The sequence below is a fragment of the Balaenoptera physalus genome (genome assembly GCF_965194825.1).
Source record: "Balaenoptera physalus genome assembly, chromosome: 3".
NCBI classification, from domain to species: domain Eukaryota; kingdom Metazoa; phylum Chordata; class Mammalia; order Artiodactyla; family Balaenopteridae; genus Balaenoptera; species Balaenoptera physalus.
The window spans coordinates 58,933,657-59,003,752 of record NC_138890.1 but is presented as its reverse complement, the minus strand read 5'-3'; the positions used below and the strand labels follow the sequence as shown (position 1 = coordinate 59,003,752).

At 53.4% G+C, this 70,096-nt stretch overlaps 1 protein-coding gene and 1 long non-coding RNA gene across 10 annotated transcripts; both read right to left on the bottom strand.

The window, feature by feature from the left end:
- Positions 1–10,126: 10,126 nt before the first annotated feature.
- Positions 10,127–18,241, bottom strand: LOC309657216. 2 transcript variants are annotated; one of them, XR_014261713.1, is made up of 3 exons: positions 14,257–18,241; positions 13,794–13,878; positions 10,127–10,456 (listed from the first exon to the last, which is right to left on the bottom strand). It is a non-coding gene; the product is annotated as an uncharacterized lncRNA (long non-coding RNA). The 2 variants fall into 2 exon arrangements; XR_014261712.1 differs by having other exon boundaries at positions 13,794–18,241.
- Positions 18,242–28,132: 9,891 nt separating this feature from the next.
- PCDH1 (protocadherin 1) lies at positions 28,133–51,225 on the bottom strand. Of its 8 annotated transcripts, XM_082454054.1 has the most exons (6): positions 51,017–51,188; positions 42,068–42,930; positions 36,904–39,099; positions 31,559–31,778; positions 30,583–30,621; positions 29,279–29,384 (listed from the first exon to the last, which is right to left on the bottom strand). In XM_082454054.1, the coding sequence occupies exons 1-5, from the start codon at positions 51,054–51,056 to the stop codon at positions 30,596–30,598; spliced, it is 3,345 nt and encodes a 1,114-aa protein (XP_082310180.1). In that variant the 5' UTR covers positions 51,057–51,188; the 3' UTR covers positions 29,279–29,384; positions 30,583–30,595. The 8 variants fall into 8 exon arrangements, 6 of the variants coding, with proteins under 6 accessions (XP_082310181.1, XP_082310177.1, XP_082310179.1 ...); XM_082454055.1 differs by lacking the exon at positions 30,583–30,621 and having other exon boundaries at positions 28,133–29,384; positions 51,017–51,225; XM_082454051.1 differs by lacking the exons at positions 30,583–30,621; positions 51,017–51,188 and adding an exon at positions 48,710–48,728 and having other exon boundaries at positions 28,133–29,384.
- Positions 51,226–70,096: the final 18,871 nt, after the last annotated feature.

Below are 70,096 nucleotides of genomic sequence, written 5' to 3'. Positions count from 1 at the left end.
ACAAAAATTAAACTGAGCTGGGCCTGGTGCCCAGAAAACCAGCCAATTCCAAACACAACCAGGGGGAAAAACTCCTCTAGGTCCTGGGAGCTCTGGGGCTTTGGCTGGAATTCTGGATGGAGACTCTGGTCCGGGAAGTCATTGCCCTCCCTTCCCTTGATGCTGGGTAGGACTATGGCACCCCTGGCAGCTAACACTCATGGAGAGCCAACAAGCAGGCTCTTTGGGCTGGGAGGTGGGTGGAATTTGGACCCAAAGGAATAATCAATTTTTAAAACTCCTGGGCAGTGTTGCTTGCTGCTGGCATCCAGGGGCTGTAAGAGCTACTGTGGCTGGGAAGACGGGATATTGGCCAACGCCAAAAGTGGGTGGAAACTGCTGCCTATGCTTCCATCTTTCCCTTGTAGCTCATTAGAGGCACAGGTTGGGCAGAATATTTTCTGATCTTCTGTTCCCTTGGAGCTCTGACACCCCGATCCCTGGAGGCTTGTTATTTCTATAGATATTGAAAGATGACAAGCAGTCTCCTTGGCCATTGATTAATTTCCCTCAACAGAAACTCTGGCTGTTTGCAACTTCTCTCCCCCACCTCTTATTTCCAGAAAAGTCTCTAAGAGGGAGACTGCCTTTCCACATTCTGGCTTTGTATCTTTAGTTGAAGGAGTATATATGGCTGGAGGAGACTGTAAGCTCTCTCCCCTTGTCCCGTCTCATCTCAAGGCAGGAGTTAGATTCACATCGGTCTGTAAGGACACAGTCCTTTGCAGTTATGGATTTTTACATGGCGAAGGTGATGCTGAGCTGATGCTAATGTGATAATGTTGAAGATGACGTTGGCAAAGACGACAGGGAAGATCGAGAGAAAGGAGAGTGCAATAGCGATGTGGAACCTGCCCTGTGTCTAGGGCGATTATCTGGCTTAGACTGAAATGAGAAATGAGAAAATGAGAACTGGAAAGGTGGCAGTAATGGCAACAATGATGGTGAAAGTAGGGAACAGGAAAAAGGGAAAGCGAGGGCAAATGTATTGATATGAAGCTCCAGGTGAGGAATGGCAGCATAGAGAAGGGGTGAGGAGCCCAGATCCCAGGGCCAGACATTCTGGTTTTAAATTCCAGCTAACACTTACAACACTATAACTAACACTTATAGCTCAGGTTAGTTATTCAACCTCATTGAGTCTCAGCTTCCTCACCTGTCAAACGGGAATCGTTAATAGTACCTGTCTTGGAGGGTTGCTGGGACTACATGTAAAGTGTCAGCTCGCCGTAAACACTGTGTAAGGGTGTGCGATGTAAGGGTAGATAGGGGTTACAGCTACACCCACAGTCAGCGGCGCAGAGCACATCAGGCAGCCTGGGAAGGTTCCAGAGACCTTGGTCAGGCTCTACCCTTGTCTAGGCCTTGGTTGCCTTGTGAGTGAAAGGAGAATTGGAGTGAATAATATTCAGACCTCAAAAGTCCCCGGGGGCAGTAAAGCTTTCCGTGTGTGACCCACACACGGGAACATCCAGGCCCAGACAAGACCCTACAGGTTTGCAGGTCCAGGTGTAGACTCAGCAGGCATGCCTATCCCTGAGGTCAAACAGAGGCAGATGCTGGGGCAGGTTGGACCAGCCTCCTTTCAGGGGGGAGTGAAAGGTGAGAGGTCAGCTCCTGCCTTGTGGAGGCGGGGGCTCCAGCTGCCCCTCGCTCCAAGGCAGCTTCGAGGCTCCAAAATGCAGCTCTGATGGGGCCGTGCTGCAGATTTCAGTTATCCTGTGATGGACGTGAGGTTTCCCTAACGGAAGCAGCCTTTCCCAGTTCTGCCCCGTGTTCATATTCTCCACCAGTCTCTCCCTCCCCCTAGGGTCGGAGGACAGAAATGGGAAGCAGAGGTCACTCATGCACAGTGCCTGATGAAATCTTTACAGACTCCTCTTGTTGGGCCCACCCTCAGAAGGTCAGAGCCCTCTAACGTCTCCAGAACCAACAGGTGGCTCAGAGACTGCAGGGGAGAATCAGCCGCAGGAAGTTCTCCCTCATCCCTGCCCCAGAGGGAGCCCCTACTTCCGGCTCATGGGTCCCTGACAGTCAGGTCTAGGGGAGTGGGCTTGACCTTCCATGTCCAGGAGCCTTCGCCAGTCCCTCCCTCTCCCCACCATCAGCCACTCACCCTCCTGCAGGAGGGAGAAGAGCCCTGCCATGTCCTGAGTTCCAGTCCTGGCACCGTCACTCATATCATGGTCTACGGTCCTGGCATGAGTTGCATCCAGGAGCCAGGCCTGCATGGTGGGGACTGCCCTCCAGCCTACCCCTTGGCTCAGTGGCCTTCAGGATGTGTGTATATCTGCATTTGGTTGGTGCTTAGAAGACAAAGTACAAATACTGATACTAATCCACCTATTGAGCTCCGACTGTGTGTCGGGCTTTACACTAGATGTTCCTCATGCATCATCTCGCCGACTCCTCATTTACAGATGAGAATGCAGACTCAGAGAGGTTAGGTCACTTGCTCAAGGTCACACAGAAAGCATCAGAGTCTAGATTCACAGACCTCCTGATGCCAAAGTGTGCTCCTACCACTAAGCTATGCGCCGCCCGCCTGCACGGACATGAGGTCCCCCTCCTGACACTGAGTAAGCAGGGTGCACTGAGGACAGCGTGAAGAGCTGAGGGGTGGCCACTCTTTGGCCACAGATCCACCTCTCCACCCATGATCATGTGCACCTGAGACTGTCCAGGGAGCTTCCCAGGAAAGCTGGAGCAGAGCCCAGGGCTGCCCAGACAGCTCAAGGAGGCCACCAGGTCTCTGCTGAATCAGCAAACCCTCCTCAATAGACCCTCACCATGAGAACTCCCCCAATACCTCTCCCTAACCCCTGCCCATCAAGGTGGCCCTCTGACCTGTCTTGTCCCTGTTCCTCCTCCTATCTCCAGAATGTTCCCTGCAGCACCCCCAGGCTCCCCTCCTCCTGTAGCCACAGCCCCGTGTCTGGACTGGACTTAGACCAGTCCAGCCTGCAAATCTGCCAGTTGGGCTTCTTTTCGGGGGTCACAGCTTCTGAGGCATCTCTGCATCTTGCCTGTCCTTCTATAAATCACACGAGGACCCGCGTCCCCTCATTGCTCCCCCCCCCCCCCCCGCTCCTCCCTGCAACTTCTCCCCACTCACCAGCTACACAATGCAGGCAGGGGAAGGGGGTGCACTGGCAGAAACCAGCTTGTTTCTGAGGCTGGAAAACAGAACTGTAGGAAATTAACAGGCTGAGAAATGTCTGCTGGGCTCGCGTTTGTTTTGCACCCTCAGCCTTTCTGCAGCTCCCTCCTCCTGCCCCTGCCACCTCGATCTGGCTCCCCCACTTCCACCACTCAGCATGGGTGCCTGGGGCTTGGGGGTTATGCATCTGGGGCCTTGCAGGAAGGTACATCTTGGTGTGGGTGGGTGTGTTCCTGCATGTGTGTTTCTGTGTGTGTGTTTAGGGATGGCAGACCTGCCCCTCCTTCTCAGGCAGCTTAGCCAGAAACGCCCGCGGCAGAGACAATTGTGCGGGTGGGAATGCTGAGCGCAGACCGGCGGAGCCCACGGACAGGCAGAGAAGCACCACACAAGAAATTGATTCCATTAAAAAGTAATCTTAAATTTAATAAAAGTTATGATTTGATTATAGCCACAGAACCTACAGGCGAGAGGGAAGGGGGGTTGGATTCTAGTGATGGATAAACAGAAAGAAAAAAAAAGGGAGGGGGGATGGGGAGGAGAGAGAGATCCTTAGGTCTGGATGGATGAGAGGATGGAAAGACCTGGGGGTGGGGAACGAGACGATTTTCTCTCCCTCAGATGGAAGAAAAAAAGCCTATGGCTGGTTTCCAAAGAGGAAGCAGAGTGAGGAGTGAATGAAGAGATTCAAGGTGCTCTCAGGAGATGCAGTAGTTGGAGGAGGTTGGGGGCAGGGAGGCCAGGCCTGGGACAGGTGGGTATGCAAGAGGGAGGGCCCTGAGCCCTGCGAAGTAGGTGAGGAGCACAGAGCACCAATTTAGCAGTCAGAAAGGCAGTCCTGGGTTTAGATCCCTTGTCAGCCTCTTCCTTGCAGCGTGACTTAACCTTCAGACCCTCAGTTTCCTCCTCTGCTAAATGGGGCCGCAGAGGTAGCACCTACCTCTCAAGGTGGTCATGAGGATGAATAAAAGTTTGCAGGTGCAGTATCCAGCATCTCCTAGGTGCCCAATGAAGGATAATTCCCTTCCCATCCCTCCTGCACTGGGGGTCCTCACCCCAGCTCTGGCCCCTCCCATTTATTTGACAAGCACTGGTCCCTCCCATTTATTTGACAAGCAGTGTGGTCAACCCTAGTCCTCTCTTTCACTCTTCTTGCAGCGGTGGGGACTGAGTGGGCTTCATCTCCCATCTCAGTGAGGAGAGTTGGTTTTCCTGGGTGGAGTCTCATACTTTGTCCTTTGCCCATCTCTCTAGAGCACAAATAGGGTATGGGCACCGAGGAAAGCTACTCACTCTAGGATCCACTTCCGCAACGCACTAAGGGATCATCTGGAGGACACATTTCCCTGCCTACCCTCACCCCTGACCCTGCCTTTCCACCTGCCCCAATTCAGCCCAGAATCATGCTTAGAGCCAAAACCCTCCCAACCCCTGAGAAGTGCCCCTTGGGTGAGACTGCTCAGGCGCAGCCCTCAGCGACCATAATCAGTTCCTGTTATGCACAGCATTTGGCTCTCATGCAAACCTCCTGTTAGTTCCTTCCAACAAGCTTGGGCCCTGTCTCTGGGCCAGGCGGAGGGAGCCAGGGACCTGCAGGGTCAGCACCAGCACCGGTGAGTGGGGCCTGGGCAGAAAGCCAGATCATCACTGGGAGATGCTAAGTGAGGTGAGAGCCAGGGACCTCAGCTACCCGGGAATCCAGGAATTGGGAACCAGGAAATAGAGTCACGGCCACAGGAGTCTCCAGGGGACACAAGAAATCATTCTGGGGATAATGTGACCAGTTCTGCTCAGTCGTCTCCTCCCCTTCCAGGCTTTTTTAGCAAAGTAGCTCCACTTGAATTCGCTCTCACCCTCTGGCATAAAGACACCTGCTGGTCGGAGACACCGAGGGAGATAGGACTGATGGTATTAGCGTCTCCATTTTACTGATGAAGAAATTGAGGTCAGGGCTTCCCTGGTGGCGCAGTGGTTGAGAATCTGCCTGCCAATGCAGGGGACACGGGTTCGAGCCCTGGTCCGGGAAGATCCCACATGCCGCGGAGCAACTAGGCCCGTGAGCCACAACTACTGAGCCTGCGTGTCTGGAGCCTGTGCTCCACAACAAGAGAGACCGCGATAGTAAGAGGCCCGCACACCGCGATTAGGAGTGGCCCCCGCTTGCCGTAACTAGAGAAAGCCCTCGAACAGAAACAAAGACCCAGCACAGCCAAAAATAAATAAATAAAAAATAATAATAATAAATAAAAATAAAGGAATTCCTTTAAAAAAAAAAAATTGAGGTCAGAAAGGGTAAGCTATTTCCCCCAGACCACACAGCTTGCAATAGATGGATCTGGGACTGGAAACCAAGTGCTCAGACTCCAGTTACAGAGCACTTCCTTACCAGGTCCCCACAGCCTCCCGGACCAAGTCATCACTCATTCTGGCTACAGCTATAGAGCCGTCATCACCATGGCTGCCACCACACTGCGCGCTCTGCCTCTTTTGGCTCAGTCGCCACCGTGGTCCCCACCGCAGCAGCCTCTGGGCTCACACACTCATCCTCTTCGAGGAAGGGCAGCCCAGTCTTGGATTCTCACATCCCATGTGGTCTCCAGGAGGAAGAAACCATAGCCCTGAAGGTCGGGGGAGGGTGCACAGCAACCTGTAGCTGAGGGGCCCTGAGCATTGCCAGGGATCCGACTGGGCCTGCGGACACAATCTGGCCATTACCCTCAAAGAATGGCCACACCCGCCAGCTTTCCGGACCCCTTCACAGGACCACCCTGCCCCTGAACCGTGGCGGACGGGCCAGTTCCTGGGCCGGGATCTCCAGCAGGGCAGCCCTGCCGCTTTCCTCACCCACCACACGTCGGCTTTTCAAGACAGAGATCTTACCCTGCTACCCAACCTTAGTCCTGTCTGCTGCTCGTGTTCTTGTTTCATTCTCTGTACCGAGAGCAATCCAGCCACTCCCTATGATAAAATCCAGCCGTCCCACTCTTTTTCTTCCATGAGAACATGGAGGGCAATGGGTGGGGTGAAGGGATCATTTAGCGAAAGGTTCTCCAGGAGATGGCCCCCAGGCTGTGTTCTCCAAAGCAAATCCTTCCGCTTTACTTGAAATCGTCCCTAGCTCCCAGAATTGCCTGGGTGATCTTTAGAAGGAGCCACTGTGGAGTCCTCACTCTGTCCTGACACTCCTAATAAATCACCTTCCCCAGCCTCTCCCCAGAGGTGGCCTCCCACGATGAATAGAGAAGGGGGTCCAGGCAGGAAAAAGGTACTAACCTCAGCCAAGAGCCTACTCTGTGCCAGCCTCATGCTAGAGGCTTGGCCTATAGGAAGCCAGTTGATCCTTGCAACAGCCTGTGAGGCAACGCTTATGGTCCCCCACTTTGCAGTTAAGGAAGCAGAAGCTCAGATAGGTTAAGTGACTTATCCAGGGTCACACAGGAAGAAGATGGGAGAGCCAGGATTTGAACCTGAACACATCTGACTTGAAAGCTCATGCTCTTTCCACCCCAGGTGCCTTTCATCTCTGGTTCAGCCCCAGGGATGGCTCCTTCACAGGAAAAAGGTCTCCGCTCCAACTTGGCAGTATCTTTCAGAACGAAAAAATTCACACACACTTTGAGCCAGCAATCTCTCTTCTAGGAATGAATCCTCAAGAAACACTCATACGTGTGCACAAAGTTTATTAGGTGTTCACTGCACAAAATGTATTAGATGTTCTTGTTTGCAACAGTAAAAAATAAAAGTAGATACAACCTCAATGTCCATCAATAAGGGGGTGGATAAATAAACAGAATTACCATGCTGCTGTAAGAAATGATGGGGCGGACCTTAACTGCAAAGCATGGAAAGTTCTCTAAAACATAGAGTTAACAGGGGGAATGACAACTTCTTGAACATTGTATGTATTTTTATATATTGAATTTTATAGGTACACATCTACATATATGTATTTTGTTTATGTCTTTTTTTTTTTTAAAGCATTGATTGTTTCCCAGTGAGGGGAAGTGGGAGAGGTGGGGAAGAGTAAAGAGAGAAATAATTCCCAGGCACCGGACCCTCCACCCGCTCTGTCTTTCTTTAGGGCCGTGTCCTCCCTCTCACCCCTGAGAGGCAGACATCAGTGTGTCTGGGACAAGGGAAGGGAGTTTCTTATCAGTGCAGGGCATGACTTCCTCCCACCATGCCCATCCCCACCTGGCACCTCCTGCAAGCAGCACAGAGGAGGCCTGAGGTTGGTGGTCCCCAGGAGGTCATCTCATTAGGTTATAATCAATGGGGTTCCAGCACATCGTGCCGCTACAGCAAGGAAAGTTGTGGTCACCTTCCCTGGGTTGCTGCATGTGTGACGTGTCGGAGCTGAGCAACCTGGACTGTGGATGAGTCAAGCTTGTGACTTAGTTCCTCCTTCAGTCTCTCTTGTTTATCACTAAGTTTAGCATCCTGTAAATCAGATAAAATCTGGGGACTTCTGATAAGGAATGGATTGGGGAGGGGGGCAATGCTGAGCTCACGTGATAAGCGGGGATTGGTTGAATGTTTTCATTTGTCTTTAAAGATCTGTCTTGGAATGAGGCTTGCGTCATAAGAGCTATTAGTAGGGACGTCCGTTGCAACTGGCTGTTGACTGTCAAGATAAACTCCAACTGACCGTGCCTTCCTCCCCACCCTCTGTCGACCCACACCCTGTGCAGGCTGGGGGCTCGGGTGGACTTTGGTCAGTACACAGATAGCTTATGTAGCAGGAAAAAAACTTTCACCCCACCTCAGATTAATCCACCTGCAGAATCATCTTTGGCTGTGTGTTCCCTCCAATAAATTCTGGTATTCCTGTTTCACTGTTGAATGTCAGTTCAGTGATCCTAATGGACCAGCCCTCCCACTCCCACACTTTCCTATCAGACCTGGTCCTCACCCCTGCAATTGTCTCTGTCTCTGGGTGGTCTTTCTCTCCTTCTGTTTCTCTAAGCTGCTTTAGAGTCTCTTGGATGCAAATCCAACGCAAACTGGCTTAAGTTTTTTTTTGCTCACATAACTGAAAAGTCTAAGGTTAGTCAGGTATAGCTGGATCCAGGCACTCAGACGATGTCATCTGGCATCTGTCTCTCCTTTCCTTTGTGTTGGCTTTACTCTCTGGTAGCCACTCCATAAGTGTTTTAAGCAGCGCCAGGCTTAAACCTACCAACGTGACAAACCCAATGGAAAAAAAGCACTCCTTTTCCAGTTGTTCCACAAAACATCCACTGCTGACCTTATGGGATCAACTGTTATCGAGACTTGTGATCCAGGGTTGGAAGGCACAGATGGGCCAGCTCCAGTCATATGGCACCCTGAGATCTTGGGTACGGTCAGGTTTATTCAGCACTTTCTAAACCACATGGACAGAGGTAGGGAAGGGGTGGTTCCCTAGGGAAAATATGGGAGTGCTAGCAGCAGAAGGGAGATGGAAAGTGGGATGCAAATCAGCGTGACACTGACTTGGGGGAGGTCTTCACTTCTCTGGGTGTTAGTTCCCTTTTGTGAAAAACTGGGTATGATGTTGGATCTGATTCTCTGCTCTTGGACTGCTTCATAGCCTGGGTTGTTTTCAGAGCCTTGGGAGGTGATCTGCATGAAAGCACCTCCCAGATCTTTCAGTGTTACCACCATTCTCACCACTCCCTTCCCCATTTCTTCTCCTGGTGGAGACTCTGTTGTACAGAGCAGTACAGGGAAGAAAAAAAGAGAAAGGAAAAGATAGGCTGGGAAAGGAAGAGAAGGGAAAAGCAACAGAGACAGGGAGGGAGGCAGAAGTTCAATAGCAAACCTCTGAGGCTGTGCTGATGCTGGGCACCTCAGCCCACCTCCCTGCCCCTCCACGGCCCACATCCCCCAGCCTGGAAGTGGTACGTCATGGCTTAGCTGTGCCAGCACCTTGGCCGGGCTAGGCTCCAAGCCCCCACTGCTTTGTCAGGGTATCATTATCCCCATTCTGCAGCTCTTGTCACCTGGAGGTTCTTTCTTCTCCTCTGGCTCACATACCAAACCTGCACAGGTCCCTGTGTGCTTGCCTCCTAATTGCCATCTTCTCCAAGGCCCTCTCCATTGTGGCATAGTCAGTGCCTTTGCTCCTATGGGAACCATCCCTGCCTCAAGACCATTTCCCCCTCCTTTTGCCTCACTCTGACTGTGTTCTCTACTCTTTGTCTAGAGAGAGCCAAGGCCTCTGCTCCAGGGAGCCTCCTTGTCCTCCCTAGGTGGGAGGTCAGAGGTCAGAGGAGGTACAACCAGGGTGCTGGACATATCCGGTCAACTGATCACCTAGTGAGAACTGAGCACTCACCCAGTGTCTGGTCTACGATGCATCCACAGTCTTCTTCACAGCTTCAAGTTGGCTGCTCCTTTACTGGTTATTGCATACGGAGAACGCTCTTTCCCTGGGTCCCTTGTCTTTGTCTAGGATGTGTGTGCAACCTTCACTTGGGTTTTAGGAGACAGCAAGGGCCCTGAGATTTGCTCCAATGTATAATCCTTGGACAAGTCTCTTCCCCTCTGGGCTTCTCAGCTGCTCCAGAATGAAGAGGTCGAAACTAGATCAGGGATGTAAATTCTGGCACGCATGCTACCATTTCTAATCCAGTGCCCATGGCAGACATTGCTAATCAATAACGACAATTTCTTCTCAGGACACACTCCAGGCAGCTGCTATTCATCATTCAGCATTAGCTCATGACTTGAAACTCCTTTGCCACTCCTGGACTTGTTGATCTCTAAGGGCCTTTCCAACACTGACAGTCAAGGATTCTTTTGGCCTGGTTGAATCAATATCACTTCCCTCATTTCCCATTTCTCCCTCCAGCTCATTCTTTTGATCATCCCATTCCTCTCTCTCCCATCTTGCCTTATGCCTAAGTTCCTGCTGCTGAGTCCATGTATACCCTAGATGATGTCTGGGTCTCCAAGGTTCTGTTTACTGTCATTCAACTTCAGGCTCTTTGAAAGTTACATTTTCCAGGCAGTCACACTTACACATGTTGGGCGGTTCAGTGCCATTGGCTTGGGGGAGGGAAGCAATGATAGGGACACCATAGACAATCAGAGGAGAAGCAGGAGTGATGTGACCAGAGAAGTATTAAGAAAGAGATAACAGGGTGGGCAAACAGAGGGGCTAGAGTTAAATGCATGTCTCAAGGCCATACTGGTAGGAGTGGTGAGGGGGAGTTTGCATGGAATGTATTTTGGATCCCCAAGGTCACAGTAGGAGTGAGGATCAGGTAGGACCTAAAAGCGAAGGACAAACAGAACATATAAGTTCAATAGCAAACCTCTGAGGTTGTAGCTCAGCTGACAAACAGGAGAAGGGAAAGGGGATTCTTTGGTGGGGAGGAGCTATCAAGAATTACAATAATGACGTGGTATTTTAGTGGGTGCTTTATGAGCATAAAAGCATCCCTTAATTATTGATCAGAAGAGTTTGACACAGGAAGGTGAGTGCTGGCCAGCAGCCAACTAGAGGGTTAAAGCAAAGCCTGACCCAAGTTGCAGGACATTCCCATTAGAACTGCTTGGAGGGACTTCCCTGGCAGTCCAGTGGTTAAGACTTCGACTTCCAATGCAGAGGGTGCAGGTTCAATCTCTGGTCAGGGATCTAAGATCCCACATGCCTTGTGGCCAAAAAAATAAAAAATCCAAAACATAAGACAGAAGCAATGTTGTAACAAATTCAATAAAGACTTTAAAACTGGTCCACATCAAAAAACTCTTTAAAAAAAAAAAGAACTGCTTGGAGCATTTTTGGAATTTCAGGAAATGCTGCCAACTTTACCCAAGGGGCCTGTGTACTTGTGGGACATGCATGCACAAGGGCCAATCAGCCAGGAGCAGAGTGACTACAAGAAAGCCACTTATCTGTAGGCCTGGGTTCAAATCCCACCTCAAGCACTTACTAACTATGAGACTTTCGCCTCAGTTTTCTCATCTGTAAGATGAGGAGGAGTAGCATGTAACTTATAGGTCGCTGCAAATATTAAATGTCTGGGAAGTGCTCAGCACAGGGTCAGGCTTGTGATTGATAATAACTGGTAGCTGGTAATGCGAGCATTATTATTACCATTGGTGATGCATCTCAGGGGTCCCATGAGTGACCCCCTAATCTACTCACTGTACATATGCCGGGTGCTGGCCTAAGTGTTTACCTGTGTTACCAACTTTAATGGTGGGATTCTCCCAGGCATAGGCACACCATCGAATTTCCATGTGACAGATACATTTTGTCTAAACCCAAAAGGCTGCAATTCAAAATGCCTGCTCTCGGATGGGGATGGTGTGCTGTATAGGAAGAGCTGGACAGCTCCCTTTGGGCCTGAGAGGAGGGGCTAATTCTTTTTAGGATGCAAAAGCCAGATGTGGGGAAGAGCACCAAGGCCAGGCAACAGGCTGGGAAAGGGTCCCAAGATGCCGACCAGAGAGAGGGGCAGCTTCTCTAGTCAGTCTTTGTCTCTTTCACTGTTATGCTGTGGGCGGGCCCTGCTGAGGCTGCCAGCCCCGCCCAGCCTCCCGCTGAAGGAGATGTAAGGCCAGCGGGGCTTGTGAGGCTGCTGCAGGAGCCTGCCAGGCTGGGGTTAGCAAGGGTCAGTCGGCTGTCGGGATGCCATTTACTAGTGTGACCTGGGGCTAGGGTCAGCTCTGTGAGCAGTCCGTGCCTCAGTTTACTCGCCAATAAGTTAGGGGTGGGGACTTCCCTTGTGGTCCAGTGGTTAAGAATCCGCACTTCCACTGCAGGGGACATGGGTTCGATCCTTGGTCTAAGATCCCACATGCCACGTGGTGAGGCCGAAAATTTTTTTAAATTGTAAAAAGTTAAAGTTACAAAAAAATAAAAAATAAGTAAATTAGGGATGATAAAAATGGGCTCCTGAGGGGACTGAGAATGAAGCACATGTAGTATTTAGCCCAGGTCCGATATACAGTAAGTGCTTAAAAAAATGTTAGCTATTACTCTTCCAATTATTACTATCGTTCGTGAGGTCCCCAAATGTACCAGGATTGGGCAGTTACACAAATTCCAGCCAGAAAGTCCATCAGGCCCAGTGCGGGAGTGAATCTTATCAAAGTCCAGCACGATTTGGTCCCAGTCCTTCTGCCACCCTGTGGAAGCAGCCTGGGTCAGCCACAGAGGGTCTGGAGTGTCCCTTCCGGCCAGTGAGGAGCCCCCTTTCCCATGGCCATCTGATCACACAGCTGGGAAAGACAAGGGGATCTTAGATGGTGCCACTCCTGAACCCCTTTGGCCTCTGTCATGGCCAGGGTCCAGGAGGAGGCAGAGGGATGGGGAACAGATGTCTCTGAACAGCGCTGCCCAAAGTGGCCATCCTGCCCATTCCTGGGAAGCAGAGCAGGGGATAGGGCCCGAACCTGCTGGGATTTCCCTGGATTTCAGTTCTGACTCTGGATGTACGGGGCTGGCCATGGGGGAAAGGAGCCCCCCACCTCGCCCAGCAATTGCTGAGGAAGTAGGAGAGGAGCAATTGTTCATGATGACAGACAGGGGAGGCCACAGGGAGACCCAGACCCTCTCTGTTAGGGACCTTAGCTCAAGAGCCCCGCCCAGGAGGGTGTTCTCCCTCTTCCTGTGCCCATCCTCCACTCCTGCCTTCTTTCTCATCAGGAACAGGCTGCATTCCTGTGTTTACCTGGGAGGGTGGAAGCTGCTGTGTCTAGGTATTTCTCTGGACACGATCCTTTCTTGTTCCCACCCGGCGGATGCCTGGGCTGGATTGTGTATTTCCGGAGTTGCCTACTTGAAACGCAGGCTTTTATTTTTAGAAGATTACAAATGCAGGGGGCTGGGAAGAAAGGCCTGGGGGCCCAGAGCCGGGGTGGGGGAGAAACTCAGGGGTCTGAATATGGTGACTCTGGAACGGGAGTGGAGGGAGGCATGAAGGGGAATAAGTGAGATGGTGGGAAAAGCGAGGTGAGGAAGTAGGGGGATCCCACTCTCCCAGCACCCTGAGCAGGGATCAGAGTCTTTACCCAGTTAGGCTGGGGAGGGCGGGAGGGGGGAGGGGGGAGGGGGAAGGGTCAAGGGTCACCTCTCTGGCATGTAGCTGGATCCCCAGGGAGGCTGAGGAGTCTGGGAACGAGGCTGAGCAAGCTGCTCCCCTCCCCACTCCCCGAGGCCTTGGGGACTGGGAGGGCAGCTTCCTGCACGGGCAGCTCCTCAGTCCCCTGGGGCTGGGGACGTCTTAACCCTTCTGGTGCCGGTATCGGGGAAGGCAGGGAGCAACACAGACGTGCACCCATGTCCTCCGGGGCGTGGCTCAAACGCTGTGCCCCGCACTGGTGTGTGCCTTCCTCATGCTGTCCTTCTTAACACACATCCCCGGGTCCCACCCCCAAAGCCCCAGATGGCCTGAAGCGGCAAGAATTCAGCTGATTCCCTCCCCCCAGAGCACAGAGAGAGGGAAATGGGGGCACTTCCCCCCCAGGGATGGTTGGCACAGCATCTGTTCCTTCCCTGGTGGGTGTGAGGGGATGTCAGACAGGACTTAGAGCTCAGAAGATTAGGAAGTCCCCGTCCTGCTATAAATGGGAGGCCCCGGGCTGAGGGGAAACTCACCTTAAAGTCCGGAGCCCTGGTTTGCATGCCCATATCTGTGTGACCTTGGGGAGTTACTTAACTCCCTGGGCTTCAGATGCAGCCTCTGAAAAACATGAGGATGTCAGACCAGAGATGATCTGGTGCCATAAGGGGCAGACCCTTCTCTTGGCCCTTCATTCCTTGGAGTCCCCTGGCCAACGCAGCCCCATGTCCCCGGACACTGAACTTCAGGGCTTTCCTCTCCACCTGCTCCATGGAGGCAGGAAAACATTCGCTTTCTCCCCCCACCCCCCAGTAAGCGTGCCCAGCACGGTGCCTTTCACAATCCTTCCAGCAAGCTTGTGACCGATAAGTAAATAGATGAACCACCCACCCTTCACTTAAGGATGGGATGTCTTTTTCTCTTTCCATTGTCCCCTCAAGAGCACAAGACTAGGGGCAGAAGGTCCTGGCCTGGGTTCAAGTTCTGACTGTTACTCACCAGCTGAGGCTTCAGGCAAGTCACATTGCCCCTCCAAACCTCAATTTCTTTTCTCTGCAAAGTAGGGATTAGAAATAAAACATCTACCTTATGGACTTGCCAGGATAAATCCAAAGAGCCTTTGTAAATTCTAAAGCAAAAGTATTATATACAGAAAAGCCAGGAAGTATGATTATCAGTTACATTATTATTAATCCTACACCGGGTTCAGGGGTAGTATTGCGTGGTGGTTTTAGCCTGAGGAGTCTTGATAGTCGCCTGACTTTGGGCAAGTTTCTTAACCTCTCTGAGCCTTAGTTTTCTCATCTGCAAAATGGGGATTCTAATAGTACCTACAGCAAAGGGTTGCTGTGGGCGTAAAAGAGAGAGTACACATAAATGGTCTGCACAGTGCCTGGAGCATAGCAAACTCCACAAATAGCGGCGGTTATTATTTTAACACCCCTCCCCAGTAATTCCTCCAGCTGCTTCACCCCCGCCCTCCCACCTGGAGGAGGTGGTGGTCTCACCTCACCCGTACCTTCCTTCCCTGAGGCAGACATCCCAGCCTCATCTGGATGAAAATGTATCCCGAGGAAGCTGCCTTCCCCGCAGCCCTCAGAGGAGGCAGGGCGGGAGTGAGTGCCGCTGAGAGGAGGCCGGAGGAGGAGGGCACTGTGAAGGGCTGTGTGGCAGCCGGGGGATGGGGATCAGAGGCTGTCCCCGCACGCCAACCAGCCGCCCGCCTGGGATTGAGGCCACTCCGCCTGCCAGGCTGGGCCTCATCGATGCTGGGAGCTGCTTATCAGGTTAGCGTGGAGCCGCTGTCTCTGCACATTACTCGACCCATCCGTCCCCGCTCTCCTGCGTGCTCTGCCTTCCCCCAGCTCTGCCTGTGCTAACTAGCTAATTGGATCTTGGCTAACCTGGTTATGGGCCAAGTCAGCCTAGCTCCTCTGCCTCCAGAAGCACGGGTGGGGGCAGGGCAGAGCGGCTGTGCATGCGTGTGAACATGTGTGTCCGTGTGGAGGAACCTGTCTCGAGCCCTTGTTCCAGTCCTCCCGGGACCCCCTGGGCCCGCGGAGACTGGATCTTGCTGGCGCCCGAGGTGAGCCCAGAGCACCCCAGTCCGCCGTGAGTGGTTGAGGGCATGAGGGCACACCCCCATTCCAAACCTCAGCTCTGCCACTAACATCATCTAGTTGGCTTCGGGGCGGCTGAGCCTCAGCTTCCTCCTTTGTAAATTGTATTATGGAACAATAAGATTGCCACCTCGGGTGGCTGTGTAGACGGAAGATGCTCTCCAGTGCCGGGCACTTAGTAGGCACTCCGGGAGTGATAATTGTGATCTGTGATCACTTCGTCATCGTCGTTGTCATCATCATTAGGCATGCTGGGTTCCTGCCACTTCCCCCCATCCTGTGGTTGGGGGTGGGAGGGATCTCAGAGTGGGGAGCGGGAGAGGCTTTCATTCACAGTTCCTTGCAGGTGTTTCCTCTGGGGCAAGACTCCAATCTCTTCAATTGTTCCTTATGCAAATGTTATGCTAATACTCACGTCAGCACACTCCAGAGCTCCGGGAAGGTGAAGGGTGGGCTGATTCCCCAGGTTTCACATCGGCCCGGTCCATTCCCTTCCTCCCACAAAGAGAAGCAAGTGCTGGTCCCCTGACAACACCAGTCCTCAGGGCAGAGAGAGCGAGAGAGACCCCGGTTGAGAGAGAAACAAAGAAAGGCCCCAGTCTTGGTAGGAGATGGACAGCCTCGTCATTGCCATAATCACCGACATCAAAAAGGCCTTTGGAAACGTCAGATTCTTCCCCGCCCTGTGCAGGCTACTCTACAATTACAGAGGCGCAGCCCCGGGCCCTGGGGAGCTGGCGTGGGGGTGGGGAGGAGCTGGGGGAAGGGAGGGGAAGGAGGGGAGAGCGCTAGGGTTTGCTAGCAGGCGAGGGGCCGCTCTCTCATTGTCCTTGAGGGCAGGGGCCTTGCTCAGGCCCCTCCCAGCATCCCAGCTCCTGGCCGAGGCCGGGCTCACAATCAAGTGGGGAGACCGAGATTAGGAAAGTGATCCTGAGTCGGCCACAGTGGGGCTTGTCCTGCTCTGCTTTCACTTTCTGACCACCTGTGTGACCCGTCACCTCTGTCATGTTTTGTCAGCTGTTAAAGGGGCATGAGAATCCCTGCTTCTTTATGTTCCTGTGAGAATTCAGTGAGATGCTGTAGGCCTCACCCAAAGATGATCATAACTGGCAAGCAGAGTGAGAGCAAAAGAAAAACAAATGCCCATTCCCGCTCCGTGGCCCACAGCAGGGCAGTCAGACAAAACTGGTGCCATTTTGCACCTGGCAACATGACACGGGGTCTCCACTGAACATCTAACCTGCCCTCTGGGTTAATGTTGGACAAGATTTGCAGTTGAACCTTAGCTTCTGGCACTGTCCTGTGTTAGAACAGAGGTGGGAGGGGAAGTGTACTTGTGTAGGCACAAGTATAGCCGAGGCGAGGAGTGCTGACGAGGCCAATGTGGAACCAGCCTGTTCCCTGGGTGAACCCCCTGAACATACCGCCTTTGTTTTGCTGAGATGTCAGGCCTCTAGGCAGCTCAACTGACTGTGACCCCTCCACACCCCGTGAGAGGAGCCCCAGCCCTTGGAGCCTACTCCAGGGAGGTAGTAGGTGCTCAATAAATACAAATGGGATGGAATGGGGAGACAGCCACGAGGACGCTGCCAAATAGATAACCAATTGTGCAAGCATCAGGCCGCTGTAATTAGACCAAGGAGAACAGTCAGTTATGAATATCAGATGCCTGGTGGGGTTAGCAGCCATTGAGGGTGGCTGTAATGATGAGAGAGGCAACTCCTGTGCCCTCAGGGCCTCCCCTCCCTGATGGCCTTCTGAAGAGGGCTGAACAGCACCAAGTGCCCTCGCTGCCTCAGAATCCCTCTGCCTTCCTTGCGGTGCCCAAGATGGTCTCCGTCCGGGTGCCCCACCATTAGGGTCCCTGCTTCTCCCATTCCTCCTCCCTCCTAGAACCCACCCCACCCCCAGCCTTCTATCTGCACCTCCATTATGATGCCTATTAGGATGGAGCCCAATTACAGTTCTTTATGCCCAAGCCTTATTGCCTCCGTGGGATTCTAAACTCCCCAGGGCAGGATTTATCCGGTGGTGTCCATTGCTGCATCCCCAGTGGTGGAAGCCAGCCCCTGGCCTGTAAAGGATGCTTAATAAATTCATGTTGAAATGGAAAATTAGGGTGAGGAGGAGAAGGGGAGTTGGAGAGAAGGGAGAGAAAGACCTCAGAGAAGGAGAAGAAGGGAGAGCGAGAGGAGAGGGGAGAAGGAAGGAAGACAGGGAAGAAGGAAGAGGGGACAGTGAGGCAGCCATGTTGTTCTCTGATGGGGAACACGGCCTCGTCCTCCTTTGGTGCTTATAGTCTACTTGGAAACATAAGGTGGCCACACAAAGAGCCCTGCCCCTGTCCTTCTGCCCTGTTGCCGGCTCCTGCATCCGTGACCTGGACCTGCTCTCTCTGCCCTGGCAGTCCAGGCTCCCCTCACTCCCCGGCTCCCCTTGGCAACCCGGCTCTGAGGAAGTGCTCCTGGGTGCCATCCAGGCAGTGGGGGCCGGGCAGGAACCATGCCAAGCCAGGGAGCACGGCCAGGAAGGAGTCAGCAAGGCAGATGCCGCCCCTCTCTTGCTGCCTTGATTAGAGAAATTGAGATGTTAATAATATTCCGAGATGCAAGGTGCTAATTAAAGTTAATTACTGTTTCCTTGTGAAGTAACCTCTCCTCATGTTTACCAGGAGCAAGGCTGCCAGCCGCTCCCCTGGCTCGTGCCAATCACGATGCCCGCTGCTGTGTCCCTACACCCTCACAGGTGCCCTCAGCTGCCCCAGTTCAGCCCAGGCAGGCACTGAGACTTACTGGGCCCTGCCTCTTGGTGCAGTACCAGACCAGCCCTGTTGAGGTGCATGGGGCACACGGGCGGGAGGGAGTATCCTGTGGGCCTGGGGACAGGACAAGTGGCCTTAGACGTTGGCACCCCTGTCCTCTGCCACCTCCTGCAGAGTCTTGCCCTGTCTCTTTCCAGTTCCTGGACCTGGAGCAAGTTACTTTACCTCTTAGCATCTCAGTTTTCATATCTGTAAATGGGGCTAATAATTCCTACCTTGTACAGTTGTTGTGAGGATCAAATGAGACACTGCCTCTAAAATGCTCACCACAATCACATAGTTGGGATTTAATAAGCTCTCAATTAAGGTTAACTGTGATTGTTGTTGTCTTTGTTAATAATCATCTCCCTCCCAAATCCCTCTCCTGTGTGGTCTGACTGCCGGACTGGCAGTGGGTGAGCTGAGTAGGCACTTGTTCTCTACGCATACTGGGGACACCACCCCAGGCACACTGCACACCCCCACACACCAACACCCTGCCTTGTGGAGGGCCTCCCCATCCTTAGCCCCCCAATACAGCCTCTTCTCATGGCCCTGTCCCTGGTCTCAGCCTCACCTGGGGAAGTAGAGAGCAGAAGAGGGAGGAAGCTGATAGGGTTCTCTCAGGGGTAGAGTTCTGCGAAGCTGCATGTGTGTGTGTGTGTGTGTGTGTGTGTGTGTGTGTGTGTGTGTGTGTGTGTGTGTGTGTGTGTGTGTCCACGCTTGTGTTCCAGGCTTCATAGGGCTTTGAGGGAGAGGCCGCCCTCTTGGGATGCAAGTCAGGTTGCCATGACAACCACTGCAGGTGCACAGCACCTCCAATCTTTTCTGCTTCCCCCTCCACAGCCACTCTGGCCAATTCTGGGGGAGACACCATCTCTCTGATGGGAGTCTCCCCAACCGCACCCCAGGCTACCACCCCTGTCCCTTGCCTGCCTTCTCAGGAAGCCCCAGGGCTCAGGAGGGGGCCAGGGACAAGGAAGAGCCCTGGGAAAGGATTCCTCTTTCAAGCCCAGGTTCCTCTAGGGGCTTAGTGCTAATGAGTTGATATTGCCATCACCTTTGATTTGGGCAGATGGAGGCTTCTGAAGCTTGGGTAATCAAAGAGTCAGGACCCCCTACTGGCTTTGTGTACCTCCCTCCTGCCCTGGGAAGATCCCTGGCTCTTTCTCTGAGGGCGGCACTGGTTAGCGCAGCCTGGGGCATTTCCTGTTTATGGGCTTAGAAGGGCAAGTGAAGGGGACCTCTGTCTGGGCATCTGGCCCAGATTTGGGGGTGAGGGTGAGCTGGAGGGACACTGATGGTACCAGCAGGCCCTGGGAAACTCCCATGGCTCAGCTATTCCTGGTGGGTTTCTGCATTCCACCCACTCTGGCCCCAAACCCAAATTCCAAGCGTAGACTTACTGAGGGTAGAGCCTGTCCTTGGCTTTCTATTCCAGGCTTGATCTCCTTCTGCTCAAAGGCACCTGCCTCTAGCCCCTCTGGGGGCCTGGATCCTTTCACCCAAAGCCCATGCCTCATGGCTCCAGCTTCATCTACCTCCATCTCAGCTCCCTCCTCACATCCCCCTCTTCCCCAGTCTCTCTCTCATCCCCATCCCACCCACGCCCCTCACTTTCCACACGTCCTTCCCCCTCTCCACCACAACCCTTCCCACCTGTATCCCTGTTCACCTGTGGCTGCCCTCCCTCTGCCTCCCTTTTCTTGCTCTGGCTGCAGACTCCCCAAGCAGATTTCCTCCCATTCATTCATTCATTCATTCAGGGCTGGTAAATAAGTTAAACAAGATTCTTGCCTCCTGCAAGCTTTTATTCTAGTGGGAAGAGACAGAAATTGAACAAGTAAACAAATAAATGAAATAATGATAGATTGACCAAGGTCAAGGAAAAGGATAAAGGGGAATCTGTGACAGAGATCACAAGGGCACTTTCTAATCCCCCACTTAGATGTGGAGTCAGGAAAAGGACCATGGAGAGCAGCTGACAGGGGCCACCTGGAGACAGAGATTTGGCAGAGGCCGTCCCCCAGGTCATCTGTAAGCAGTGGACACGGAAGCTACTAGACCCTGCTGCTCTCCGCCCATTCACCCCCTGCTCAGATAGATGCCTTGCTCTTCAGTCAACCATGACGGACAGAGACAGAAAATCGGAGAGACCTCCTTCCCGCCAGCCCCGCCTCTGCCCCCACCCCATCACCTCTTGCCAACTACGTGGCTCTCCTGATAACACTGAGATGAGGGGCAAGAGTACCAGTCCCGGGGCATCTAAAGCGGGAAACTGAGTACACGGGCAAGAAAAACATGACCATGTCAAAATACAGCCTCAAACTTGAACAAACTACCACAGCTGTAAGAAATTAAATTTGCAAGTGCTGAGAGAACTTGGGAAGGCTCCTGGCCAGGAAAGGGGTCACTGCGGGCAGTTTTCCGGGGGTGCAGGGGGAATGAGCATGTGGAACGGCTCCAAGCCACGTGGAGTCCAGAGCACGTTCACAAACACAGCTCAGGGACTCTGTCCTTCCCGGTGCTGCAGCCCCATGAAATATTTAGGCTTCTGGACTCTGCTCATCCCGTCTTGTCCCCCTCAGCAAGTGCACTTCCCCTACATCATTTATGGCTGTCCCCTTTCGTCTTCTTCCAGGCCTGCAGAGGAGGGAAAACCCAGTCCCCAGACTGGAGAAGGGTATGTCCCGAACCCCTACCCCCGTGGGCAGGGGCAGGATCCAAGCCTAACCTGCTATTCCATACTCATCCCCCACAACGGGGACACCCACCCTTAGAGGGGAGCCTTGAGAGAAAGGCCATGGGGTTGAGTCTAGGAACTGAGAGGTAATTTAGGGGCCGCAATAATGGGGAAGCAGAAGAAGGTGAAGGGAAAGATGCACACGTCCTGGTTCCCCAAGGGCCTGGGAAAGGAAAGGAGCTGGGGACTGAGGATAAAAGCTGAGTTCACTGAGCACTTATAACTTACCGTGCTAAGCAGTTCACATGCATCATCCTTTTAAATCCACACTACAAAGTTAGGATCTATTATCCCCATCTCATAGCTAGAGAAACTGCTGCTCAGGGAGGTTAAGTTACTTGTCCAAGGCAATCCAGACAGTCCAGTTCCAGAGGCCAAGCTCCACATACTCCAGAGAGGTGATGACACTTGGTTAGGGGAGGGAGGTGGGAACAGAGGGTGTGTGTGTCTGTTGGGGGGAAGTCATGCCTGGGCAGTGTCTGCCCCCTTCCCTCTTACTCCCAAAAGCTGAGGCTGCTCTCAATATAATCCCGCCCCCCTGCCTCTCCTCCACTCCAAAGTGGATCAGCCCCAGCCAGCACTCCAAAATCTCCACCTGTTTATGAGGCAAACATTGTTGGCCAGAGATTGGGAGACCCTGAAGAAGGGGGAAAAGAAAGATGAGGAGACAGAGAAGCAGAGCAGGAGAGAGAGTAAGAGAGAGCTAGAGGAAGAGACAGACACTGAGCAGAAAGCATGTGTGTGTGAGGGAACACGAGTGACAGCTGGGCAGGGGTATTAGAGTGACCCACAGCCTGGACAGTTATAGCCCAGCCCATCCACTGGATGGTGACAGAAAGGATGGAAGGTGATAGAAGGAACTCCCACTCCCCACCCCCACTCAGCTCCGTTTCCTCCCACCCTTCCCCCTTCACACCCCAGCTTCTCCTTCCCCTCCCCCACTGTCTTCTCCAGAACAATTCTAATTAGACTAAGTGACTAAGAGGTGGTTTCGGCCTGAACAGCCAATTAGGCCAGGAAGAAGGGAAAGTAGCTCCCCTAAGTCTCGCATCCCTACCCACACACCTCCTCTGCCTTTTACCCAGACCAAGTATTCTTAGTCCAAAACTCCAGACTCACTCAAGTTCCCCTGGTCCTGCTCCTCCCTCACTGCCCACTGGGCCCCTATTACCTGTGTCCAGACAGCCCTCAGCCCACTGCTTAGTGCCCACCTTGAGGTCCTCCATTCTTGAGGCCCTGAGTCCATTCTAGTCTTCCTGGCAGAGGGTGCAAGGAAAGAGAGGGGGCCTCCTTGGGAGGCTATCTTTCTGAGTCTCTTTATTTCTGATGCTGCTCCTCTCTCTCTCTTTCCTCTTCCTCTGGCACTTATTTCTAACATCCATGGACCAGGCCTTCTGGTTGCCATGGAGACATAATGTGCAGCTGGATGTGAGCGGGTGAGAGGAGCTGTGTGCGCTGTGCAGCACGGGTGGCTGTGTGAAACGTATCCACGCGTAAGGAAGCTTTCCTCAAGGTCTCCCTGAAGTGAGATCCCAGCTGAGGGGGAGACTCCAGAGGGCCCCAGTAACACTCAACCCCTGCAGGTCAGATACTAAATCATGTTCAGTCCAGGCTCTCGATCAGCAGATTCTGGGCGGGGGCCCAAGCTGCCCCTCCTGTCCAAGGAGAGGATTGGGAACCCCAGGAAAGGAACAGGAGTGGGCAGAGACCTTTCCTGTATAGAACAGCTGGAGGGAAGATTAAGCTGTGCAGATAGGCAGGCTGAGAAGAGGCCAAAAGCACCCCCCTCACAACACACTCCAGGGGATGGGGGCGGGGAGGTGACCCAGCAAGCTGGAAATTCCTCTCCATTTCTATTTACTTCCCCCAGTATTTATCCAGGAGGTGGCGAGAAGTGAGAGACCTAGGTTCCTTCCCTCAGGAAGCCTAGCATCTTAGAGGAATCAGGCTAAATTCCTTATTGTCTCCCATCTTGGGGCACTGGCAGCTGCAATTTTCTGTACCTGGAATACTCTGTTCTGAGCTCTAAATCTTCAGGTTCCCTTAGAGAAGCTGCCTGGGCCACACTGAGTAGGGCAGCCCCCTTCTCTCCCCCACCTCCAGTTATCCTCCTTTGTGTCCCACTGTTTGTTTCCTTCGCAGCGCTTTAACACAATCTATAATTACCTCATTTGTTTGTTTATTGTCTGTCTTCTCCACTGGAATGGAAGTTCTAAGAGACAGTAGGGACCATGCCTGTCTAATTCAGTGCTGTAACGCCAGCAGCTGGCACAGAGCCTGCCCCATAGTAGGTGTTAAATATGAGTTAAATAAAAGAGTGGACACATGATTTCATTGAAGCCCCACAATGATCCTCTGTGATGGTAAGCATTATTAGCTCCATTTTACAGATGAAGAAACCAAGGCACAGTCACCTGCCCAAGCTCATACCACTAGGAAGTGCTACAGATTTCTAATGTAGGTCTCTCTAACTCCAGGTGTGATGGAAGGATGTGGGGACCGAATTTCCTCATATACACTGTACCCTGGTTCCTCTTCCTTGCTGTCTGTGGGTATATGCCTCCACCTCCAACCCAGGCTCTCCAGAGAAACCTCAGCAGAGAAGGCAAGAGGACAGTTAGAATGTGTAAAGAACATAAATCTGACCTTTTCTTTTAGAGGCTTAGAATCCCTCAGTGGCTCCCTTTCCTTTCTTAGGTTGACCAGCAGGCCCTGCTAGCTCTGGCCCCTGCCTTCCTCTTCAACTTCTCCTGCCCTCCTGAACTACCTCACCTTCTCCTTCTGTACCTCCAGGCCCTTGCACACACTGCTCCATCAGCCTGGGATGCAGACCCCTTCCTCACTGGGCTCCTCCCCATCTGCCCTTTAGAACTCAGCTCTGGTACCACCTCTTCCAGGAAGCCTGCTGGACGGTGCTGGAGGAGACACCACCTTTAGCTCTCTAGCCTGAAGTTACGGCTCAGGGCAGGGCTGAACACATGATGTGGTCATTGTTTACCTGTCTGCCTCTCCCATAGAGACCGTGAAATGTTTGTGGTATGAATGCACCAACCAGGGACAGGATTCTAGTACCCTAGTCCCTTGACCCCTGATACCATTGCCAGGGCTTGGCCTCAACAGGAGGAGCTGTTGGCCACTGTCTGGCCAAGTCAGGGGTGGAGATGACATGGGGCCCTCCTGCTGACTCAGTGCCTCCTGTGATCAGGAGGTGAGGCCTCAAGGTTAGGGGCAGGTCACCCTTGCCACAGGTACAGGGAGGGCTGGAGATTCTGTAACTGGAGGATCGGTGGGGAGCACGGAGTTGCACACTGAGCCAGGGAGCTGACCTCACCCCTTGTGGATTCAGAGGCTGCCAGAGGGGCCTCTGCCCTTCCTTTCAGGATGCCCACCCCCCAACCCACTGCCAGGCTCTCTGGGGCGCGACTGATCCAGGCCTGATCTTCGCAGTGTCTTCACGCTGCCCCCCGCCGGCCCCTACCTCTTCCGCACAGCAGATCCAACCAACTTGTCTCCGACTGTAGCGAGGGGGCGTGGGGCGGGTCCAGGCCCTGCGAAGCCCGGAGTATGGGAATGGATAAAGGGGCCCCCACGACCCCCGCCGTACCGGCGGTCGATCCGGGTTTACAAGGAGGCTCATCCAGGATTAGTCCCTGCTCTCGACTAATCCCAGCAGCTGAACCAACCCCGGGGTCCGAGAGCCAGGCCCACGCTGCGCGAGCCGGGGTAGACGGCACGCGGGCTGAGCGGAAGCGCACGCGGGGGGAGGGGCGCCTCGGGAGGCGGGGCCGGGAAACCGGCTGATCCGGTCTCTGTTCTACGACCTCTACGGAGCCGGTGTTTACCCGGGAGCCGGACTGAGGAGGCCGGGGCCGCTCGGGCCCGGAAGCAGGGGGAGGGGAGCGCAGTCGGGGACGGGGGCTGAGACCTTTTCGGGTCCCCATACATCGACTTCCAACCCTCGTTCCTGAGCGTGAGAGGGAGCGACAGACAGACAGATGTCTCCCGCCCCTTCTCCTATCCAGTTCCACGATTCAAACTCGTTGCTAAATGAGGGGTGCGGGAATGGATACATGCCCCCTGGAAGAAGGCAGCACAGCTTAACCCTCCGCAGCGCGGCGCGCCCCCCAAGCCTAACCCCTAGCCTGCATGTCAGCTCCGGTGGGAATGGGGTTGCCGGGAGCGGATCGGGCCCAGCGGATGGCACGGGGGCCACTTTGAGGCGTATGAAGTAGATGTCTGTCCTCAGTCTCCGTCCTCTTGCCCCCATCCCTGCGTGGCACCGATTAATCCCAGTGCGGGTCTCGATCCCTCTTCTCCCGTCCGCGTCCCCCGACCCCCCTCCAAGGTCTCTACCCCAGACTTAGCCTCCACTCTCCCCGGGACGCCGGCCCGAGGGCCCAGAAGAAGCCAAGTGGGGTCCGGTTTTCACACTTTTATTGTAAAGCTCGGGAATAATTACACGGGTCTTTCATTGACAGCTCAGCAAACAAACCGGAAACGAACCGAACCGGAGTGGTAGGGGAGGTGCCTGCGCATGCTCGCGGCGGGGTGGGGGGCGGGGGTGGTCAGAGAAAGAGAAAGACAGAGAGACGGAAATCATTACAAATCGACGGGATTGTGCTCGCAGCGCCAGGGACTGGGGTGGAGTGGGGGCGGGACGGGAGCCCTTCCCGGGAGGAGCGAGGCGGTGGGAAGTGGCACGAACCAAGAGAAACACGACCCCAGTGTGGGCATCCGATGCGCCCAAAACCCCCCTCCCCGACCCCCGCCCCCCCAACACACGAGAGAGACACGGCCCCCCTCCCCACTCAGATAACCCGAGGAGACACAGTCTCCCCCTCCCCACGGGCAGACACACCGCCCGGGAACCCCATGGGCGAGACACAGTCCCCCCTCCCAGAGAAGTCCCGCGTGGAGACGCCCCCTAAGAGGCTTTCTCTTGGCCAACACAAGCCAACCAAACACCAGGAGACGGCCCCCACACAGGGAAGAAATGGCTCCAGAGGCCGGGCCCTCGGGAGAGAGAGGTATCCCAGAGCCCCTGGGAGAAAAGACAGCTCAGAGCTGCCCAGTCTCATCCGAAGTGCTGCAGGTCAGAGACACCCCTGGGGGAGAGGTGCAGGGAGGGCCAGAAACATCTCTTCCCAGACATGCTTCAGAGATAGCCCCCTTCCCTGGGAAGAGAGACGGCCCAAGACTGACATGCCTTAAGTACTCCCAGAAACCCTGGGAGGACAACAGGCTCCCCAGAGAGCCTGGGTAGCGGGGGAGACATGCTCCCATGGTCCCCAGCAGGAATACATGTCCCCCCCCCCAGAGACTCCCAAGGGGAGAGATAGGGCCTAGGGAGCCCCCAGAGGTGAGGGATGCCCCAGAGACCCTCCCCCGGGGATGTGAGACACGCTTCAGGGACCCTAGGAGAGAAGTATGTCCCCATATACCCTCCCCCTACCAAGAGACATGCTCTGAAGTAGGGGGTAGGGACAGATTAGGTCCCCTCTAGGAAGACACTGACTGGGTCAGGCTGGGTTTGAGCGGGGTCTCCTCTGGCCAAATGTCGCCTATTTGTACATAAAACTGTACGCGACACAAGGCATTGGGGAAGGGCTTCACAGACCTAGGACCAACAGGGGTGGTCCCCAGTGCTGTCACCCATCCCCTGCCCACCTTTGGTTTCACCTCTCAAGTGCCCAGGTGGTGACAGACTCAGTGCCCCAACCCCAACCAGGGGGCTAGGGGCTCTGCCTTTGCCTGTGGGAAGGGCTCCTCTGTGCTTCTCAGCCCTCCCAGCCACCTGGGCCACCCCCTTCCTTCTGGCTTCTCCATTGTGCAAAATGCTCCTCTGCCCTTCCACCTAGTGCTCAGGGGTCTCCGAGACCAGGGCAGGGTGCCCAGGCCACCAGGGGCTTCCAGGGGAAGTCCACTGACCCCAGGAATGCCTCCTGTCTGGACCACCCTCTCCACCAAGCAAATGGGCCTCATACAATCTTCTTGCCAGAATCTTGACCCCCAGGACCCAGGATAGCCCTCGAGGCCACTGACCCACCAGCTGGGCACCTCACGTTACCAACTCCACCACTATTGCACCTGCCCCGTTTGTGCAGGGGGAAGGGGCTGTCTCTTTAACAAGCCCCAGCCCACTTCCTGGGCCTCCCCCAGGGAAAGGAGCCTTTGGCCAATCCCTAGACCTGGTTGCTGCCACCCCAGGCCACTCTACACCCCCCCGCCCTCCACTGAAGGGCTGTGTATGCTGGGGCCACGAGCCTAACAATGCTCTCCTTCCCAGCACTGTTACCCCAAGCCAAGTTAGGGGCAAGGAGCAGAGAACAAGGTGATTCTTCAGCCCCCTGGCTTTCAGGGGTGGAGGTGGGGTCTCTGGGGTTACAGGAGTCAAGACTCCAGCAGCACAGCTCCCAAAGGCACCAGACGACCCAGCAGCCTGTACCCACCCCTCCCACCCTCGGGCCGCCCCCCAAGCTTAGACTAGGTCAAGCAAGGGCCATACCCTGAGTCTCCAGCCTCCCAGCCTGGGCCCCTGGGGAGCCGGAGAGGTATGGGCCAAGGCAGTGGGGGTTTGTGGAAGGAAGAGGGGCTGAGGCTTTGAGATGGCCACAGTGGGAGATGGGGCCTCTGCAGGATGCCCCTCACACCCTGGCCCCCTGAGGTGAAGAAAAGAATCCCACCTCATCATGGCTGACTGGGCTTCTCTGCCCCCCGATCCCCCCACGCCACGGGACCCCTGACCCTGGCAAAGGGAAGCCCAACTGGAAGAAGGGGGCCTGGAGCCCAGGGTGCCCTGAGGCAGCCCTTCCCACCCCCTGAGATCAAGGCAATGGTGGTTTTACAGGCTGACGGGTCAGTCATGGCAGGGGCTGGGGGGGGCGGGGTGCAGAGAGGGGGCAGGGGGCAGGTACCCCCTACTGGGGGCAGCAACCAGCTGCCCCCTGAGCAAACCTTCCTGCTCCCAACTCACCCAACCAGGCCAGAGGCACAGTCTCCCCACCCCCGGCCAGCTGCCCCCCACAGCCTCAGGGCCCCTCCATGATGCTCATCTGGATGTGGGGGGCCAGCCTGAGCGGGGATCCCCCCCACCCCAGGGCACAGCGCAACAGTTCCAAAAAAATAGAGATTTGTATTCTTAAAAAAAATTAAATAAAAGCCCAGCTCTGCTGATAGGCGAGTGTTCCCCCATCCCCACCCCCATCCCCCTTGTTTCCCTGGCCGGCACCCCCATCCTGCCACAGCCCCAGGGGTATTTACAACATGGAACAATAGAGGCCTGGGGTGGGGGGCACTGCGGCAGGGAGGAGGGGGCGCAGGGCAGGTCCCCCCCCAGAGGGGTCCCCCGAGACAACACAACATCAACAAGAAAAGTTGCAAATCAGGCAGAAATGGGGACGTCATTCCAAGGTCCTTATATACAGACACTGCATGACCAGTGGGAAGGGGGGGGCCCAGATGGGACCAGGAATGGGCATGCGGCAGGCAGGTGGGCCAGCCCAGGAGCAGTACAGGAAGACAAGGCCTCCGCCCCACTCCCACCGCCATCCCACCCCACCTTTGGTAACAACAGCCCTTCAGGGAGCCCCTGGCAGTCAAGAGTTTCCTCTGGGAGTTCCCAGGGAGAGGGGCTCCCCAGTTCAGCCCTGCTGCAGGGCTGGAATGGGGGCATCCTATGCCCGCCCTGGTTGGCCATGTGGGACACAATGAGTTAAAAGTGTGCTGCCCACCCTTGACTCTACCATCTGCCCAAAGTGAGGGGGTGACCCCTGGAAGTCGAGGGACTGGAGCCTAGTCATTGTAGAGGAGCCCTCTTGGGCATCAGCTGGGGGGAGCCCCATAAAGGGGAAGAGGGGGCTCCCTAGGGTTTGGGGACTGAAGTGAGGGAAGAAGACCTGGACCCTGCATGGGGGAAGGGCCAGCGTGGTCATGAGGCCAGTAACCCCCCCACTCAGGGCCCTGGCCAGGAAATCCACGCTGGAGGGGTCAGGAGCAGGGGCCCTGGCATGGGCCCGCCTGGGAGCTGGCCGGTGGCTGGGGAAGGGATGGCCGGCTGGCCAGAAGGGGGCTCACAGGTAGATCTCGCGCTTGGCCGTCTGGGCAGATGCCGGTGTGGCTGCAGGTGGGAAGTCCGAGGTCTGGGTCAGGGGGATTTCCTCCAAGGTGGCCGAGTCCTTGCAGGAATCATGGCTACTGTGGGAGAAGGCACTGTAGGAGGGCAGTAGGCGCACGGGGGCCGTTTTGGTGTTCCGGTCTTCCGGGGGGCTGGGGCTGCCGGCGCCCGCAGGCTCCTGCCCTCCTCGGTCCTGGTAAGGCACGAAGGTGGAGAGTTTGAGGGCGCTGCTCTTGGTCCGGCGGCTGGGAGACGACTGGCCAGGCATCCAGCACGTGTCGGAGTGGCCAAACTCACTGCACTCCCGGGTACATGTGCCCGTCATGGCGACGTCAGGCAAAGGGCGCAGGTCTGCAGGGGAGAGCGGGGAGGATGGTCCTCAGGCAGGGCAGCCTCGCACAGCTCTGCCCCACAGCCTCCCACCAGCGCCTCCATGCTGCCTTGGAACAGGGGTGCACGCCCCTTCCTGCCCACTGAGCTCACAGGCACACACACCCTCAAATAGACACACACCCTCCCACCATCCACCACATGCTTGCTTTCTCTCTCTCTCTCACACACACACACACACACACACACAATCTATCCTTAAATAGACACATTCTTTCCATCCTCACCCACCCTCCAGCTCTCCTCTCACACATCCACCATATCTGCCCTCAGACAGGTGCACAAACACACACCCCATCTACACACTCCGTCACCTATCTCCAGACAGGTTGAAACATGCACAGCTACCCTCAGGTAGGGGTGAGGAAACCCCCATCCTCATTAAAGACACAATCTCTTTCTCTCTCTACTGCTCTCTCTCTCTCTCTCTCACACACACACACACACACACACACACACACACACCTACCCTCAGAGAAGTGTGGACACACAAATCTACACCAGGCATCTCTATCCTCAGACAAAGGTGGGCACATGCCTCCCTTCTGAGCCCCCTCCAGCCTCACCATGCTCCCAGTTGCCCTGGGGCCCCACCCCACCCCAGCACAGCAAGGCCCTGCTACAAAGCCAGGGGTTTGCGTAGAGCACACACTCACATATCCACAAGCACGCTCATGCAGCCCCTCCCCGCCTCACTCCGGCCCCTACACCACCCACCACCCCTGGCCTTGCCCCGGCTCCCTTCCCAGAACACCCATGGGAACAGAAGTTGGCCGCCTGACATCGGCAGTAGCCAGTGTGGTTGCTGGGCAGCGGGGGTCTCCATGGGAACGTCTGGGCCTTGAGTACTTCCTGTCACAGTTGCCCCTGTCCCGCCCTCGCTTGGGGACAGTACCAGGCGGTGCCCCCCTCCAGGGATGTGACTGAGCGGCACCACCTAGGGTGGGGACTCCCCTGGCACCACTCACCCTGGCTTGGCCTCCTGCCAGTGCAAGGTGAGGAGGGGACAGCTCTGTCGTTAACCCTCCGGGGCTCTTCAGTTCAGGGCAGAGTGGGGGGACCCAACGTGGCACGGAGCAGAGCACGGGCACTGGGTGGGCGGGGCTGGGTGCTGGGCCGAGTCCCACAGACCCCAGACCCCAGAGCAGCTCCCACATACCTGGCAGTCCACCTCAGGGCCTGCTCCGGCCAGCCGGCTCTGCGCGGGCACAAAAAGGACGAGACGGGCGTGAGATCGCGCATGGATGGGCAGGGTGGAGATGGAGGGCACTCTGAGACCTGGGGCCTGGGAGGTTAGACAAGAGCCCTGGGCCCGAGGGGTGAGGTGTGGAACTTTTCATCTTTTGGCGGGCTGGGGGAGTTCGGACTGAGGGAGGGGCGAGACCTGAGGATAGCTCTAAGCTCGAGAGTCTTTCTATCCCAAGGGGAAGCTGATTTAGTCTCCCCACCACGGGCCACCAGAGGTGCCTTCATGCACACACACGCACTACACACATACATTCTGACAACACGTCCCCCATCCATTCCCATGCTGACCTCTGCTCCAGCCCAGATCCCACGTCTGCCATCACCCTCCAAGCCCCTCCCACACAAGCCTTTCCCCTCCCCAGGCCTCCCCACTCCCTGTCCTCAGCCAAACCCTCTCCTGCTTCTCCCGCCAGGGGATCATCACACCCTTCTCTGGGCTCCTCATAGCATCCAGGGTCCCTTTCCTTTTCTCAAGGCCCTCTGAGCTCTCATTATCTCAAGATTCCCTCAAAGTTCCCTCACCACTACCTGAGCCCTCTGGCCCCCATTCTCAGGGTCTCTGTTCCCAGGAAGCAGAATAAAGTAGTGCTGAATTCAGTCTTTGGAGTCAGAGATGCCTGGGTTTGAATCCCTCCCAGCTCTGTCACTTCCTGTATATGACTTTGGGTAAGTGACTCAACCTCTCTGAGCCTCCGTTTCCCCCGCTGTAAAGGGGGCACAATAAAGTTCTCAGATCAGAGAGCGGTTGTGAAGGTTAAGTGAATATATACCAGAAAGCACTCAGCCCAGGGTTCACTGCTGAATACACGACAGCTCAAGAGATGGAGGCTGTTTCTAAGGTCTTGTCACCACCCTCAGGCGTCTACTCGTTCCTGGGGTCCCCTCACCGTTCTCGGGGTGCTCCATCTCTCCTATGCTGCCATCGGGGGTGGTGCGCTCATAGTGATCCTCAGGCAGAGCCAGGGGACCGAGTCGGGGCCCCGAGGATGACTTGCTGGACGGCGTCTCAGACTCCTCCAGGCCACTGTCGTAGTAACTGTGCTGGGACGGGTCCTGCAGCTCCTGCGCCTGGCTGGTGGCGGAGAAGGTGACGCGCCGGTGAGGTAACTGCAGGGAGAGGGAGTGTCACTGCCGGCCGGCCAGCCTGTGCCACGGGGCCCACCACCGCACCAGGCTACAGCCCCAGCCAAGCCCACCCCCAGAGCTCCTAGCCCTCTAGGCCTCAACAGCAACCAGGAAGAGGCCCAGGCCCCTAGCGCAGCAGAACCCCCCAGAAAGCAGAGACCTTAACGGAGGACTGCCCCTTGATTCTAGGTCAGCTCCCAGGACAGCCAGGACCACGCACTGGAAGTCCCAACACAGCACAGGCCCCAGTGTTATGACAGCCCCCAGGCCAGCACAATAAGCTTAATCCAGTACAACCGCTTGTTAGAGCACAGCTTCCCAGTACTGGCACAGCCTCTGTTTAATTCCAGACAGCCAACACCAAAACAGCACAATACCAGCCAACTCCCCTAATTCCAGCATAGCCTCTAAACACCAGCAAGCCTCCAGTTTTTAGAACAGCTCTCTGAAAGCAGGACAGACTCCTAATTCCAAAACAGCTCACCAGTACCAGAACAGTTCCCTGGTTTCCAAATAGCACCCTCCAGACTCCAGCTCCTCACCTGTCTCATTGCTCTGTTAACTTCTCCTTGCCTCCATCCAGTGGGGTGCTAACCTCTTTCTGATCTTCTGTTCCTCACCCCTGGTCTGTAATGCCATAGGCAGGACTCCCTGCTGAGTCCCCACCCACCCAGGTGCCCACTGCGTTCCCCTTCAGAGAGGCCTGGGAGTGGAAAAAGGTGGGAGGGAAGAGGGAAAGGGAACCTGATAACAAACCAGGGCACCTTGGGGGTGGGGTAGCAGAACAGTGGAAACTCCCCAGTCCTCCAGATCAGGAAACAGTATTAACTGGAGAGGGCAGGGCCCAGGAGGACCTGGGCATAGGGGGAGGGGCCCAGCATCCATCAGGGATTCGGAAGGCTGGCTTCTTCGAATGGACGCTCCTTCTAGGAAATAGGAAGGAGCTTCCGGGAGGGGCCGCTGGCTTGGTAGAGCCAGGATTTAGGAGCTTGGAGCGGGGACTGGGGTGGGGGGAGGGCAACAGTGACAGGCTGCTCCCAGACAGCAGCCCTGCCTGCCTGCCACGGGTTAACGATCATCCCAGGAACCTGGCAACCTCAGCTTGGCACTCGGTACAACCAGCCCATCCCCCAAACACCCACCTGGGACCACCACCGGTTCTCCTGCCAACCGGAAATTAGAAGTTGTGGAGGGCGCAGACCCAGGGCCCCTGGAGGCTAGGGGTGGGAGCAGCCCAGGCCCAGGGCCCTGCTGATGAGTCTCCAGGCTCCTTCTAATCCTCTAAGACTTTGTGGTGCTTTGTCTTTAAAACCCTCAATAGGAGGTTCTCAAGATGGCCAGAGGAGGGTGTACCAGGTTTGCAGACCCACCCTCCTGATACCCTACACAATTTCCGTGCCATCCAAGGCAGCTGGGGTAGGGGAGGTTGTCAGCACAGGGAGCTTTGGAGCTGCCTTCCCACCTTGGCTCCCACCCCACCTTCAGTCATAGGCAACACTTCTCGAGATCCACGTTGGGATCCAAAACACTGAAAGGTCTGGGTGATGATAGACAAGATCCCCAAAACTGACCTGATATTTGGGGCTGGGAGGATGTAAAGGAGCACGTCCACCTGGTGATGGAGTGAATAGGTTCCAGGAGGGTCTGGGAGGCACAGGGCAGTCTGGCTGTTGGGTGTTTTTCTTTCCAGTTTTCTTTAAGACATTAGCCAGCAGCCCTCCCTCCCTGCAGAACCTGTCCCTGGTAATCTAAGGCTTCAGTCCTGCCTCCTAGGCACATCACTTGGTCTTTTTCCTATGATTCTTTTCTGTAAAATGGAGGGTTGGGTCATACTCAACACTAAATATTCCCTATAATTCTATGACTATCAAATCTTAAAAAGCCTAGATCCAAAATCTCTCTCAGACCCTAGTCCAGAAGTTCTAGACCCTTGCTGGTTATTTCCAGTCGGCCGTCCCTATGGACCCTTCAGATTCAACATGCCTGAAACCAAATTATTTTTCTTTAATCAGCTTCTGCATGGGCAATGATCTCATCATCCTACCACCCAGACTCAGAAGGATGATATCTATCTGGGGATCCTGGTAGCTCTCCACTCACTCCCCATCCCTATCCCATATCCAATTATCCCTTGAGTCCTGTGGGTCATTTCTCCAGAAGGTCAGCCTGATCCATCCATCCATCATGCCCTTTTCCACCATCCTTGCTCAGACCTTAGAGGTGCAGTCCTGAACCTTCACCTCTACCCACTTTAAATCCACCATACACTCCAGTAAACTCTCTAAAACTCAGTTCATCCAAAACTCATGAGCTTTCAGGGCCTCCCACTTCTTCTTAAGGAACTTTTGGCAAAGCATCTATGTCCTCTACAACCTACAGTCTTCCAGTCTCCTGTCTCAGCTCCCTCCTATACCCCCCACTCCAGCCAGAATCCCCTTTCTGCCCTCTCCCTGCCTCCAGCTTGGTCACGCTCACTCCCGCCTTGGGAGTTGGCTCAGCCTCCCATTCAACTCCTGTTCCTCACTTTACGAAGAGCCGGCTCAAGGTTCTCATTCCACCCCCCCGGAAGCCCACCCCCATGTCCTATGCACCCATGTCCTATGCACGTTTTCTCATACTATGTGCCTCAAAGAAAGGGAGGGGGCACCATGGTCAAATAAATTTGGAAAACCCAGAGTTATACAAAGTTTAACAGGTTTTTCCCTTCTTGCAGGCTTTGCAGAGCCTTTAATAGGTTAATGTGAACTTAATCTTGGAACCCCTTTTTTATATAGCATAACGGAATACAGCAGACTCTGGCAATCAGATTTCCTGATGATTTGTGTTTGAATTTGACTCCATCGCTAACTAGCTTTCACTTCTGTAAAATGACCTGCATCACAAAGAGTTATGAGCAGTGGATGAGCTAATTCACATAAAATGCTCAGCATGGTACGTTGCACCTGGTAAGGACTCAAAAAAATGGAAGCAAGTAGTGGCAGAAGTGGTAGAACAAGTTGGGAAAAGCTTTATATATGGCACTTCTCACTGGTGAGAATCGACACCACGATTCTCAACTGCCTCATCTTGTTACTTGTATGTCTTGTAGAAATATGACCATTTTTTCCTCAAGGTCTAGTACTATGCCGAGCACACAGTAGGGATTCAGCCTATGTGTTTTAATGATGACAGTGGTGGTGTGGTTTGGTTGTGTTTGAATGTTCAGTGTGGCTCCATGGATGGGTTGGACTGGAGCCAAGTAAGGGATAATCCCTCAGACCTTGGGAAAGAAAAAGAGATTAAGGAGCTAAAGGAACAGAAGAAAGAGAGAGGCAGTGGCAGCAAGGAGAGGAACAAAAGAGAAAGAATGATTGGTCAGGAGCTGCTGGAGGTCACCCTAGAGATGCTTATTTGTCCAAGGGAAATGAGATGAAACCAGATTTCACTTCCCCATGCCCCACTCCTCCAAAGCCCCTAGGAGTTTTTACTTTGGGGGTACTCCGGGGCATTGGGGAGTTTGTGGACGGAATCAGAGCAGAGAGCTGGCGCCCTGGATCTTCTGGGAGTGTCTCAAGCCTCTTCAGTCGCCATGGAGACAGGTTGCCTCTGGCCTCAGAGACTCCCCCAGGACCTGAGGCCCCTCACCCAGACTTTAGCCTCCTCCTCAGGCACAGCCAGAGACAGGGCAGACCCAGGAGAGCAAGAAGTGAGAGACGGAGAGAGAGAGAGTGAGTGAGAGCTAGCAGCTCAGGGTGGCCAGAGCAAGGAGCTGAAGGAAGGGAAGGGAGGGGGCCGGATAGGGCACCTCAGCCCTGGTCAGCAGTGGGGATACAGAGCAGGTCAGTCCATAGCACTGGGGGATATCCTCCCCTCTCCCTGGGCCCTCCCTCCCGGCAGCCCAGACTGGTGACCATGGTGGGGAGACACAGGGCAGAGCAGGCTAATTGCTGGGTGTTGAGTGGTACTGGGATGAAGAGGCTGGGAAAAGGACTTGGGAAGATCTTGCCTCGAGGCAAGGTGCCTGGTATAATTAAGAGGTTCTCTGCCTTCACCTGAGGCAGCCAGGCTGCACTCCACCCCCACCAGCTGCTCTGGTCTGAGCTCTGTTGGGAGATGCTCGATGTGCACAAATGGGAAAGGTCAAGTCTCAGCCAGCGGAGAAAGGGCAGGACTTGGGTGCATCTCCATCCGCTTTCTTGGTAAAGGGTGCCATTCCCAGGGAGGCCTCACAAACATGAGGGAAGGGGACACACTGCTGGACAGCTCCATTTGAAGCCTGCTCAGAAAGGCACTTCCCCCAAACATGGACATGGTCATGGTGGGGAGGGGCCTGGTCAATTAAGATAGGGTTGGGGCAGAGGGGCAGGTCTGGGACGTGGGAAGGGACAAAGAGCAGGGATGGGGAAACTGAGGCAGGACATCGGACAAAGGGCTGTTTCCAGTCTCTCTCGCTCCTTCTCTCAGTTCCAGGAAAATAAGAAGCCAAAACTCCAAAAATAGAGAACTTTATTATCAGGGCAAAGTGTTTGGGGCTGGGGGAGGGGAACTGGGGCCCAGCCCCAGGAGTCTGGGGTGGGGAAGAGGGTGACACACAGTACACAGAGAAGGCACAAATGGGGAGGCCCCCCTCCCTGACAGAGCGTCCACCTGGTTACCCACCAGGACCCCAGGTCTCCCCCTTTCTCCTCTAGAGAAGCACCCATGGCTGGTCTCAGACAGAGACCCACGTTTGGAGAAGACTTCTTCTCCATTTCCCTCCCCGCTTCTGCCTCCAAACCCTTCTGCTCACCTACCCATCAGTCCCCACCTGCAGGACCCAGCAGCTGGTCCAGTGTCCCAGGATGTGACAAGTCACAGGCCTCTCTCAGTGTGGAGGGGGCGGGGGGGAACACGGAGCACACCCTCAGTTTTCATTCGGCCCGACCCTCCAAGCCTGGGTGAGGCAGCAGGGCCATCAGCGGTCCCAGCGTCCTCCGATCTTTGGTTCCACCTCCCACCACTAACTTGGGCTGGTGAGCACGGCAGGCCCGAGACACCAGCTCTGTCACTCCCACACCTCGGTCCAGATGGCCCTGTGGTAGGGGTGGGGTGGGGGCCGGGGCATGCTGAGCCGCAAGGGCTGGCCTACCTGCTTGCTGGGGTATTTGGGGGGGTTGGTGCGGTAGCTGTAGTCGGAGTACTGCTCAGAGCCCGTGGACGTCGTGTCCCCAGTGCCTACGAAAGTGTTGGCTGGCGGCAGGTCCTGCACCACCTGGTGCTTCTTGGAGGCGGAGGGTGACTGGGGCTGCAGCTGGATGGAAGGCAGCGGGGAATTAGAGCGATAGTGGCGGCCGAGGTCAGGGCTGCCTGGTGGGTAGTTGAGGGGCAGGTGGATGCGGGGGCTGTCCCCAGGGGCATCGCTCATCAGGTTGAACTTGAGGGATTTCTGCAGCCCGGCCTCATCCTCATCCTCCAACGGCTTCACGGGCTTAGGAGACTTGCTCTTCTTGCCCTTGCTTTTGTTTCCCTTGGAAACTTTGCTGCTGGGCTTGGGAGCATACAGGTCCTTGGTCTCCTTCTTGCCAGCCTGATAGCCACTCTTGGCCTCCCGTTGCCGGCAGTAGCGCACGAGCACGGCCAGGGCGATGAGCAAGGCCACGGCCACAACACCCGCCACCACGCCAAATAGGATGTTGCTGCGCTGCTTGGAGCGCTCGTATTCCGGATCCCCAGCAATGTCGATGTCCAGCGGCGTGTCCAGGCTGTGGCCCAGCAGGGTCTCCAGCAGGGTGCGGTTGGCCAGGGTGTCATTGACATACAAGTGGACCAAGGCTGTGCCATAGCGAGGGGGCTTGCCACGGTCACTGACCTTCACCACTAAGCGGTGCAGCCCGTGGTGGCGCCGCTCAATCTCCTTTTCCAGGGTGATGGCACCGGAATGTGATCCAATCTGGAAGAGTCCGTAAGGGTTGCCACCGGCGATGCTGTAGGTCAGCTCAGCGTTGACACCAGAGTCAATGTCCTCAGCTGTCACCTGGCTGACCGTCTCACCCAGACGGGTCTGCGGGGTCAGCAGCCGGTGGGAGGTGTTGGAAGGGGCGGTGATAAAGGGTGCATTGTCATTCTCATCCAGCACGTTGATGGTGACGCCAACGTAAGCCGAGCGAGGTGGGACGCCGCCGTCCACCGCCTTCAGCTGGAAGGTATAGGTGCTTTGCTGCTCCCGATCGAAGCTCAGGCTGGAGAGGATGGTGCCCGTGCCGTTCTGGATAACAAAATCACCATTGTCCTGCTCCACCGTGAGCTGCACCCGGGCGTTCTCCCCCTTGTCCCCATCAATGACCGTCACCATGCCCACTGGACTCAGCGCCGGCATGTTCTCCATCACTGAGAAGTTGTAGCCACTCAGCATAAACTTGGGGTCATTGTCATTGCAGTCCAGCACGTTGACAAGGACGGTGGCTGTGCCTTGGAGGCTGGGGCTGCCCCGGTCGGCTGCCACCACCTTCAACTCATAGCTTTCCCTCTGTTCCCTATCAAGGGATGTCTTCACCCGGATCTCTCCAGTTTCAGGTGAGATGGTGAAGAGGCCCTTGGCAGCCGGCTCAGGCTCCAGAGAGTAAACCAGCTCAGCATTGGAGCCCGAGTCGGCATCACTGGCAGTGACCTCAGCGACCACTTCACCTGGCTTATTGTTTTCTGGGAAGGCAACCTCAGTGACGCTCTGGGTGAAGACAGGTGCATTGTCATTGACATCCACCACCTGCACCTTGAGGGAATTGGTGCTCGAGAGTGGGGGGTTGCCAGAGTCCACGGCCACAATCTCAATGGTGTAGTCTTTGACCTTCTCATAGTCGAGCGGGGTGGTCGTCTGCAGGAAGTACTTCTTCTTGCTGTCACTTCCCGTGTCACTGGCCTGGCGGAGCTGGAAGGGCACGTCACCTGCCACCACACAGGTGACAGCTGCATTTTCTCCCTCATCTCGGTCAGATACCTGCACCAGGGCCACAGCTGTCTCTTCTGCCACATCCTCTGAGATGTTAGCCATCCCGTCTTGGTGAGTCACCAGCCCTATGCCCCGGATTTCAATGGTGGGGGCATTGTCGTTCATGTCCTTCACGGTCACCACCACTTGGGCTCGGGCACTCTTGGGGTTGGTGCCTCGGTCCTTGGCAAGCACCGAGAAGCGCAGGGTGCTTAGGTCCTCGCGGTCCACGGGGCCCTGCACAGTGATAAGTCCCGTGTTCCTGTCCAGTCTCAGAAGACGCCTCACAACTTCGGGCACCTGGTGGAACGTGTAGTCGATCTCTGCGTTGGCACCTTGGTCGGAGTCATTGGCCTTCACCTACAGGGCAGGGGGAATAAACAAGGAAAACAGGGCTGGGTTAGTTTGGGGATAACAAATTAAGGGACACATTGCTGCCTTTCCAACGAACATGGCAGACGCAACTAATCTAACAAGGCACCCTTTCCAAAAGCAGCACACGCATGCCCTGCCCTTTTCCCAATCCTGACACTTCGGCATATATTACTGATCTTTTTCCCTGAAGAGCACAGATACAGCCCACAAATCCTCAGTGGTGCTACAAGCTACTACTAGAGATGGGACAGGGCAGAAGTGAACTCTACTTATCACTCCTATACTAGTCCGCCCAAATGTGGGGATGAGGATCCAATTAGCAACCAGGGCAGCCCTTCCACCCAATTCAACTGGCCTTCAAACCCTTCTGAAGAGCTGGAAAGGTGTGAGTAGTAGAGATGGTATGTATGCATGACATATGTGTGCAACATGCATGCATGCACACACACGTGTTGTGATTATGTGAGAAGGTGTGTGTTTATGCACGTGTCTATTGGCACACGAATGGAGACCCACGTGCCCCTCTGGAGGCCACAGGTGAGGGGATTTCTTTTTTGAAAGGAGCCAGGTAGGGATGTGGGTCAGAGGGAGCCCGCCAGGGCCAGGCCAGGTCACTACTCTGTCAAAACCGGGGAAACCTGTTTCATCTCTCTTCCCCTCCCAGGGCTGGTGCTGGCTAGGCATCAACTTGAGGAATCCAGCCGAGCCTGCGGCCAGGAGGGAGGGGCTGGTGCAGGCCACAGAGCCTGCTGGCAGCGGGCTGGGCTCCCAGCATCACACAATGAACTGTCTGTCCCTTTGCAGTGGGCACGTCCTCCCACGCCAAGGCCAACACACACTCGGCCCAAGTCTATACAAACATGGGTGGTAATGGGGCAACAGGAGCCAGGTGGGAATGGTCATGAGGTAGCACTGGTCAGGGAGAAACAAGAGGGTTGGAGTTAGGTCACAGCCCAACAGAATGTGAAGGCAGTATGGGCGGGGGCGGGGGAGGAGGGGGGAGGGGGTAGACAGGGTAGGCGCAACTTGGCAGAGTCTCTGGGGAGCGGAGCAAGAGTCCTAGGTTCAAATCCCAGCTCCGCCACTTCCCAACTATGAGGCCTTGGGCCAATTATTTAACATCCTCAAGCCTCAGTCTACAAATGTGTAAAATGGGGATAATAATAGAACCTATTTAATGGGGTTGTGGTGAGGATTAAATGGGATGATAAGTGTAAAAATGCGTAACACTGCCTGGCACATGGCAAGTGCTCCCTAAATAGCCTTTATCCCTCTTTTTGTCCATCCATCTCTGAAAATCGGTGCTGACACAGTATTGGGCATTGCACCTAGCAGGCCCTCAGGCCACTGCTAGTCTCCTTTCCTTCCCATCAGGATTTTTTTGACAGTGAAAACACTGGTGAGCTACCTGGTCTCTGCTCACTCCTCTAATGGTTTCTCCTCGCCCCTCCATCCCCCTGTTCCCCCAGTCTGTCACCAACTTTTTCATTATGATTCCCACTGTCTCCCTGTCTCTAGATTGGTCACCCACCTCCCTGTCTGCCTCTCTTGCCATCTTACCTCTCTTTGTCTCTGTCTCTGACTCTTGACTTCTGTCTCTCTTTCCCTCCCATCTTGCTCAGTTCTCCTTCTGCCTCTTTCCCACTGCTGGCTCTCTCCCATCCTCCCTCTTCTGCTCTGTCTACCCGTAGCCTCATCTCTGCCCCATTCTCCTGCTTCATCCCACTTCCCAGCTCTTACACACATGGGCTCTGAAGCCAAAATGTTGGATGTGGCCAAGGTGGAATCTGAACACATCAGGTGGGTGTTACCAGGCAAGTTTCCTAATCTCTGTGGGCTCAGTTCCCCATCTGCAAAATGGGGATAATGCTTACATTGTACTGTGGAGATTAAATGATATAATACACATAATGTATTCAGAACAGTGCCTGGCACCTAGGCTATTATTATTCGCCATCCCAGACTGTCTCCCTTTTCTTTCTCAGTCTCTCTTCTACAGGTTCCAGTCCATCAGCCTCTAAAAAAAGGCCAAAACTCCTCCCCGTGCCCTGCTTCAGCTTGAGGACTTGGGACGAAGGGTTTCCCAGGATGGGTAACGGTGTGCAGGGAAGGCTGAGCCCTCCTCAGCTCCCTCATATCAAAGACAGACAGCTTCAGCCCATGGGGAAGGAGAAAGGAGCTGGGGCTGGCAGGAGGCCAGGGCTGAGATGACAGTGGGAGATACGCCCACCTGTCTGCAGGGACGCTTTCTTTGCTCTCTCCCAGGCCCTGACCCCACCAAGCTGCCCAGCCCCTGGGGCAGTTCCCATCGAGAGGGGTGTTGAGAGCTTCAGCAGAGGCCACCGACCCCCCCTACTGTGCCCAGCACCCCACACCCATGGGCACACAGTGCCTAGGGGAGGAGGTGGGTGTATAGACATCTGTGTACAGTTTTCTAGAATTCTGAGGACTCACCTGGCTAAAATGATCTCATTTGACTGTCAGGGATGGGCAAAGCAAGGCTCTGTCCTCCAGCCTCAGGAAACTCGTATGTGGCTAAAGGGCCCCTGGTTGGGAAGACATTCTCATCTCTGGAGAGATTCTACTTGGACAAAAGGCGGTTCACTTGTTCCAGCTCAGCTCACTTGGCTGGGGAGGAGGATATCATTTGACTTGGGAGGGGGTTTCACTTTGCAGAGGTTTCTCCAGCTTAAGTCTGCCTCGGGGATGGGGGGATCACTGTTCATATGCTATGTCACTGTCACCTGAATAGCTTGACAGAGGAAAGTAAATCCCCTGCTGGGGTGTGGTGGACTTGTGGGAAGGTCTCACCAGGCGGGCGCTGGGGAAAAGAGATCTCACCACAATATCTTGGCCATCTTGCCCTTAAGTGAAGGAAACTCTCACGAGGTTGGGGTAGGCTCCCATTTCTAAATGTGGGTCACCCTGACAGTTAGATGGAGGGGCCTCTCACCTGGATGACCGAGTGTCCTATGGGGCTGTTCTCAGACAGCTCAGCCTCGTAGGATGGCCGCTCGAACTTGGGGGCATTGTCATTGGTGTCGAGCACGGTGACTCGCAGCAGGGCGCTGCTGGCGCGTGGGGGGTTGCCACCATCCTGCACCTTGATAGTGAGGTCATACGAGTCCAAGCGCTCCCGGTCCAGGTTGCCCATCACGATGAGCTGCGGCTGCTTTCCGTCCTGGTCCTCTGCCACCTGCAGCCCAAATAGCTCCTGGGCCTCGGGCCCCACCTGCAGCTCATAGGATGCCACACCGTTGGGGCCAGCATCGCGGTCCGAAGCCACCGGGATGGGGAAGAGTGAGCCAATGTTGGTGTTCTCGGGGATGGGCAGCGTGATGACTGGTGAGGCGAAGTTGGGCGTGTTGTCATTGATGTCCTGGACCTCTATCTGGCCCTCTAGCAGCCGGGGGCTGCCATTCTGCACAAGGTCCGTGATAGACACCTCAAACTCCAGGATGCAGGGCTCACCAGGGAGCTGGTTCTGGCATTCACGGAGCCCCTCGCGGTCGATAGAGGTCTCCGTGGTAAAGATGTCGCCCGTCTTGCCATCCACCCGCAGGTACGGGGCGCCTACTTCTAGTTTGTATAGGTGGCCCACGTCTGGAAAACCATAATCGGCTGCGAGGCTCCCAATGAGGGTGTTGGGCGGTTGTTCCTCTGGCACCTTGTACACCACCCGAGTGGCATGGCCTGGGGATGGAGCCAGCAGCAGCAGAAGTGCCAGCAGCAAGGCAGGCAGCAGCAACCGTTGCCCCCCAGGGCCTGGGCTGTGCCTCAGGGACCCCATCCGGGCAGGCTCCAGAATCAGGAGGGCTGTAAGCGAGGGAGACAAAACAGGGGGTCAGCTGGGAGGAGAGCCCAGGCCCTGAGGGCTGCCCAGAGCCAGCCCCCGACTCCCCCTCTGCCACCTAACACACTGATCTCCCAGGAGAGAGCTCTGCCCCAGTACAGAACGCTGATTCCAGGACCCAGAATCCTGAGTCTCACCCACAGCTGGTGTAGCAGCGGTGTCTGCCCCAGCTGGAGGAGCAGGTCTAGAGCAGTTCCTGCCCATGGAACGCCCTGACCCACCTGACACTCCCTCCCTCACTCCCTCCCTCCCTGCTCTCTACTCTGTGCTTTGCCCAACACCTCCTTCTCACCAGCATCCTGCCTGCCACAGTCACCCATGCTAATTACCCTGATACTGAGACAGGGAGAGACAGCAAGCGGAAGGGTGAGACCAGGAGCAACCCCCAACCCACCCCACCGCCACATTACAAGGTAGGAGAGAGACGCAGGTACCCTCACATTCCCCAGACCCCGGATCATCGCCGCCCACACTGAGGGCCACTCACGTTGGCTGCAGGGAGAAGGGATGACGTCACGTTCCTCTCCCTTCTGAGATGCCAAGTCAGTGTACGCACAGGAGGTAGGCCATCTCAAATCCCTTTCTCCTGACAGTAATCACCCTAGTGCCCAATGTCCCCACCCTCATGAAGGGCCAGCTTGGACTGGGCACCAATCAAGGCTTGAAAACGGTTAGGGTTGTGGAGTAGGTGTTAGCCCTTCCCGACTCCCTTCCAAACACACATGCCCCTGGGCACTCACACCTGTGTGTACACACACAGTTCCCGGGGCTCCTCTACCCTCCCTCTCCACCGGGGTTGGGGGTGGGGGGGAGGAGAGACACGGGCAGGTATGTGGAAGGAGAGAGTAGATGTCAAGACTGGAGTCAGGACTGTGGTCAGAGCTGACTAGCCCTGGAATTGGCATTGGGAGCTGCCCCAGCCTATCCTTAGCAACTAGGAGCCCAGCAGGTCTAACTGGGACAGAGCTGCCAATAACACCAGCAGCCTTGCCCTGACCACTCCCCATACCCCTGCTCAGTCTCTCAGTGAACATCTGGCCCCTCCCCTGCTTAATCGGTCCAGTCCCATCTCATACCTGCCTCTCCCCGCCCACCCCCACATCCTTCCAGTTAGAGGCCTGTATGCCCCAGCCAACCACAAGCTGCACCGCCATCACCACAAGAGCCTGCTTCTTCTGCCCATCTCCCCCAGCTTTGAGCTGTGCATCAGCAGACCCCAGCCAGACCCTCCAGCTAAGTCCCAGTCTTGACTCCCTCCTCCTCTCCAGCACTACCACGACCACGGCCAGCCCTTCTATTCAAATCCAAAGTCTTCAGCCCAGTACTTTCAGCAGAGGCTCAGGCTCAATCTCCCTTCCCTAGCTCCTGGAGTATGTGCCTCACACACACTCCTGGAAATCCCAGCCCAGGCCCTGTCACAGGCCACACCCACCCCACTGAAGGCAGGTTCTGGTCACCCAGGAAGCCTTCCCAGGCCTCTTCAGCCCTCGGTGACCTCTCCTTCCTCCAACTCACAGCCACTTATTGTGTGTCCCAATCCCATGGCAATGAATCACTGTGCAGCCTGGGACACCGCCCGCCCGTGTTGTTCAATCCCAGTTATTGTGCACTTATTCCTGTGTTTTCTGCACTTACTCCTCTCCAAGCATCCCGAAGGAAGGGACGGGGCTCCCTACAGTCATCCCCCAGCCCCCACCCATTCACCTTCACAGAGCTGGGCGTACTATAGGTGCTCATTCATGCATTCAGTGAACGTTTATTGGGCACTTACAACATTCCAGGCTCTATCCTGGGCAGCGGGACACAGCAGCGAACAAGACAGATGCAATCTGTCATTGTGGAGCTGACAATGGTTCTAACTCAAGGACTATTTGTCATTTTTGTTGGGCTGTGCCCATTTGACAGATGTAAGGCAGCAGGGTGGAGAAGAGCAGGGACTGTGACATCAGACAGTCTGAGGCAAACCCCAGCTGCCCACTTTCTGACTGCGTGAGCTGGAGCAATTGACTTAGAGCCTCAGTTTCCTTATCTGTAAAATGGGGATAATACTACCTCTTTCCTAGGGAGTTTGAGATCATGTGGGCTAAATGCCTAGCACAGTGAGTATTCAACAAATGCTCCCTCAAAGCACTCACAATTGTAGTTAAGTAGCTGTTTGGGAAATAACTTGTGAATTGTTTCTCTTTCCTATAAGACTGTGAGCGGAGACTGGGAGAGCCTCTGCTTTGTTTACTCCTACATCCTCAGGGCCTTGCCCTGGACCCTGCACACTGTAGGTACTCAGTAACAGCTCAGGAATGACTGTGATTATTTTACCTCTCAGGCTTAGCCTATCCTGGAACTTTCTGTATGGTCACTGCTTGTTTTCTTGCCCAATTTCCCTACTCCACTGAGAACTCCCTGGGGTCTGATTTAATCCTTCTCTGTGTAGGTCCCTAGCAGACTCTCAGCAAATGGTCATTGAATGCAGATTCCTTACACAAACACAGCCCCCTCCCTGGTCACTCCTCGCACTAATAGGCTCAACGCCTGTGAGGCTGTTATCAGATTAGTGTGTGTGTTTGTTCCCAGCAGCAATCTTAATCTCTTTAAAGGAGGGAGGAATTTATCTGATGCTCTATTTGGATCCACCCTCCAGCCATTTCCCCTCTCTCTGCATGGACCTGGCACTGGGCTCATCTTACCATCAAGCCTCAACCCAAACACACCTGTCTCCAAAGAACCTCATTCCCTTCTGGGCGCCTTATCCTGCCCTCCCGTGCACAGCACACACACAACATGGGATCATTGTGAGCACCAATTCCGTGCAGAAGTCTTGGCAGGGTGGGGGTTACTTGGGAGTTACCCTAAACATGACAAAGAGGAGAAATAAAGCAGTGCCGGCCTGCCTCCACTCACTCCCTCCAGATCAACGGTTGGTAACCTTTTTGGGTCACATTCCCCTTTATGAATTTTATGAAACCACACAGCAGATTCTTCCAAGAAAAATGAACACTCACAAATTTTGGCTACAAATTCTTTGATTTGTAGCCGCTCTAAGAGCTACAGATTAAGCACTGACCTTGGGGGCTTCCTTCCCCATCTTGGGTCACAACCAGGGGCTCTAACCCCTCAGGTCTTCCAGGCAGCACAAACATAGCATGCTTGTGACACATTCCCCCCACATCCCCCCTCCCCATGCCTGCCCCCTAACTGTCATACACATTCTCTCACTCACCCTGTCACCCTTAGGGGTCAGGAAAGGATTGTGGCATCTAACTTCTGAGTTGGGAAGAAAACCAAAAGGGAATATCCAAGGCAAGGAAGGTTGGGGGCGGGGGGGGGGGTGGTTTCCAGGGAGGAAGGAGGAATTTGGGGGGGAAATGGGTTTGGGGGAGGGTTGCCCAGAGTAGGTTGCCCAATAAGAGCTGAAGAGGGTTTAGGCTCTTTAAGCACCTGGAGAGTTCCTTTAAAATGAGTATTATCTGGCTCCACCCTTAGGAATTCTGATTCTGGAAGAGGGACCTGGAGAAACCCCCAGGCAGCAAGGTGGAGGCAGCAAGGGTCAGGAACCTTCTGGGAACAACTTTGAGGTACTCTAGGTCTTTGGAGTTAAGAAAGAAGTATAAATTCTATTATCATCACCTTTATTATCATCATCACTCTCCTCACTATCATCATCAACCCAACTAACACTCCCCCAGAGATTTTACTACATTTACATCCATTTCCCATCTAATCCTCCCAGCCCAGTGAAATGGGTACTATTTATTATTAATTTATGGCTCCCCATAGTACAGATGATAAAACTGAGGCTCAGAAATAATAATTGCCTTAGGTCACAGAAGTAGTAAGCAGAAGAGTTGGGGTTTGAGAAATAAGAATGCCTCCTCACGTGAGTTGGGAAAAGGCCGGATGGGGGAAGGGAAATCAATGGGAATCAGTGGTTGCTATGTACCACCCCTGCCGCCCCCCCCGACCCCCGCCAACACACACACACACACACACACACACACACACACACACACACACACACACACGCAATCCCTGGGCTGCCAAACCTGCAGGGCAAGGAGTGAAAGAGAAATAAGAGAGCCTAGGGTTCAAGGTCCGAAGGAACCCAGGCCCTCGCAGGATGCAGAGAGAGAGACAGAACAGCCAGGAGTAGCAGTGAGGCGGCCTTTCCTACCCCCTGCTCCCACCATCTCTGAACTTTGTCCTGGTGGTTGGTTGTTGGGAGTCATTAGTCCCAGACGGCAGCCTTTGAAGCGATTAGTGCCTTATCTGCCCTTCCCTAGGCATTGGCTGCCTTCCCGGCAGGGGTGTCCCCACCTCCACCTAGCGACATTGGGCACCCAGGACCCTGAGAAGCCAGAGCCTCAGTAGGGACAGTGACTCATTCTTCTCAGGCCAGAGGAGCACAGTGAGGTGTGAGGGGGCAGAGTCCAGGGAAGGCCAAGGAAAACGCCATCTGTGTCAACATCTGGGGAGGAAGGAGAACAGTGGTGAGGCTTCACCTGGAACCTTCATTGACAGCCCACCTCGGGGATCAGGGGCCATTTCCTGCTGAATGCTGTGGCCAGAGAGGAAACACACGGGGGCAGACATCACTGTCCCAAGGGCCAGGTCAGCCCTGACCCTCACTCCCGCACTGTTACACAACAGTCACCACCACTGTGGGCACAAAACACCAAGGGACATAGCAAACATCTGGGAGAGGAGGGTAAGCAAGCTGGGCTGTGTGGGGTGGAGCTGTTCAGAGGCTTCCCACAGTGAATAAGTGCACAGCCCTCAGCTCCTCTCCCTTCTTTTTCACAACCCTCTGTTAGCCTCTGCAGGGTTTCCAGGCACCTGCATTCTGAGTCAGATTGTCGGGGTTCAAACCCTGGTTCCACCACTTCCTAGCTGTGTGACCTTGGCCAAGTGACTTCACCTCTCTGAACATATTTCCATATTGTGAAATGGAAATAATCCTGCCTCTTGAAGTTATTTGGGAGGATTAAATGAGAGCTGATGCATTAAGGTCTATTACATTGTAAAAGACAGATAGCTTTCCATCACCGAATAGAGCACTTTATTTCCAACATCAGGCAAACAGTAGGTGCTTATTGGTTCAATAAATAAGTGAGCCAATCCCCTGCCAGTTGGGAAGACCTATGAAGGCAAGGATGGTGTCTATCTTACTACAGTACTGCATCCTCATCACCCACCATGGGCCCTAGCAGACAGTAGGTGCTCAATACATGGTTGAAAGAATCTCTCTCTGCAGCACCAACTATCCTCTCTCATGGTAGGGGCAGACCTCACCCGTATTAGAAGGGCCTCCTCCTTTCCCATCTCCTCTGCCCCCAGCCTTGACTCCTGCTCAGCTCCTCCCCCCACCCTTGCAGACCTTCTCCTGACCCTTCCACCCACTCTCCGCAGCAGTTAGCTCACTATCTCTACCTAGCCCAGCTCCCCTGACCAAGTAGCCACAGCAGCAGCCCGTCTGCCAGGAGAACGCCTTACCAGCAAGACCCCCCTTTCCAGCTGAAATCCCTTTTGGAATTGTGGATTGGGTGGGAGGGAACGGAAGAAACTAAATGCAGCCAGAACTGAAACCAGACCTGCTCCCCTACCACCCCGCCCCTGGCAGTCTCTGGAGGCCCCTCTCATCGCTCTCTCCTCGATTCCACTCCATCCCCTGGTCTGGTCGTAATTACATATTTCAATCCTCCCAGACCGCCACGTCAAGAAAGTAACACACCCCCACCCCACACACACCTACACCTCTGGGCTGTCACAAACACCTTCTGCGCGCTCTCCTTCCTGGCAGCTACCAAGGGTTGGCCCAGAGCAGGTAATGGAAGGCTCTCGGCGTTTTCCGGCACGACATCCTGGACTCTGCCGGCCGGGGCAGACCCCAGCCTACACCGCCGCGGTCAGCGGGCGCTCCCCGTACACCTCCTGCGCGCGGGGCATCTCCTCCCAGAGGACGCGGGACAGTGTGTCGGGTGAGGTGGGACGGCGGCTGTTCTCCACCAGCCTCCGGCTCGGCCGGCCCCACCCCACCCCCACCCTCAGCAGGGCGACGCCGGGCCTTCCCGAGCTCAGGGCGAGGCGCGAGCGCGGCGCGGTGAGAACGCGCCTCACCGGCGGGCCCCTGGTGCCCCCCGCCCCAGGGGCCGCCGCGGGGACTCCCTCCTCCTCCGCCTCTCGGGCCTCAGCCTAGGGACCCCCGCAAGCCGGCGTCGGCTGGAGCCGCTCAGCGGGCGCAGGGAGGGGGCGGGGAGGGAGCCAGCGCCGGAATCACAAAGCAGCGAGCCCGGCCCGGAGGAGAAATACTCGTAAAACGGACCCTCTAGCGGACGGCGGAAAAGGGGGCTTTGCCCCACTCTCAATCGTCAAAGACCTCAAAGCAGCCCCGAATATTTCCTGCTAGAGGAATGGTCTCCGACCACTGCTGAAAAACTGAGGCCAGAAGTCTGGGCTCCCGAGGGTAGCTGGGGGGAAGGGGTGCGAGTCCTTCTCGCCTGCCAGTTGTGATCCTGCGCGTGCCGCGCGCGTGCCCTCCTGGTCCCAGGGCCTTGCCCGCACACACGACTCTGGCCTGCAGCCGGGACCCGGCGGAGAGGACGCCCGGGTGTGAGAGGGACACAGGTGTGTGGGCCCCAGGTGTGCTGGGGATCCAGGTGGTTCGGAGAACGCAGCTAAATGGTCCGAAGAGGGTCGCAAACACCGCCCAAGGCTTGCACCCTCTGCAAAGGGACCTAGGGCCCTGGAGCTCCGGGGAGGCGGGTTGGCGCGGCCTGCCAGGTCCAGCTCGTTCCGGGAATACCCGGCCGGCCGGCTGGCCCCGAAGTGGGGGTGGGGAGGCGCCGGCAGGGAAGCAGGTCCGGCCAGCCCCTAGGGTTCCCGCTGGGCCGAAATTTACACTCACTGTCCGGCGCTAAGGGGAAAGGGGCGCCCGGCGGCTTCCCCTGACGGAATCTGGCCTCCGAGGGAGAGGGACAGAGCGTGTATGTTTGTGTGTATACGCTGCAAGGTGTAATGTGACACTGTTGGTGGAAGGTGTGTGTGACACCCAGTGTTAAGATGTGTGAAGCAGTAGATTCTGTGTTTGTGCCCGTGAGGCGCTGCTGTGGGTGCCACTTGCTGTGTTAGGGCGTGTGCCGTCAAGGAGTGTGCTGAAACACTGGGTTCTGTGTTTACGGGTGCAGTCGAGGGGTGCAAGCGAGACATGTGTTGTGTACCTGTGTTCTGGTCAAGGAATGTAACATAATTTATGTTAGGGTGTGTGCCTTTAAAGGAATATGTGTGTGCGGGGCTGGGTTTTGAGTGTTCATCTAGCGAACTGTGGCCGTGACACTCGTATGTGAGGGCATGAGATTGCGTTTGTGTGTCCATGTCGCCGAATGTCACACCCGGTTGTGTTTTGTTGTTCTGTATGGCCACGGGTTCTGTGTCCGTGCTGCTGAGCATGCAGAAGCTGAAGCAGATTCTGAGCTACTGACGGTGCCCCAGTGGGCGCTGGTGTGCGGGAGGTATGCCTGTGTGCACATATGTATGTGTGTACATATGTCCGTGGTCTGGCCCTCCGGGTGCCCGCGGGGAGCTGGAAGCGCCTGAGTAATCCGAGCTGGTCGCCCAACAAGTGTGTGTGTGTGTGTGTGTGTGTGTGTGTGTGTGTGTGTGTGTGTGTGCGCGTTGTGAATGAGGGTCCTTGCTTGCTACATCCTCGGGGACGGCCCCCCCCTCCAACTGGGGGCTGCGGGCTTGCCCCAGGCCATCTCCATCCCTCGCGCGGCTGGAGCCCCCTTATCCCCGCAGCTCCAAGCGCGCCAGGGTGCAGGGCACCCAGGCTGGAGCCCAGTCCAGCACCCGCTCTCCTCTCTCGGCTTTTTGCGGCGGACCTTGGAGGCCAGGGTGCCCCAGCCGCAACCCCAACCGCCCCCACCTCAGCCCCGGCGCGCTGAGCACCGACCGGGCCCCCGTGGCCTCGCTCGGCCGAGCGCCCCTCCCTCGGCTCCCGCCGGCCATGGCCGCTCCCGGCCGGGAGCCACCACCGCCTCCACCGCCACCGATCCTTACCCGCCTCTGGGCAGCGCAGGCCGCGGGCCCTGCAGTCCATGAGCCGCCACCGGCCCCGGCCCGGGCTGCGGCTCGGCACGGCACGGCTCTGGCTGGCGCTGCGGTTCAGGCTCGGCTCCGGCTGGCTTTGGGCACAGCAGCCCCGGCGGCTTCGCGTCCGCGCCGCGCTCCCGCTCCCCGAGTGTGTGAGGCGGCGGTGGTGGCGGCAGCGGTGGCGGAGCCAACGGCGAACGGAGAGCACAGCCGGGCCCGCCCCCTCCCTGCCCCCCCCCTCCTGGCCCGCCCGCCTGCCTCCCTCCCGCCTCCCTGCCCCCTCCCCCGCCCAACACGGCCGGGAGGTGGAGCTCGGGACCGCTCTGGTCCTGCTGGGAGGGGACCCCAGCACCGCTCCCCAAAGCCAGGACCCCTTTGGCTATCTCTCCCCTACCCGAGGCCCGTATACACAGATCGTCCCCCTCCCTGGCTCTTCAGTTTACACTTATCCCACCTGTGCCCCCATCTGGGACCCCTCCCGAATTCCTTTCCTAACCTCACTCAAACACCTGTCCCCTACCCTGCCCCCCTGGGAAGTGGAGGCACGGGATATGTCTCCCCCGGTGCCTTCTTTTCTGGGCATCTGCTCCTCCAGATCCACCTTCTTCCCGCCCAGACCCCCAGATCACCCCGAATGGCCCTCCCTTCTCACTGCGCTCAGGGGAAGTCCACCCCTCCCCCTCTGGCCGAAGCCGCAGAGCGGTCAGCGTCGGTGGCCGCAGCAAGTCTTGGGGGTGGGGCTATGGAGGGGACCGTGGGAGGGGGAGGGTAACGGGACCAAGGGGGCTCCTCTAGAATGAGGATTGGGGAGATATACAAGTGTGAGGATGAGGTGATGCGCCTAAGCTCGGGCTATTAGAGGGTCCCTCAATCACCTGCCCTCTGGGCGGCATGGAGCTGTGACCCCGACACATTTACCAGTGACATACACACATTCACACAGTCACATGGGTCCCTACCCCGCGAAGCCGAGCAGTGTCACGGCCTGTGTCACACGCCCTCGCAGTGCCACAAGCTCCCTGTCACAATCACACTCACCGAGTCACACACTGTGTCACACGCAGTGTCTCACATACTCGATACTCAGTTTCTCCCACTCAGTTTTGGCTCTCTGGCGCCATCTAGAGGTGTCTGAGCAGCCTGGGAACTCCTTTTCCTTCGCTCAGGGTTTGGTACCCCAGGCTCTCAAGTGCCCCAGTCTAATACGACCTCCAGCTTTTGCCACTTATAAGCCAACGCAGTGGGTTCCAGGCCAGAAGAATGAGAGAGACTGTCCCTGGTAAGGCCTGGCACTGGGTGTGCAAAGGCCTAATATGGGATGACTGATTGCTGGGCCTCTATTTGCCATAGCCTCTGACTACTCCTCCCCTATCCACCGGCATTTTCCCATCCCTACCACTCCTCTATGCCTTGTCTCTTTCCTCTGCTTCCTCCCCTTCTGATACCTGTATTCTCTGTGGAACACTCTTCAGGGTAAGGGTGGGCTCTCGGGCCAGCTGAGGGCTGCCCAAGATCTCTCCGAGAGCAGCCCCCCTCGAACTCCCTTTCTGGCCTTGGCCCTGCTCTAGTCTGCACTCCCAGACCTCAGCCCCAGAATCCCAGATGGGGTTCTCTGGATGGGAGATGGGGTGAGCTAGTGAAAGGAGGATCTGTCCTATAGGTGGTTTCTCCCTGTCCCCTGCAAAACTCATATGCTCCGCATCACTGAGCACAGCTCCAAGGGAGAAATCAGTGGCCCAGAGACAAGAAATCTTCCACAGAGGAGCTGCCCCAGCTTCCCTGCCCCCAGCGTGTGCCTGTTGCCCACTGCAGCAAACCCTCCCCAGTCTGCTTGCTGGGAGCCATTCAAAGGCTCCTCTGTTCTCCTCCCTTGCTCAGGGCTGAGCAAGATAGGCAGCCGCAGAGCTGGGCAGGAAATGCTAATCTCCCAGATGTTCTCCTCTGTCCTCCCTGCTCCACCACCGTCAAACCCAAATCCTGCACCAAGTGGTAGGAGCAGAACTGGGCCAGTGCAACACCAGGGTGTGTCTACTCTTCTCCCTGCTCCCCATCCCCTCCTACCCCAGCTGCCAGGCTGGGCTCTGTGGGGGACCTGAGCCTGGGACAAGGTAGAAATGAGGATGGGGCTGTCTTCCCCAAGCAGAAGGGCAGGCAAAGGGCTGAGACTGGGAGGTTGCATCTGAAGAGGAGAGAAGCCAGGCTCCTTGCCCCATACCAAACTGGGAGGAGGACCTGGTTGGCAAGTAGGGTATCGGGGTCTTCTAAACTGATGATGCCTGAGATTCCAGCTGAGACTGTGGCCAGGGATTGGGGGATGCTAGGTGTGGGAGTGGTTGGGTTGCTTGTGGCCTAAGGCTCTTGCTGTGATATGTATGTGCCTGGGATGGGCCGTGGCTAAGAGAGAGTTAGGATGCTGTAGAGCCTTGCACTGTAACAGAAAAAATTGTTGTTTCTGATTGCAGCTGGGACACTGTTGTGATGCTATGATGCTGGTGTGCCTAGGATATAGCCAGAACAATCAGATTATCAGAGAGGCTGTTGCCAAGCTGTGTGTGTATGTGTGTGTGTGTGTGTGTGTGTGTTCATGTGTGCATGTTGAGAGGAGGGCTGTAACTGAAATGCTGTAAGGCTTGAAGCTAAAAGTGTGAGGTTGGCATACCTGAGACTGGCTATAGCTGAGAAGCTGTTCTCTGTTAATATGACGTAGGTAGAACTGTAGCTGGATCCATTGCTTAGGTACTAGGAGATGAGAGTCCGTTGCTAGGAGCCTGTACCTGAGAGGAAGGCTGTTACCTGGGATAAGAGCAGAGCTACTGTTGTGTATAGGACTGTAGCTGGGATGCTATTGGTCCTGAAGCTATAGCTGTGATGACAGCATACTGGGGATTGGCTACAGCTAAGATGCTGTTGCCCAGGCTTGTGGCTGGGCTGTTACTGTGTGCAGGACTCTAGCTGGGATGCTGTTATGCCTGCAGCCATAGCTCTGAAGCTCAAGTGTAGCTGAGAGGCCATTTCCTGGTAATATAGCGGGACCACTGTTGTGTGGGGGACGGAGGCCACACTCTGTTTCCTAGGAGATGAGAAGCTGTTCCCTGGGAAGCTGTTCTGGAAGGCAGTATGCTACCTAAGATGGGAGCTGATCTGCTGTTGGAGCTGATCTACTGTTGTACTTGGGAGGGTTCCCGAGTGGCCATTGCTGCGTCTGTGGCTGGCTGGGTGGGGGAAGGCGAGTGAGTTCTGCCTTGAGGTCTGGGAGATGCCAGGAGCCCAAGGCTGGGCGGGGGCTGCTGCTCTGGGGAGGCTTCAGCAGTTGCTCTGCTGTGGAGCTGGGAAGCCTGTTTTCATTACTGTTTTAACTCTTTTTTTAACCTTGTTTTTCTCTCGGCTGCACTTTCGCTCACTCATTAATTTTGGTATTTTTCTCACGGTGCCTCAGCCCCTGTCACGGCTGCCATGGCAACAGGAGACAGTGTGCACAGCGCCAAAATATCTGATCAAAAAATAACCAAAATAAGCAAACACCGAAACGACTGTGCTGGGGGCTCTGGCCGAGGGAAAGCCGATGGCTCAAGTCCAGGAAACTCTAGGTTCCCAAGGGACCCCTTTTTCTTCCCCAGGGAAGCTTTGCTGAACCTTCTGATAACCTGGGAGGCCCCTTCCCAAGGGAACCCCCCACCACCACACACACACACAGGTCTCTCAGGACTCTGAGATTTCCAACGGTCCCTGCCCGAGAGGCAGTTTTGCCTGAGGTGGGAGCATTGGGAGGGTGTGAAGCCTGGGGTTCACTTCCCAGGAGCTGACAGTCAAGCCTCTAAGAAGCTCCCTACCTGCCCTCACCATACACATCTGCATCACCCCACCCACCCCTCTCCTGACCCCTCCTTCCTCAGGCTTCTTCCACTTTCTCTGCTCCCAACCCCTACTTGGCCACCTCCACTCTCTTCTTTTCATACCCCAGCATCCTGACAGGATGGATGGAGGGGAGGAAGCTGCAGTCTCTCCCACAACTCCAGTGGAGGTGCTAGGAGAGATGCCACAAAAGCACCTGACACTCCTGGGCCTCTGGCCACCTCTAGCTCCAGCTGCCTATGGGAGATTCCTGAACAGCCTGAACACTCACCCCCGCCACTTTCCCCCCAATAGCATTCTAGTTTCCTGGGGACCTCCTTCTCTCAAGTGGGCATGTCCCCAGGAGGGGTAAAACAGTAGAGACTCATGTGAAATAGGAAGGGGCAAAGCTCTTGGTACTACCTGTCTCCCTTCTTTACCTACTAATTTCCCCTCTGAGGGGGCTTGTCTAGATTTCTGGAGCACTAAGAACCGGAGGAACAAGAAGGAGCTCTTCAACTCTGCCTCAGTCACATCACAAAATTATCTCTCTGGCTCCTCTTCTCGGTGCCCCTCCAGCAGTGAAAATCTCACTCCCAACAGGTCTTCGTCCCTTTCTGGGAGCTAGGACTCACCTCCTGCTCCTTACATTCAGTTCCTATAACCCCCTCCCCACCAAGAGCAGCAGTGGCCTTGGCCTCCTGGCAGAGCCTTCCTGGGCCTGTTTCCATAGAAACCAGATAGTCTGTGCAGTGTGAGAAGGGGAGGGGAGACAGGAGCAGGGAGGAGGGACCAGACCTCAGGGGCAGCCCCAGAAGAAGGGACATGGGCAATGAGAGAAGGAGGAAGCTGCCCCATCCAAAGGGAAGGTGGGACCTTGATCTGGGGAGGGGAGAGAGGAGGTAGCCAAAGCTTGGTAGGTTCTATTCACCTCCCCCCCCACCCCGTCCCTGTGCCACAGCTTATTCTGCTGCCTCCTGAGGAGACCCACGACTGTCTCTTCCCCTGGCACAGAGAAGGGGATTCCTCTCTCCCCATGCCCCTAAGATCCTTCTTTACCAGGAACTGCCTGATCTGGGGTGAATCTCTTTCCCAGGAGCCAGCAGCCTTAGTCTAAGACAGGGACCATAGGATACCTTCCCTCCCCCAAGAGCTATGCACTCACCCCAGACCAGTGGCTCTGTGCTCTGGAGGCTGGGCCGCCCTGGGACCCGGTGACCACTGCTGACCCCGTGGCGTGCGGCTCTCAAAGGCCCCATTCATCTCCGGGGGCTAAAGGCACCATTGTCCCTGGCGGGGGGTGGTGGGGGCAGTGGGGGGTCTCGACTCAGAAGGAAGGAATGTGTCTGGAGAAGTTGCCCGCAGGGCTTCAGTCTCCAGGTCCCCACCAGCTCTCCATCGGGACCCCTACATGACCCCAAGCCCTTTCCCCCACTAGCTCCCAGCAGCCTTCATGCTTCTCTTGAGGGTGGGGACTGCTGTGGTTTGGGGGAGAAGCCTCGCCCCAACCCTCTTGCTCTCTCTGCAGAACCCTTTCTGGGGCTGGGAGCTGTCCAGCGCCTCGGGTTCTGACGGACCAAAGATACGCCTAGGCGCCATCGGACAAGAGGGGGTCAGGGCCAGCCTAAGCTGGCTGGGGGCTCGGGAGCTCTCCTCTACCCAGGCTAACACTGCAAACCACACCTGACCTGGGTGGGCATGGGTGCAGCTCTGGACATGGGGATCCATGCGTGCTGAGAACTGACCCGAGGAACAACTTGACCCCTGCCCTATCTGAGGAGAATTGAAGGGTCAAGTGCCACCAGGCCACTCCCCTGAAATTCAGTCTCTGACAGAGTTACAGAAAAAACCAGGAGAGGTCAGGCCCTGCCTCCCCCTCCCCCGCCATCTCTGCCGTGCCTCTGTTTCTGTCTTCCTAGCTCTCTCCACCCTCCTCTTCTCTTTCCCTCCCTGCTGGGTTGGGGGCTGCTGAATTATCACTTCCCAGCTCTGCTAATGTGCTCCCTGCTGCAGGGAGGGATCATAATTCTGGGAGATGATTAAGTTTCAGATTGTTTTTCTGTGTGTTGTTGAAGATGAGGCTTTAATATGGTCCCTCCCCAGATAGGGAGCCTGGCCTGGCCCCAGCTGCTTGCCGCATCCCTCCTCTGCTGGACCTCTCCTCTCTGATAGGCCAGGTCTGGGAACATGTCCCTTGGTGTCCCCTCTAAACTTATGCGGGGTGTGTGGGGGGGTGGGCGGACCCACCTTTGACTCAAGTGGGAATACACATAATGTGTGGTGAGAAACACTGGTTTTGAAGTCAGACAAGTCAGAATTCAAATCCTAACTCTGCCACTTACTATCTGTGTGACCTTGGATGAGTTACTTAAACTGTCTGAGCCTCAGTTTCTTCATCTGTAAAATGGGGATAACTTAACAATGGCCTCATAGAGAGCTTTGTGGATTTAAAATGATAATGCATGTAAAGTGCTTAGTGGAGTGCCTGGCTCACGGTAAAACCTGGTCAATGTTAGTGGTTATTAGTACACACGTACCCCATCCTGTGTGATCCTGCCTCCCCCATACTTCCTAACTTTGTTCTTCGGTTCAGTAAATATACATCTAATGCCTGCTATTTTTCCAGGCACTATGCAGTAGAAATTAAGTTATTCAGGAGTGAGGAAGTTGGTTTTCTTGCTTATCTGCCCTTAAACACCTCTTTATTTGCCTCCTTTCCTCCTTTCAATTTAAGTTCACTCCCATTTTACCCTCCCACCTACTTCCAGCTCTTCCCTCATTATTCCTACTTCATTCTTCCTTCTTTCTCTGCAGTCTTATCACTTCACCTTGATTCTTATCCTCCTAACACACACATGTCTTTTACCTTCTACATCATTCTCCATCCCATTTGGGGCCAACATAGTGAATAAAGGGTTGAGTTTTCAAACTAGGAGAGAGAATCCTGAGTCATGCCGTGTGTGTATGTGTCTGTGTGTGTGTGTGTATCTAAGGGTCACACACATTAATCTGAATTCAATGGTGGATCTGTAACAGACTTCTGAACTCACACATTTGAACTGTATACTTGTTTGCCTTCTATCCCCTATGTATAATAAGCCTTACAACCCTTGAAATATAAGTCTATTTCTTTGCCTACCTACCTACCTACTCTGCCCCTACCTCCATCTTTGTTATACTCTACTCTAAATGGGAAAGCCTAGTGGTTGTCAATAACAGAAGCTGATTTATGATAGTGTATTTTTGTTTCTTCTCAGCTGGCTTCCTACCCTTCACCATACTGACCAATTTTTCCAAGAAGTCATTTCACAACTCTTTGAGGGCTTGATTCAGTGCAGGAAACAGAAACTACTCTAGGTATTTTAAACTGAAGGGAATTTAATATGGGAATTGAGTGCTTATAAAAACATTAAAAAGACTTGTGGGAAGGACTCCTAGAAGCTGTACCAAGAGAGCTAATACATATGCCTTAATCAGAAAGATGGGGACTCAAAAGGCCACCACTGGAACTATTGAATTAAAGAACACACTGCCAAAGCTTTGTCATCTAGGAATTAGGAAGAAGAGACCAGGAAGCTGGAATAACTGTTACAGGAGAACCCCACATCTCCAGGATCCTGCTTGCCAGCAGAAAGCCCAAAATAGCAGAAAGAAGGCCTCTTCCACTTTTCTGCTTGCCAGTCACACAAGTGCACTTAATTGTAAGGGGGTCAGAGGAACTGTATTGTAGCTTTCTAGTCTCTGTAACACAGTAGAAGAAAGTAGCAATAGAGGATGCATGCCAACTGACCACATTCAACACTAATTTGGACCTTGCCCTTTAGGAGTTCACAGACTAGAGGACAAAACACCAGGATCAATGCAGGTTAAAAGGATGAGCCAGAAAGTATCTGTGACAGACCAAATTTCAGCCCCATGAGGCCTGGGACCTTAGTGGTCTTAAAGGGAGTCCAGACCTAATTTGTAGCTATGGAGCTCAGGCTCTGCGAATCACTGGAGGAATAAAGCTGAAGTCAGTGCACTAGGGAGAGGCGGGGAAAGAAGAGACCATGACCCAATGTCCACAATAGTTCTCACTTCCTGGAAGGGGCTATACACAATAATCCAGGACCCCGAGTGAGGTCCCAAGAAAACAGGGCCCACACTCGGTAGCAGATCCTCCCTCACACTGACTGGTTTTGGTTTATGTGGCCCTATGGGGCTCACCTGTCACCTGCCTCAGACCATCATTCTAAAATGAGCCCTCAGGATCACCACTGGGAGAAGAGAAGTGCAGAGGGAAGGCTAAGTGGGCCCATCTCTCAAGCAGGAGTCTGAACCCAGGGGTGTTTTGCTGGGGAATATCCAGAAACTGGCACCTTCCAGCTGTCTATCTCTGCTTCCTCCTGCAATTCCAGGTGTTTTGGCATCTCTTCTCTTCTCTGACTCTAGGAATCAGGAGCTGAGTCTAGGTGCTTCTAGGACAAGGAAATAATGGCAGCTTCCAAGATCCCAAATAAATCCCAAGTTTATAAATGGTATCAGTTTATATCTGCTGAGCGAGTATGAAAGTGTAGGGAATAAGGGGTGGGCTGGCATCTCCTCACAGGCTTAAAATGGAAGGTAGTATATCCCGGTGGGTAAAATCTTGGTTTCCAGAGTCCCGTCCTGACTCAACTGCTTCCTACTTTGGCCCTAGTGTGAACTTGGGCCAATGACATAATCTCTCTGAGCTTGTTTCCAATCCGTAAAAGGGGAATAATACATACTTGCCTCCCAAGAAGGTTGGAGAACTAGCTGAAATAATTATGGATAACCATGCACAAAGTGCTTGGTTCAGTTCTTGGCACATAGTAAGCTTTCAGTAAATGGCAGCCGTTAGTATTTTTGTTATTATTATTGATACCGTACTTTCTCAGCAACAAACATCTTCCATCTTAATTACCTGGAAACATCTAGAAGAGGGGGTTCCTCACACAAGGCTTGCTCTGGAAGTATGAGCTCTTAGTCACAATTTGGAAAAGTGGGGAGCCAGACCAGGTCAGGATGCCCCTCAAGCCTGTTTCTTCCACCTGAGAAGTCTCTGTCCCCTTGAATCCTAGTGCTGTCCCTGTGTGGATCCATTAGGGCATCTTAACATCACCCAGGGAAGGGGCCGTGATGTCACTCTGGCAGGTGAGGAAAGACAAGGCTAGTGATATTCACAGGCCCAAGATCAAAAAAATTTGGAACCATCTGCTCTGACCTTTTGTGCCCCCTTTTCTCCTTTCCTCTCCTTTCCTCAAACCTTCCAACTTCATTTAAATTTTATTGAACATCTACTGTGTACCAAACACAGGCACCATATTAGGTGCTGGGGGTGCAGTGAAGAACAGGGAGAAAGGCAGCCCCTAACCAACTGGAGCTCTCAGTTCACTGTGGCCACAAACTTTACAACTATAATGACACAAATAATCATTTAATTACAGTTATAGTGGATGCATCTAAGGAAAATGACAGAGAGTAATGAGAGTGGATAATGGAGGAACTTAACCTCCCTTGTTAGTCTGGGGGAAGAGGGAGTGGGCAGGAAAGGCCAGATCAGACCTGCAGAATGAACAAGAGTCAGCCACCCAAGGAGGGGGAAGTGCCCTGGGCAAAGTGAATTCCTGCCAAAATGTTAGATGATAACTTTATGATGTGTTGCCTTGACCAGAGGTATTTGATTCTTAACTAGGGACTCCCAAAGGGATAAATATTTAATGGTGGGATTTTTGAGAGACATGTGACTAGCTGATAGGGTCAGGAGGCCTTCTCATCAGCAGCATTCTAACCAAACCATGTGGCCAGGAGACCTATCTCTGGGTATGCATTGTGTGTGTGTGTGTGTGTGTGTGTGTGTGTGTGTGTGTGTGTGTGTGTGTAGGAATGTAAATGCATGTTTGTGACTGTGAATGTAGGTGCAGGTGTCTATGAATAAATGCAGAGCTATAGCTAATAACTTTGACATCTGGGCCAAGCAACAGAAACATATCTTTAAATCCAGGTATACACCAACTCATGGGGGAGTTGCAGGAGAACAGAGAAGGAAAACTGTTCACCCGCATGCACATAGGAGCCCCCAGCAGTTAGATTCCCCACCCTTGACCTTGGACATCCCAGATCATCCATCTCTGCCAAGTATCAGGGGCAAACTAGGCAGCCCTGCTAGCGAAGCATTGGTGTTGAAGGTGGGGGAGGAGAGGCTTTAAAATTTGCACAATCTTTTAGAAAATCATTATTTAAAACGTTGGCATCCTGCATATTTTTGTTCCTAGGCCCCTGGTGAATGAGTGTACCTTTATTGAGAGTTTGAATGTATGTATGCATCTATATGTGTGTGAATGCTGACTGTACGTGCTTATGTGTATATGAATAGGTGTTTGGGGACTACAGTGTCAACTGTGATAACTAAGAGCCCCTGTGAGTTTGGGGCCAGCAGACCTGTTTGTGTGCTCCTCCCCTCCTACTATGCCTGTCTCCACTGATCTCATGAGACTCAGAGGCTGGGATTATCTGCTGGTCAGGGCTGAGTCCCTTCATATTAACAATGGACCAAAAATGTACCGACCACAAGGCAAACAGAAATAATATGCTCACGTTCACCTCCATCCCATAAAGCAAGTGGAGCCTGGGCCCGTTGCAGTGAATGAGCTTCAATAATTCATCCCAGCTGAGGGTGTGGTATTGACACAAAGCTAATTTAACACTGTGGGAGCCAGGGGAGGTAAGGAGCAATTATGCCCTCACCTGCAGCATGGTCACTCTGCTAGCTCTCTGATGCTACGTTGGAAAGCAGAATCCCACAGTGGGAAAAAGGTTGGGGAAGTCGCTTGTCCCTTTCCCTCCTTGCAGGCAGTTGACTTTCTGAGGCTGTTAAGATGATGTTCTATTTTCTTCTTGATAATATTCTTGAATAGAGACTTCCCACCCCCATCTCAGGACTTGAACTTCCCAACAGTGATGGAGATGTTTCTTAGGTCAGACCAAGGTCTCTTCTGTATCTCTTTCTGAGGAATCGAAACCACTGGCACTTCTGTAGGGTGTGACGGGTTTTGAAGGAGTGAGGTTGAGGTTTCTGCTGGAGAGAGAGGGAATCCTTCACATGGTTAATGTCTTAAATGACATCCGACAACCCATCTGATTTTCTTCTTTCTCAAAAATAAAAGTCACTCATTCAACCTCCAAAAAATGTCTGTTGAGTTCCTATCTTTCTTCATTTAGTCAATAAATGCTTAATAAGCACCTGCAGGTACTAGGTGAACCACAGAGTCTGGATCCTTGCCTTCATGGGTCAATAGGATAGCAGGAGAGAGAAGCCTTAAACACATGAATAAGTATGTAAGTGCAAATTGTTGCTAATGCTACTCATTTCTATTCATTCACTCATTCAAACACCAATACAATGAGGGAGAATAATAGTAAGGAACAGCTTTGGAACAGAAAGGTCTCTCTGAGCCCTGAAGGATGAGTAGCCTAGGGAAGAGAGTGGGAAGAGTAAACCAGGGGAGGGAAAAGCACGTGTTCAATGCCTTGCTTCTTGCCGCAAGCAGATGATTAAGCTTTCCTGGGGCCTGGTGGGAGAGGAGGAACTGGAAGAGAAAGATCTGAGTTCAAATTCTGCCTTTGCCACTTTATAGTTGGGTGGCCTTGGGCAAGCTACTTATCTCTTTCAAGTCTCAAGCTACTTATCTCTTTCGCACCTCATCTATAAAATGGAGATGATAACATTTCCCACTTTATAGGATTGTGGTGAAAAATTAAGTAAAATAATGTTCTAAAGTGCTTACCAGTGCTTGGCATATGGTAAGTGTCAATAAATTACTACTATTGCTATTATGATTATCCTCAAATGCTCCAAGTTATTTATTACCCCCAGGCTTTGGCACAATTTTTTCCCTCTGCCTGGATCACACCCCATTCTCTTTACTCACTTATACTCATCTGTCAAGTAACAGCTGAAATGTATTTCCCTGGAAGGACTTTCCTGACCCCTAGATCGATGGCTCTCAAACTTTAGTGCATGTAAGAGTCACTGTGTGTGTGTGTCAGTGTGTGCTTATTACAAAGCAGATTCCCAGTTTTGACAAAGTATCATGGTAATATAAGATGAAACATCATGGGAAACTGAAACTGAATGGGAGATATACAGGAGCTCTACTATCTGCAACTTTTCTATAAATCTAAGATTATTCCAAAATAGAAAGTTTATTTTTTTAAAAAGCAGATTCCTATGCAAGTCATCAACCACAATGAGATATCACCTCATACTATTAAAAAAAAAAAGAGAGAGAGAGAGAATAACAAGTGTTGGCTAGGTTGTGGAGAAATTGGAACACTTGTGCACTGTTGGTAGGAATGTAAACTGGTACAGCCACTTTGGAAAATAGTATGACAGTTCCTCAAAAACTTAAAAATAGAATTACCATGTTCCACCAATTGTACTTCTGGGTATAATCCCAAAAGAATTCAAAACAGGGTCTCAAAGAGGTATTTATACACCCATGTTCACAGCAGCACTAGTCACAATAGCCAAAAGGTGGAAGCAATCCAAATGTTCATTGATGGATGAATGACTAAACAAAATGTGGTATATACATACTATGGAATATTATTCAGCCTTAAAAAGGAAGGAAATTTTTACACATGCTACAACATGGATGAAACTCGGGGACATTATGTTAAGTGAAATAAGTCAGTGACAAAACTATGAATACTGTATGATTCCACTTATATGAGGTATTTAGAGCAGTCAAATTTATACAGATAGAAAATATAATAGGGTTTCTAGGGGCTGGGAGGAGAGGAAACAGTGGAGTTTTTTGTTTGTTTTTTTAATGTGTATAGAGTTTGTTTTGCAAGATGAAAAAATTTTGGAAATTGGTTGCACAACAATGTGAGTATACTCAACACTATCGAACTGTACACTTAAAATGGTTAAGATGATAAATTTTATGTTATGTATATTTTACCACAATTTTCAAAAATTCAAATAGCAGATTCCTGGGCCCCGCCTTCAGAGCTTTTGACTCAGTGAAGAAATGGAAAAGCTGATCCTAAAATTCATATGGAATTATAAGGGACCTCGACTAGCCAAAACAATCTTGAAAAAGAAGAACAAAGTTGGAGGATTCACATTTCCTGATTTCAAAACCTACTATAAAGCTACAGTAATTAAAATAGTGTGGTACTGGCATAAGGATAGACATATAGATTGACGGAATAGAACTGGGAGTTCAGAAATAAACTCATATATCTATGAGTCAGTTGATTTTCAGCAAGGGTGCCAAGACTATTCAATGGTGAAAGAATAGTCTCTTCAACAGTTGGTGCAGGGACAACTGGATATCCACATGCAAAAAGAAGGAGGAGGATGAGGAGGAGGAGGAGGAAGAGAAGTTGGATCCCTACCTTACACTATACACAAAATTTAACTCAATATGGTTCAAAAGGCTAAATATAAGAGCTAAAACTATTACACTCTTAGAAGAAAATATAACGGTAAATCTTCATGACCTGGATTTGGCAATGGTCTTAAACATGACACCAAAAACACAAGTAACAAAAGAAAAAATGGATATATTGCACATCATTAAATTAAAAACTTTTGTGCATCAAAGGACACCATCAAGAAAGTGAAAACACATTTTGAAAGTTATATATCCAGTAAGGTTCTGGTATCCAGAATATAGAAGGAACTCATTACAACTCAATGACAAAAAGACAAATAACCCAATGTAAAAATGAGTAAAGGGCTTGAATAGACATTTCTCCAAAGAAGATTATACAAGTGGCCAATAAGTACATGAAAAGATGCTCAACCTCATTAGTCACTGGAGAAATGGAAATCAAAACCACAATGAGATACCACTTCATGTCCACTAGGATGGCTATAGTAAAACAAAACAAAACAAAAAATAAAACACCTAAACAAAAACAAGTGTTGGCAAGGATGTGAGGACTTCGGAGCCCTTGTACATTTCTGGTGGGCATGTAAAATGGTGCAGCCACTGTGGAAAATGGTTTGGTGGTTCCTTAAAAAGCTAAACATAGAATTAGCATGTAACCCAGCAATGCCACTCCTAGGTATATAACCAAGAAAACTGAAAACAGGTACTCAGACAAATACTTATACATGAATGTTCATAGCAGCAATGTTCACAATAGCCAAAAGGTGGAAACAACCAAAATGTCCATCGATGGATGAATGGATAAACAAAATATGGTATATTCATATAATAGAATGTTATTCAGCAATAAGAGGAAATGAAGTACTGACATATGATATAACATGGATGAACCTCAGAAACATTATGACAAGTGAAAGAAAGCAGACACAAAATGTCATATAGAGTATAATTTCATTCATTTAAAATATGCAAGATGGGTAAATCCATTGAAAGTAGGTTAGTGGTTGCAAAGAGATGGGGGAGGGGAGCATGGGGAGTGACTGCTTGATGGGTGATGAAAATGTTTTAGAACTAGATAGAGGTTATGATTGCACAACATTGTGAATGTACTAAATGCCACTGAAATGTATGCTTTTAAGGCTATTTGTATGTTATGTAAATTTTACTTTGATTAAAAAAAAAAACAGATTCCTGGCCCCACCTTCAGAGCCTTAGACTCAGTGCGTCTGCCATGAGGCCCAGGAATCTGAATTTTCTGCAAGTACCTTAGATACCTGATGCAGGTACAGGTACCGATTTTGAGAAATATCACTAAACTGTCTTAAACCTCCTGTTGATCCTCTCCCATAGGACCCGAGCTTCTCCTTTTGTAATACACCTCATAACTGGAATTACTTTTCCCGCAGCTCTTCTGCACCCCACCACCCCAGCGAGTCTGCAAACTCCCTGAGGGCAGAACCTGTGTCTTCTTTATTTATCATAATACTCGCAGCATTTAGAAAAATCACCTGGACAGTACATGTGCTTAACTGATATCAGGTGAGTGGAATTACTGAACTGGATTAACTAGAAGGGGTCAGAATAAAAGGGGGAAATCCTAAGGAGTCTCTAGCTCAAGAACCCACAGTCTATGTAATGCGTCCAAGGTTTAAACTCACCTCTCTCCATGAGTTCCACCGCATGATGCAGTGTATCCATCCCTGGTGTGGAAACCAGCACACTCTGGTTGGGAAAGGCCTTCCCTAGGACCCCAGACTGGGCTCCCCATGGGGAGGCACAGCTAGGGAGCTCCTGGCCGAGACTGGGCACAGCAGTTTCCGTTCTGGGACCCTCAGACGTGGCATCTAGAGGTGTACACCTCTGTTGGCATCTCCTGGCTGGAAGACTCTGCCAGGTTTTCCCAGCCTCCTGGCTGATCCCAGCACCTTTTGGCTGGGCGACTGCTCTTGCTCTTGGCTGCTTGCACATTGCCTTAGAGAACACAGTCGGCAGAATGGCTTCCCTCACTGTCACTGAGCTGGGCCTGAGCCATCCTACTGTCGCCTGTGCTGATTTCTGAGGCCTCAACCTCACAGGAAGGCCTCAACCTCATTGTGCAGGAAGCACAATGCAGCCGAGAGGGTGTAGGTGAGACATCCCGGGGACAGGCTGGACTTCTCATATGAGGCTTGCAAAATGCAGTTTTCTCCTCACTGCTGTTACCCCTCCCGTCCAGGCTCCCTAGAGTCACCCTCACCTCTGTGTCTTCTCTGAGGAGGAGAGTGAGGTTTTCCAGCTCTGCACTAAGCTTAGGACAGTCGATTAACCCTAAATCACCAACCACTGCCCCCGCCCCACGACAGACTTATGCTTACATACCAGATACCACCAAAATAGGAAGACAGTGTGTCTCAAAGGAAGAACCAGGGCCTTTTAAAATTTTTATTATTGGCTAATTATGTGGCATTTCTCCAAGGCCCCCAATATTTCCCTCAACATGAAAAAAGTCACTTCCGTTGAGCACATACTATGCACCAGGCAATGGAACTTAACGCTTTCTTGTATTACCTCATTCAGTTCTCACAGGACCCTACCAGGTATGTGATGCTTTAGAAATTTAATTGTGAATACAACATATACAGAAGATGTCTAAAACATGTATATGAACCATTTAACCCATACTGGTCCCCTATAATATATTAACATACTTATAATTAATATTATAATATCAATAGATTATGTGTTATTACATATATCTGTGATAAACATTCCCTTGTTTTTCTTTATAGTTTTATTACCCATGTATGCATTCCTAAGTCATATAGTTTTATTTTTAAACTATATATGAATGGAATAATACAATATATATTCTTTTGAGGTTTTTTCTTATCATGAATCTATGTGGAATTCATTTATGTTGTTTCATGTATCTGAAGTTAACTGATATTCATTGCTGTATATTCCACTGTATGAAATACAACAATTTATATTTCCATTCATTATAGTTGGGTATTGGGGTTGTTTCTCCTTTTTGGACCTCACAAACTTTTTTTTTTTTTAATTTAATTTATTTTATATTTGGCTGCATTGGGTCTTCGTTGCTGTGCGCGGGCTTTCTCTAGTTGCTGTGAGCAGGGGCTACTCTTTGTTGCAGTGCGTGGACTTCTCATTGCGGTGGCTTCTCTTGTTGCAGAGCACGGTCTCTAGGCGCTCAGGCTTCAGTAGTTGTGGCACGCGGGCTCGGTAGTTGTGGCTCATGGGCTCTAGAGCGCAGGCTCAGTAGTTGTGGTGCACGGGCTTAGTTGCTCTGCAGCATGTGAGATCTTCCCAGACCAGGGCTCGAACCCGTGTCCCATGCATTGGCAGGCAGATTCTTAACCACTGCGCCACCAGGGAAGCCCCTGATTCTCTTTAATAATAATATTTTGAGGCTTACTTCCTTTAAGGCACTGAGCACATACAGAGACATCATAAATGTCGGTTTACCATACATGGGAGTTCCAGAAAACAGCATGTGTGAATGAAGAGTTAAGGACATGTACTCCTACAGAGTGAGCTTAGAACCAAATCATAGAGTCCCAGATATGTAGCCATGTCCTGCCCTGCAGGGAGAGCCCCACGTAGCACATGCAGAGGAGCTTGGACTGGATGGGCTATACATAAGGAAGGAATGTGCTTCACAAAGGATGTACTATGGAATAATCTCATACTTTGAGCAATCCCTCCCCTCTACTCAGGACTGGAGATACAGCCTTGGGCCTTAGCAACAAGGGGTCTTAAGGGGCTTGGTCTGTGGAAATCATGTTTCTTACATTCAAATGGTCCCATTCAAGGGTCTGTGAGTCTCCTGATACCTAGAGGCACCCTTAGATAGGAGGGGCTGTAAGGAGGTGAGTTTTCTGTACCTGTTGGGGAAGTCTGCATGGATTAGGTAGGAGACCCGATGAGATGACCTGTAGGTCCTTCCCAAATCTGGGCCTATGTTCTAAGGTTAGATGGATATTGTTCTAAGGTGTCAGACTTCCTGAACCATAACTTCTAGTTTTCTCTTCTGCCTCATGGAAAAGAGGGTACCCCCTTTCTGCCACAGATGGACTATTCTGGGAAACCTGGAGGAGCAGCTGGGCAAGATTGGGGGTGAATAAATAGGGTGAGGATCAGAAAGACATAGGAGTATGTCCGGGCTCTGTCCTAGTTGGGAAAATCTCTAAACTACCTTCAGTCTCAGTGTCTACATTGTTTACATTGTAAACAGTGTTTACATTGTAAAATGTAACTCAGTGTCTCATTTGTAAAATGAGAAAGAAAGAATAATCATCCCCATTTTACAGATGAGGAATCTGAGGTTCAGAGAAGTTAAGGTGTTCAAGAATTCACTATACAGAGTAGAGTCAGGATTCAGACTCAGGCTGTCTGACTCTAGAGGTGAAGCTCTTATTAATTACTAAGAATCACTCCTGGGTTGGGGTGTGCAGAGGAGCCGGGGAAGGAAGAGATACTCTTTAATACATTTGATGCGGACATCCACTGTCAGACGTAGAGTGCTCTGGCGTGAAGGCAGTGAGGTACTGTGGGTGGGCTGGAAGGAGAAGGAACAGAGACTCCGTGTGACTCCTGCCATTTCTTTGTCGGGTTTACAGCCTCTGGCAGGCACCTAGCAGGGGAACAGCCACGTTAACGGGGGCCTAGGGCGCCTGCTCCCCAAGCGGAGGACATGCAGCAGCCTTATCCGCAGGGTGCCACTCACTCCCTTCCCCCAAAAGTCAAGGTTTGGAGGAGCGCGGAGGGGTACAGCGGTTGCCACCGTTTATGCTTCTCCAGAGCTTCGGAGCAGGATTTCCCCCAAAAGCCGTATTAAGTAAATATAAGGAAATTCAGCAGATGGAAACATGAATCAATGAAGACTCCCATATGAGTGCAAAGATTTATGTCAAAAAACGAAACATCAACATCTGGGAGCTGCCGTGTCTCCTCTTGGCTGCTCGTTTGGAATGGATTCTCCGTGTCGCTTTCTGCCTCTTTCTGGCCCTGGGAGAGGCCAGAGAGAAAGAATGAAGCCTATTTAAAAAACAGTCATTTTTTAAATCAGAAACGAACGCTGTTTTCCCCCTCAAGGCTGGAGGGAACTTGATCCGGGCTGCCGGGGCGCCGAGATCTCCGGGAGAGAGAGCCCCCTGCCGGACGCGGAGCGGCGCCCCTCGTTCCCCACACCCGCAAGGCTCTCTGGGGTCCGGTACTCCAGATTTCACAGCTGCCGCGGCAGCGCGAGCTCGTACGCCAGCACCCACCGCACTGCGGCCGCGTTCCGCGCTCCCGGCGCCCGCGCCCAGACCCGTCACGTGGCTGGAGGCCTGCGTTGAGGCGGTTCGGTAGTCCGGCCGGCCGCCAGGGAGCTCATCTCACCAGAGCGGGCCTCTGCGTGGGTTCCCCCAGTTCCGAGGGGAAGGATCGGGGACGTATGGCGAAATTAGAACGCAGGCTTTGAGGATGATGCAGCACGGATCAAAGATCGCACTTAGCTCGTAGGCTGGGCCACGCAGGGGTTAAGAGGGCAGGCGTTGGGATCCTGATGTCTGGGTTCAAATCCCAGATCTGCCACAGCCAACTGGGTGACCTTGAACACGTTAACCTCCCTGAGCCAGGGTTTCATCATCTGTAAAATGGGAATAATACCACCAGCCTCCTGGGGGATTGTGCAAAGAGAATGAGAAAATCCACATAAAGTACTCTGCTCAGTACAAATATACATGAAATTGAATAAATGTTAGCTATTGTCATCAGGATAAAGGCTCAGATTCTCATCATAACCTACAAGGCTCTGTATAACCTA

Excerpts from the sequence above, each read along its gene's own strand:
- PCDH1 (XM_082454055.1), bottom strand. The coding sequence starts at position 51,056 with ATGGACTGCAGGGCCCGCGGCCTGCGCTGCCCAGAGGCGG. Across the intron at positions 42,931-51,016 it reads CCTGCGCTGCCCAGAGGCGG|CCCTCCTGATTCTGGAGCCT; the intron begins GTAAGGATCGGT and ends CCTCGCTTACAG. Across the intron at positions 39,100-42,067 it reads TAGGACACTCGGTCATCCAG|GTGAAGGCCAATGACTCCGA; the intron begins GTGAGAGGCCCC and ends CCTGCCCTGTAG.